At 36.6% G+C, this 72089-nt stretch overlaps 2 protein-coding genes across 6 annotated transcripts in view; one reads left to right on the forward strand and one right to left on the reverse strand.

Moving 5' to 3' along the window:
* Positions 1 to 665: 665 nt before the first annotated feature.
* On the reverse strand, positions 666 to 25337 carry LOC145672869 (transmembrane protein 115). 2 transcript variants are annotated; one of them, XR_014128692.1, is made up of 4 exons: positions 24311 to 25337; positions 15322 to 15495; positions 7821 to 7947; positions 5083 to 5218 (listed from the first exon to the last, which is right to left on the reverse strand). XR_014128692.1 is itself a non-coding variant. In XM_081742041.1 (3 exons), exons 1-3 carry the CDS (start codon positions 25015 to 25017, stop codon positions 4957 to 4959), a joined length of 1143 nt encoding a protein of 380 aa, XP_081598167.1. In that variant the 5' UTR covers positions 25018 to 25304; the 3' UTR covers positions 666 to 4956. The 2 variants fall into 2 exon arrangements, 1 of the variants encoding a protein (XP_081598167.1); XM_081742041.1 differs by lacking the exon at positions 7821 to 7947 and having other exon boundaries at positions 666 to 5218; positions 24311 to 25304.
* Positions 25338 to 53139: 27802 nt separating this feature from the next.
* LOC145672870 (uncharacterized) overlaps positions 53140 to 72089 on the forward strand; it is a 19194-nt gene continuing 244 nt past the window's right edge. Inside the window, exons 1-3 of one of the 4 annotated variants that reach the window (XM_081742042.1) lie at positions 53140 to 53243; positions 60903 to 61384; positions 69176 to 72089. The exon at positions 69176 to 72089 is cut by the window's right edge and continues 244 nt beyond it. In XM_081742042.1, coding sequence (XP_081598168.1) covers positions 61005 to 61384; positions 69176 to 70139 — 1344 coding nt within the window. In that variant the 5' untranslated portion in view covers positions 53140 to 53243; positions 60903 to 61004 and the 3' untranslated portion in view covers positions 70140 to 72089. Of the gene's footprint in view, positions 53244 to 53778; positions 54525 to 60902; positions 61385 to 63216; positions 66858 to 69175 lie in introns of those variants that run through there. The other 3 variants (XM_081742045.1, XM_081742044.1, XM_081742043.1) reach the window with 3 other exon arrangements.

The raw sequence follows: 72089 nt of genomic DNA on the forward strand, positions 1-72089 counted from the left end.
CTTTTCTAATGACTTTTGTCCTACTTTCATCACCTGAAAAAGGCTCAAGGAGACAGCCAAAAGCTTTGAAGTCAGTGTACAGGAACTTCACCTCTGGTGCGTCTGGTTTCTGAGTAGATACTAGTTCTCACCAAATGAAAATGAAATCTTTAAGTTTTACGTCCAACGATTACGCTGGCTAGGCTAAAAGAGATGGTAATGATGAGAAATGATGGAAACGGGAGAAACCCATGCACACGATGTTTGTCCATCACAAAGTTCACTTGGCGCGAGCTGGGATCGAACCAGGGACCCCATGCACCAGTTATGAATGCTCTACCACTGAGCCACCGCGACCCCTTCTCACCAAGTGAGTTTTGTGGTGAACAAACATCATGTACATGAGTTTTCTCGAGTTCTGTTTTCGCCACTTTCTTCCGGCTAAACAAGACGGTGATGATGAAAAATGAAATCATGGGAGGAAACTGGAGAAAACCCATGCATACGGTGTTTGTTTACCACAAAGTCCACTTGGCGCGAACTACGATCGAACCAAGGACCCCATGCACCAGAGGTGAAACCTCTACCACTGAGCCACCGGCCCAAATTTCTGAGCATGTTAGCGTATTGTTTGCCTGTTCAAGTTTTTTTTCTGGATCATTAGGAGAAAGAAAAAAAAAACAATGTATTTAACAACAGTTTTATTATTGAAACAATTATCGGGAGTTTGGAACTGAAAGCCAGAAACAACTGACATTTCCATTGTTAAACTCTTTAACCCCCATTTCATTCATCAAAAAAATAAATGTTGAGTTTTTAAAAGGTGAAATGCTTTCCACCCACAATAATAATGCAAAGTACTCCGACTAGACGTAAATTATTATTTTTTTCAGACCTAACAACAATTGTTTTTCATTTATTTATTTACCCTTTGGACTTCCATTTTCTTTACATTATTTTTCGTTCTTTTTCCATTATTCTTTGAAAAAAAATACACATTAATACTAGTAAATCTATGTACATGAAAACGATCCAACACAAATTTTGTATCGTTATGAAAATACAGATATTACAATCTATCAAATGCTGATATTAGACATCACAGTTAAGTTTGCTGGTTTCTTTATTCATTCTTATATATATAAAGATTTTATTATTTTTTTTTTTTTTTCGTAAGGAACAACAGTATTATCTGAAGAGTTAGAATATTTGTTTTCTTCCGCCAAATATATATGTTAGAAATTAATGGTTGAAAGATGCACAGGGAACAAGCTTTGGAGATACACTCTACACATGAAAACGTACGAAACCACCATTCCTCTCTAATGGAAGACGCTCGTTTGCAAAGTTACATCCAAGGAAATGTTGTATTTTTATATCAATTTCTGTGATGTAGCCCAACTAGGATAAAATTATAAGGCAATATTATTTCTTAACGAAGCTCCAGACACAAATCACATGAAAGTAATTTTACGTTGTAAATGTTACGAACGGGAGATGAAATTGAACTGGATCCATCACCTATATTTAAAGACACTTTTTATAAATAACGATTTACATTTTTGCTTTCATGTGGAAACACTGTGATATTGGCCATAAGGAAATGCAAATATTTTTTTTTTATAGTAATCTTTGTTAATAATACGTAATTAGTAACACCATTCAAGTTTGTAACTAAATAATTTTGTATTTCAGCACTGGAATACGAATGTAGAAAGAAGCCTCTTGGTTTCTTGTAAAAATCACACTCAATAAAGACGAAAACTGCTGTTTTGGTCTTTACATGAAAATAAAAATAGTGTAAACTGCCTTTCGTAATCAAGATCTGTACTGAGGGAGTTTTACAAGCCAATGGTATATCACTGCGATAGAGTTTGGCAACACCTAGTAACACATTTCCCAAGAAATTAGTCTTTTGAACAATTTCTGACTGAGTTGACAGATTCCCGGTAGAACTGGTTAGATTCGGATCCTACGTGACATTGTGGGTCCAATCCCCTGCAGCTCAGGTAGTTAAAAAGAGATGTTAAATTTTTATCACCGACAGAATCACACAAACAGATATTCGTCTAGTGGAAATGACAAACGCCCGAATGCCCTACTTAAAGTAGTCCTGAACCAGGAACACTTCCGTTTGAGCCACATACAAAGAAAACAAACAAGCGATGCCTCTTCATAAATAAAGGAACTGGTGCCTCATTTTTGGAGTAGAAGGTCTCTTGATTTGTTTGTAATACAGATTAATGCTTCTGTATTTGGTTGTTTCTTGTAACAATTTCCATTTATATAATCATCCTTCGCCTCCTTCAGCCCACATAAGGCATCGAACGCCAAAATCAAGGCGAATATTACTGTAGGGGAGCGTATCTTATTGGTCGGTGCTGTCTCTCTTCTCAACGTCCTGTGAATATCTATTATTTTCACGAAAGTTTCAGTGTGGCCAGTATAACTAAGAGTTCGCTACTGATTCCTACAAATTCCACGGCGCACATCATAATTTGTATTTAGTATAGCGGCTTTTCAAATAGCACTGGAGACGAAGCTTAAACATGCATGATGAACTTTTACTTCGAACTATCTTCAGTACCAAGAAATTAAGAATCTTGTGTTTCAGTAGAGCCATTCGAAGAAAGATTCAACTACCACTAAAGCAGTGGTAGGGGCAGGCTTAATTTTCCAGTAGGTGATTAAGGCACATTGGGAAAGCGGACGCTCAAAAGTCCAAAAAATAAGTAGATGAATACAATATTTGTATTTTAACAGATACCGTTTAAATTAGTTTAGTATCGACGGAGAGATCATAATCTTAAGTATTCTGTATTCATTGGAACATCATTTGGAGCGAATGAGAAAGTTTCCATATATTTAATTGGTATTTTCTTTCGCAATATAAGTTTCTGTTTTTCCATATACCTGATAACGTTTTCTGTCACAAGGAAAAACATCCAGCAACTTCTTAAACTTGTTCCATCGTTTTATAGTCCACTGATTTATATGAAGAACTATTTTTCTTGAAATCTATTTACATATGTCTTGCTTCATGAAAATTAAATTTGTTAATATATTATGACAATTTAAGTAATAATAAACCTACATTTCATGTAAATTGAATTTGATGAACTAAGGAACATTTAGCAAGAAAGCAGTAAAACTAGGTTACTAAAAGTCTTGTTCATTTCAAAGCAAACATCCCCCGGCGTCACCACTTAAGATTTTTAAGTATCTTGATATATTAATTCTGAGCTTTTACATAAAACAGACCAACAACAAGCTTCACCACATGATAGGTGGGTTTGAACAACCGGTAGAGAGTACATCATTATGCACACGCTAAGTATGATTTCGCCACGAGCTCACTATTCCTGACCCTATGACTTGCCTCCAGACTCTTCCAGAGAGTTATAACATTAAACTCAATTTACTTTGCACTTCGCATGATGTACGGAAGAAAGCAGGCGAAGATAATTCTTACACTTTTGCTCACACATACGAAATGCCATATATATGCATTCTTGTGTTCTTCCATATAGATTTAGCATGCTTTACATTAGCAACAGCGAACTAAGAGAATAACTGAAGTTTAACATCTTTTAAAAAAGCACCGATGCTACAGGACATGAAACCTATCTGAAACGACTATCCGCACGCATGAGCCACTTGACCACCATTGTTTGGGTATCTCATTCTATGGCACTACAACGTGAAAACTTTGCCAAAAAGAGCGCGGGATGACATATAAGATGTCCTCACATTGCAGTAATACCTGAAAAATTTGCATATGGAATAACTAATTTTGAGCCACTGGGAACAATATTTCATCCACGAATCAACAAAAGTATAGCACTCCATTTATTTTTAAAATATATTTAAAAGGGAAACATATTCTAAAGGGCTTGTTTATTCTCCTTCATCCACTTGTTCCTTATTTGACTTTCTTTCTCGAGTAAGGGTAGCAGGGATACATTAAAACCGCGTTAATAAGTATTTGTTCGTTCGTAACTAAATAACACAAGCTAACTTTTAGTTAATATAGTGATACTTAAAACATTAAATTAAAAAACAAAATCCATTACCTATCGCTCAAGAATTACAGAACAATCATGTTAACTCATTCAGACATATTTTCCACTTATTGATGCTCCCGTGTATTCCAATGGTCTATATACTACTTTTGCTTACTCGATTGCTGGCTGAATTGACTTAACATAGCATTCTGTATTAACTGGCGCGCTACCTAATCTGGAAATAGGAACTAAAGTAATCTAATGTCAAGTAAATAATAAAACCACTACAGTGCCAAGGAATTAGTGGATAGGCAACCTACAGCGAAACTGAACTTGATTTTACAGGCCATGTTTCCGACTTACCTTTTTTCGTCATAATCTTTGCATTTTCACTCCTTCTACATTTTTTGTAACCTTTCTGAGGATACATTTTTGTCAACTCCCCACTTACTTTCTTCCCTTTTAAATTACTTCCAATATAAGTATATGTAACCTTCTTTTTCCGTATTAAAATTCCATGAATTACTTTTCAAAGTTATTTTGTAATGAATAGTTATGCAAATACAACTTTCCAGTGATTGCAACTCCGAAATAGAGTGTCTCTCAGAGCAAAATGTGTGTGTAGAACGTAACTCCAAAAATATTTTACTGCGAAATTTCTTTGAACACAGAGTATAAAACTAACAAGAACAGAAGAAAAACCTATTTATGCTTGGCATCACTTGATTAGGTCTGGGCTTTGTTATAGAAGAGAGGATTATTCATTTGAATATAAATACATTAGCTGAATGTCCATAGTTGTTGTATGCAACTGCACAATACTAACACTGAAATTATCTTTTGTCGAAAGAAGGGTCTTGGTTGTTGAGATTTAATACTTAGAGGCGATCAATCAGTCTTTATTCTTTCTTAAGTCAAAATGTCTGCCTCTATTTATTCGACCTATCTATTTTATATTTTATAAAACAGACGGTCATGTCTTGGCGGTGTCCCCGTCGCTACCTAACGATGAAGATGACGCCTGTTGAGGAGGTTGGGACGCAACCTCGTCGCTGGGGATGGCGATCGTCACAGACTTCGTTGAGGGTTTGGTCGCCTCGTGCACTTTGGATGCCGGTAATAAGGATGGCGAGGGCACAGTCGACGCTGGGTTGTTACTCTCCTCCATGTTAGGCCACGCCGGCTGCTGCTCCACTTTGCTCAGCCTCTCGCTTAACGCTTTTAAAGCTATTTGCCTGAAACACATTTAAACAAAAGCCTTTAATAAAACAAGATCAGTGGACTCGCCATTTCATTTTTAATTTTCAAAACAACTAAAACAAAACAAGAGTACCAAGAGTTTGGCTTCTCAGTGGTTTTGAGTTACACAACACTTGAAAGAACACTGTCAATGTGTCAATTTACTGTTGACTAGCTTGAACGACCATTGTAATGGGTCGATGCACAAGTAAGTGCAGTTTTTTTTGGGTTGGTAACAATGCGGCGTGAAGCGATTGTTTATCGTTATTCCGTTGTTTTACCGTAGACCTGAGTTCGTGTGTTGTGAAACACAGGTTTTCTTGATCGTGGACGTACTATTGTATATATTTTAGACAAACTAATATGGAATGTCACATTTTACTCTCCGACTTTAACCGAGGATCAAAAAAACCTTGAAGTTTTGCGTCCCACGGTTATGCCGGTTAGGCTAAAGGATACGGTGATAATGAGAGATGAGTGAAATGGTGGAATGAAGAAAGTGGAAGGAAACGGGAGAACCCCGAGAAAACCCACGAGCACGGTGTTTGTCCACCACAAAGTCCACACGGCGCGAGCTGGGATCGAACCAGGGACCCCAAGCACCGGAGGTGAACGCTCTACCACTGAGCCACCGCGCCCCCCTAACCGAGGATCAAGTGCAGCAGAAGCTGTGAGAACAATTTGTACAGTCCACGGAAATCAAGCAATTGCTGAAAGAACAGCAGCACAGAAAAGCTTGTCTTGACTAATGGCTAACAGATTTCTTCCAGTTAAAACCAAAACAGTTCTACAGGCGAGACATTGAACTGCTACCTGAACGTTGGCAGAAGGTCATAGATAGTGAAGGTAAATACATCACTGAGTGATTGTGAGTTAATATGAGTGATAGTAAAATGTATGCAATGTATTGTTACACTCGTAGAATATGTTAATGTTATGCATATGTTGTATTTGTATTTGAATTAATAGAACAGCAGAATAATAATAAAATATAAGAACCGCACGAACTTATGCATCGACCCAATATAACATCATGATTCACTAGTCCTTGAATCAATGATGAAAACACTCCGATGTAGCTTCATGATCAACGCTTGGGGTCTCGCATTTCGAGAAGGAAATACGATACACAGCTTATGAAGTAACAAGAATTATTACACATCACGTAATAACAGTCAAGGATTTTGGTTGTTTGAAGGAGTATGAAGCCTACCTTTTTGATACTTTCCTTTATTTTGAACATTAAAAAAATATTCCAAAAAGATCTTCTCTTAAGAAACAGCAAAACTTTGGAGAGAGTTGCTACAAAAAAGTGAAACTGGATTTTTATTGACATGTTTGAGGGTTTAACGCCCTTTTCAGCACAGTATCTATTATCAGACGTCAAGCCTACAGGTTAACGTGATGTCCAAACTACATTACTCCCACCGCAATTCGAATCCGTATACAGCGTTCAGAGCGTGTACGATAACTAATAACCACGAAAGAACGCGAAAATGAGGAAATTTGAGTAAATTCTTAACTAATTTTACAAAACTTCTTGCAAAATCTGAAATAAATAAATAAATAAATAAAAATGACTTAACTAGGGTTACCATCCATTAGAATTCATTACATAGAGTAGTGGTTCCCAATCTTTCTTAACTGCGGACATACTTTGTTAAAAGCGCACGACATCGTAACACGTTAATTTGATTTTTTAAAATTATTATTAGTAACACAAATTATAATAGCGTAAGATTATGTATTACTGAGCATTGTTGCAAAATAACCAATCATTAAATGCTTCATGAGTTTTTAAATTCTAAAATTTGCGACACAATCCTATGGGATCGACACACCAGTTGGGAAACACTCAAATAATTACGAATGTTTTAGAATTCCCTCGTGGTTATTTGGATAGCATACGTGCTTTTCGCATGGGCGTCTGGGGTTAGATTTGGAGTTCATATAGTTTGGAATTACGTGAAGCTATAGATCCACTTTTCATACAGTCCCAGTGCTCAAAAGGGACTCTAAATTCCATTCAATGAGATCAACTTTTCTTGGGTCTTATTATCTTAAAAACTATAACTAATTCACGTAGCCTACACTTGAATGCATGGACTATTATTTTATGCGATTTCAGCGTTCACTTAGCTCAAAATCAGAGGAAAGAATGGTCACAACAAAACTAATGTTTATACTGTGGCATTTTGTAGAAAATGTATTTTTGTCTTATGGAAAAAAAAAAAAATCCGACCAATGTTCAAAAATTGGCTATTTTGGTCCCTTCTTCTAAGTTTGCTGTAATTCTCTCCTAAGTTTGTTGCCCCTTTAAGTTCAAATTTCAGGCAGTTTTTATGTCTTTTTCGTAAATTACTGAAACACGAAAACCAGAAAAATAAAATAAAACTTAAAAGGGACTGAAGAAACGTGGTTTCGAATAACATTTACAGCTGCTATTGTAAAAGAATAAAAGAATAGGGATTATTATTATTATTATTTTTAAAAAGGGGATGTTTTTCACAGATTGAAACCATTATGGCCAAATAGAAATAGAAAATTTCAACGTAGAACATCTAAATTAATTATATTTAATGAAAGCGAAAGCCTTACCTGAAAAGCTCCCAAATAAAAATAAGTGATCCCTTGCACCAAAAAAACTGGTTAGAAGTCCCACTTTATCCGGATAGTTCTAGCATTTTCCTGCACAAGTATGATTTCAATATTTTCCTTGTTTACCCTAAAAAAATATATAAAACAGTCACTAACCGGATAACTATAACTATTTCGTTGGATCTGACTCTCCTTCAGGTGTTTACAAGGCTACATGGGATTTATATAGACCTAAATATTGGGAGCTCTTCACGCAAGGCTTTCGATTTTATTAGATTTCTAAATGTCTTCCTTGCGCAGTCATTAGCAATACATAGGTACAATTATACTTTTACACGTACTATATATTATTGCTGATTGCCACGCTTACGTTTTTAAAATTGTCCCTATCATAATGATTACTTCAAATGGAATCGCGTTTCTTCAATCTACAAAATTTCATGTTATCTTTGAACCTCGATTATTATCTTTCGTATTTATTCAAATGTGGATACATGTAATTGTCCCCGCGTGGCTAATGATTTACACGTGGTACTTCTTTAATCCGCCAATAAAAGCACATTATTTACTTAGCAGCGTTGAGTCTATGGGGTTAAATTATACTAGTAGTCTCCTAACTTTTTATACCTAGGTCCTTTGTACTGACCCTCTGAGGTGTCTTTGTGTAAGTAGTCCCACATTGGCTTTCTCTTATAACGTCTTTTAGCCTCAGGTTGTGTGCTCCAGGTTGAGAATCACTGAACGGACTCCGATGTAAACAGCATCTTCGCAAGCTAATGTTCTAATACGTATCACTCAATTACCAAACCATCTAACCACATGGACTTTCATGAGTAGTTTCCACATACATATACAGGGTGTCCATAACCTTTTGAGTCAAATTTATACAGGTGATAGAGGGGTCCAATATACTCATTTTGATAGAGGAAACCAAAGGTCGAAAACGGCTAGTTCAAGGGTCACGCCATCTAGAAGTTAGAGCAATTTGTGGGAAAAAGTACGAAGTTTCAGTAACAAATGTGTTTATCAAATCGATGTAACCTGCTTTATTGCCCATGAGGACATCAAGTCTTTGGTGTATGAATCGGCAGTAAAATCCGAGGAAGCCTTGCTTGCAAGAGTCCTAGCTGCCTCCTTAACCTTCGGATAATCAAGGGTGTTACAAATGTACCCGACGCGTGTTTTATGTCACAGACGCCCGAGGTTGGCTAGCGTTCTTTACATTGTGGGCCGGACTGTAAGGAAAATTATTTCCTCAATAACAATTATATTGTAAGGTGATCTGCTTACGTATGTGGCTAAAAACTACACTGGGGTACATTTGTACCCTCCTTCGTTATCTATTTTACAATTATTGTAAAGAGTAAAATAAAGAACAGTTAATATTAGAGCTTATTGCAACCTTTCCAAAAATATTACGAAATTAATATAGTTCTATTGCGTATAAACAAATTTCCGTTTCGCTAATCTAACCTACCTAAACTTACCCTAAACTAACCTTACAAAAAAAAAAAAAATTATCGATGCCGCAAATAAGGATATTTCTAATTGCAAAAATTTGTATTGGAGTACACCTCTACCCCTGTTGGGAATTCGGAGTTAAAAATATCATGGGTATCTAAGGGTTAAGGTGCAAGAGACGCAGGGGATACTTGAGCGAGTGAGACAAAATTTCCTTAGGCGTTGTGTGTACTACGTGGATCGAGGATGGTGGTCGTCACTTTGTGCAGTTACTATGAGTATTTAGTACGTACAGTGCAGCAGTAGATTGTTTGTAATAAACCTTACATACTCAGATGTAGTATTATGGACAATAAAGCAGGTTACATCGACTTGATAAACACAAGTGTTATTGACACTTCGTACTTGTTCTCACAAATTGTTTTAACTTCAATATGGTGTGGAGCTTGAACTAGCCGTTTTCGACCTTGGGTTTCCTATCTCAAAATGTGTATATTGGACCCCTGTATAATTTTGACCCAAAAGGTTATGGACACTCTGTATATATAATATAGCATAAAACGCTCACGGGGACTTACGTTAAGTCTATTTCACATAAGGCTCCGTATTCTTTACAAGCATTGAGATTACTTATCAGAAGGACGAGAGAAAACATAGAAAAATAAGAGAGAACATAGCATAACTCAACGAGGTATAATGGCAACAATTCTTCCAATAATAAAAAAAGAGAAAGAAACAGAAATAACATATTAAACAATTCTAAACAACTTAAGATAAATAACCGTTTTACCAACGCCTGTTAACACTAGTTATAATAATATGATTCATTCAACTTAACTACTATTATAAACTATTAACTAAACATTCAGTAAAGGGAGATATTAAACGACTGTTGATGAATTGATCGATTAAATATTGCGGAAGTTTGATACAGAAAACTAATAAACTAAAGAAAAACAAAATTTTACGTTTCTCGCCATTCCAAAACAACACGTAACACAAGCCAATAAATTTCAGACACGTCTACGGCTATCTTTATGACACAAAAACTATTTAACACCCAGCCAGAATTACAATGACTTTACACAAAGAATATTTACTAGTAAAACCTGGATTTAGGGTTTAGAATTCTGGGCTTTCGGCATCTATGGCCATTTAGCTCGTCACGTATAATGGATAACGTCCCGCGGCGAGCACACTATCCGGGAAAAGGGAAGGAAGGAAGTGGACTACGACATATAAGTTAGGTCCCATTTGGCTGGTGAGAATTAGGAAAACCTCATTCAGGATGACTGGCCTGAAAAAGCTTTTTACACTTTTTCGACCGAGTGCTCCCACCGGGAATCGAACTCGGGACCGCTCGCACCAAAGACGAGAGCGTTAGCGACTACGCTACGCGGAGTCACATTTATAACCTGGATAAGTGACTGTAAGAAGTAGCTACAACAGGGTGTCTACTAAAATTCCAAAATGAAATTTCGTGACCTTTTCTTTCCCAAATCATAAAATTTCCTAAAATTTTTAAGAGCGAATGTGCGTGCGTATTAGGCCGAATTTTCATCCATGCGATAGAAACGTACTTTGCTTGCGATTTGGTAGCGTCTAAAGCCGACCATAGAGACATTTTTGATGCTGAATTTTGACGTTTTATGGAACAACATTTTCCAATCTGTACTTACATTTGTACAATTAAAAAAAATCGTGACCCAAAAGCTAAATTAAGTGACTTTCATGACCGTTTTCTGATTTCGTGGCTTCTTCGTGACCGATAGACACCCTGTACAACTGTAAGTTTGTAAGAATTTTTTCATTTACCTTCTTCTGTCCTCATAATCCAACTTAATTTATCATTGCTCTTACTTTCAAGCTTTCAGTTCTCCCCTGGAGCCGTGTTCACGGAGAATAAAAAAAGAGTTAAAGAAATAAAATCATCAAGGAGATATGAGGGGACGGATTCACCGGAAAACAAAACATCTTGTCGACTGCTGTCGGTAGCGGCGGGTTCAAGCTGTGTGTTCGTTTCTTCAGGCAGGGAAAATTGCCAGCTCATTAATGTTCTTGTTGTTGTGCCAATACTGATGTAATAATAACTGCTTAACCAACCCTTATTTAGCTTCTTTTTTTTTTTTTTTTTTTTTTTTTTTTTGAAAATAAAATTTTAAAAAATCCAAAATAGGTATTCCTATTTCATTCATGGCAGCAAATAAAATTTTATGAGTTTACAATATTATGTTGTGTGTTCTTTTTCAGCGTTCCGCAAGACCTGAAACCGGATCTTCTACTTTAGCATCAGATGTTGTTTCACTCGCGATTCTAAATTCCTTTTCGTAATCTATATATTAAAATGCTAGAGAAATTTATGTGTTCTTGGATATTTATATATTTGTGGCCAATCCTTTCGACAGTGAGCTCTTGGGAACCATACGCTCTAGAAAGATGACGTTTTCACTGATCGATTGCAAAATTTGTGTAGATTGTTCAGTTCTAATTGAATATATTTTTTAATGGCTGTTATTTCTTTATTACTTTTTTTTAGGGGTACACTGCAAATGTTGAAATTTTTAAAGTAAAGCGTCATATCCTACGAGTTATACATTCCAATACCACATATTTGTATGTAGGCGTTGTATCTCTCTCAGGAGTTTGTTTCATGGCCAAACCACAATGAAAAACGAAGGATAACCATTTCTCCAGTCTGAGATGAATCTTTATTGTTTGGAGTGTTTTGCCTAATGAACACCATATATCACTGACATTATAATATAATTAATTGTATGTGTAATGTATATGCTTATTACATACTGCATGTAAGAAGAAATAAAACACTAATCATACATGAATTAGAAACTCCAACTGGAAGTAGCCTCAAATCTTGCAAACGGTGAGAGATACTGAAAAAATAATCGAAAAAAAATATTCCCCTTTTATGGCACCCCTTCTCGATTTTTATCAAGACGTCTTTCACTTTCGTCTGTAAAGGGGCTTATTCAGATGTGAGGAATGACAAGGAGATTCATGCTTCTATGTGAATGATGTGCTGCGTACAGAACGCAGGTTCAGCTAGTGCCTATATAATCTTCCAGGCAACTACACTCGTAGACCCCGATGTTTTCATCGAGATCGGTTTAATAGCTCTACAATTGGAAAATATTATTTTCCAGATTTTTTTTGGGGGGGGAGGGGGCAAGAGAGGGGAGGGGTCAATGCTGTGCTAATTTTACCTATGTGTTAAAACATTTTGTTTCCTTGTCTTCAAGTGCTGAAGATGGAAAAAGATTTTTCTGGCCGAAATATATCGAAATGTATTGCATATTATTTTGGAAATTTGACAAGGGAATAATTTATTGTTATTAGTCAATTAAACCTAAAAATAAACAATTCACTTTCATTTCTATTCACGCGAAATAATTTATAGCATGAATATGTTCCATTTACAGCTGCATTAGTTATCAGAAATATTATTAAAATAACCTCACTGTCTTCACGAGGGAACATTTTTATCATAGGAAAATTATCTGTATACTTTACTTAATAAACTTCCCAGTTTGTGGAGTAAGTAAAAATTGCGACTTATACAGAAATCTCCGAATTCCTCCACTGGGAATTTAATAAGAAAATGATTGTAAATTTCTAGTATTAATAGACTGTCGGATTGAAAACTACTTTTTCTGAATGCTCACAATTTGTTTTATTTATAATTATGAAGCTTCTCAGGTAAGACATTTCTATAAACTTCATTATTGTCCAACAAGAATTTTAGAAATGAGATTATATATATATAAAGCGAACTTGGCCAAGAATTAGTTTTTGGATTTTTGAACGGCCCTTAAATCGAGTTTTCGTATTTTCTACGGAATATGGGTTTGGCTACACTACATGTAGTTCTCCAGATATAAGGCCTACAAGAAAATTTTTGCCTGAAGTATATTGGATCTTTCGATCCAAAAATCACTCTTCGGTACCTCAGGTTTTGTGGAAGGCAGATCCAACCGCTGTCCTCTATAACATTGGATATCCCCCCAATAAAAGCTGAAGATTTAATTTTGTATGAACAGATAATAACTTATTCAAAAGGTGATATATATTTTAATTTTTAAAGGACACACATTGGCATTAAACGTGAAATACAATACCTGACAAAGAGCCTCCACGACACTGCAAGCACACATTTGTTCTCTTGACGAAATTTTCTATTACTTTTTCGCATACTGAGCTCAATTCCCGCAATGATAGGTAATCTTTTCCATCAGCTATGATACTGTTGGCCTCTATACTTAACCCCAACTTCCATCCAAAAATAGAAAAGAAAAATGAAATCTCGATGTCCAATTGCAGTCATTACACAAACTTGTGACCTGGCTCCGCAAAATAATGACACGTTTTCAATGCTCCAAGTGTATGCATAGCCCGACAAGAATAACTGGCTAAGTTGGAATTATGAGTCAATATGACATAACAAATAGTCACACTGTCAAGTACGGAAGGCAACAGCCAGAAATGGTTCATTCTCAGCCAAACAGTGGTGTGTTGGTTTAGAATCTTTTCAAACATTGTCATTGCTGTCAAAAGTGTTGCTGATCTTCCAGATCCTTACGCGACCCCTTTTTTAAAGGACAGAGGTGTTGTCAAAGGTAAAATGGAAAAAATGAAATGAAATCTTTAAGTTTTACGTCCCACGGTTATGCCGGTTAGGCTAAAGGAGACGGTGATAATGAGAGATGAGTGAAATGGTGGAATGAAGAAAGTGGGAGGAAACGGGAGAACCCCGAGAAAACCCACGAGCACGGTGTTTGTCCACCACAAAGTCCACACGGCGCGAGCTGGGATCGAGCCAGGGACCCCAAGCACCGGAGGTGAACGCTCTACCATTGAGCCACCGCGCCCCCCCAAAAGGTAAAATGGAAAAGGACACATAAGGCCTGCTATACATTATGTAAGATAAATCCTAGGAAATATCTTAGGATTTATCTTAGAAAAAATGTTACGATATACCTCGTAGGAAATTCTATCCTTTTGTGCCATACACGTGAAGATCTTTCCTGTCTGGCCGAATGACATTGCGATATCTTGATCCATAGTGCATTGTGGTAAAAAAAAAATGGCGTCTACAGTTGAACAAGCAATTGGTAGTATGGGGATAATGTTAACAACACTATTAATTAAGAAAACATACTTCATCAGTCCCTGCACCACTCTTTATTTTGTTGAGTATTTTTTGCTCTTTCACCCACATACGATCGCCGAAGTGCACAAATAGCATCTTCGCTCCAGCTCATAGATTTCCTTTTAAATATCGCGCACAGATTACTTCGTATCGTAGACAAATATGGCGGGATGAAAACAAATTTGTTTTCACTTTCTCTCACCTGATGTCGCTTAAATCAAAATTTTACGATTTATTTTTCGAAATAGAGCGTGCTCTAAACAAGAGAAACCTTATAGGATCGTTCAGGACATAGGAAATAACATGCGACCTGATGCCATACACGTTGGGATTTTGACTCTAGGAAAAATCGCAAGTCTTCCTAGGATCTATCCTATAGTGTATGGAAGGCCTAACAAAACCTAACAATGAGGAAAATGTACATGGCTGGGCTTGTGATAGACACCGTCTACTCCATTCCACGACGCATTTTTCATAAACATTTGCAAAAACAGTTAGAAGACTGCTGCTGTAAATAGACTTTCACAATTTTTCGATTGTTAGTTATCTTTCGCAGTTTTACCTAAATTGTGTCTTTTATACTTTTTAATGTGCCTTTTGTTCTTTGACAAAGACTCCGTGTACATGTATATGGAGTGGTGAGTACATGTTTTTAATCTATGGAAAAGTCTGAACTCCTTTATAGTGTTTCCACAAAACTTCCTCCAGGTCTATGATAAATTTCCGCATTAGTAACGCGTTTTCACTTGTTATCGATTTATGATTACACCCGTTAAGTGTCTACATGATAGCTGTGGCGTCTAATCAGCAGAAGGACAATGATAATTAATTGAAATCCTGCGCTCTTATTTGAACACCCCATGAGCTTCGCCTTACCTCCTCCTTTCCATGTCGTGTGTGTCGATACCAGGCAAGCTAATTGTGATCGCCGAAGGAGCACTAAGATCATATTTCCTAACAGGTCGTCGGCAGATGCCGATGCGAACAAGGAAGCCATGCACTATGTTGCCAACCACTGCTATTGGAGGCTGCATCACATTTGGGAAGAAGCTGGAACAAACGAAAGATAATAAAATAGACTCTAAATTACTTTCATTCAACAATTATTACATTTCACGTTTCAGATTAGAGTTCAAATATTAATATACCACATTATGAAAATTAAATGAAATCTTTTTCAATTTTACGTCGATGTTGCCAGACACCCTCATTTCTCGGGAAAAGTATGCTCCGTGACTGAACCTCAGGATATTTAACCTTACCTTAAGTCCCACAGTATGTTCTGTAGGATGAAAGAGAATGGCCATGAAAGAATTGATGTCATGAGCATATGGTACGAAACCAGAATATCCACAGAGACGATGTTCTTCACCACAAACTCGCGACGTTCGGTATCGAACCGCGGACTCTAGAACCAAACGTAAGCGCTTTATCACTGGACCACCATTCACCACTTATCACAATGTAAAAAAAAAAGATTAAATAGCATTATATATATAACACATGAAAAGTAAATATAATACCTCCCATTCATTGAAACTCTTGAAGAATATAATACTCTACTTCTCTAAAGAGCTCCTCTGTGGATAAGCGGTTAGCGTATGCGCCTCTAGCATGGGAGACCTGGGTTCGATTCCCGGCAGGAGCTCATGTTGTTCGGATTCCACGTTAAACTTAAAATCAACTCAACTCTACTTCTCTAAGTGATATGGCCACCCTTACAACTAGAATGAAATCACTGCTTATCCTCGGTCCCTTCAGGTACTAAAATTGACGAATACACTGAACTCACATATTTATGAGTCCACAACTAATATGAAATAAACATAAATCAGCTTATGTTGGCCAACATAAAGTCCTACCACTCACATGCATTTTTAAAAGAAATACAAAACTTGTAAATGAACAATACAATTGTTATTTACTTTAATTTGTCGATTGCTTTATATATAGCAGTATTTTGTCCTACAAACTGCATCTTAACACGTTCACTATCAGCAGTTACACAACATACGCAAATGCCCAAAAGCCACATTTCTTAAACGCCTGCCTCAGTCACTCGTAAGTAAAATCATCCTCAAGTTAAAATTGGTTTTACTGCTATACTGTTAAGTCAAAAGAATTTGAAATTTTGTATATACTTACAGACGATGATCTAGAGTGCGTTTGTTTTTTCTTGACACGTTTCCCGCCTAAAGGATGGATCTGTCTGCAACGCCACGCTGCAGCTAAGTTGTGAGTTACAATACGCTAGGAAATACAGCAAAACGCCACACCGCTCACAAGTCACTGTAACACCCCTTTTCGCGTATGACAACTAAGCCCTTCAACTAACCGCCATATAGCAATGACCTCATTTGATGGGCTGGCTGATAACTAACGTCACTTACACGACAAAGCCAATAAGACGTCTATTGGATTAAAACGTTCACGTGAGTGTTAGCAGGAAATACTTTAAAAGCCAACTAAGTGCACTGGCGGGAAGTGTGCCAAGATAAAACAAACGTACTCTAGTATGATTTAACTAAAGTCAGATATCCACCTCAATTCAATTCAAACCAAGGTCAGATATAGGACCGACCATGTTAAAATAAATCAGTTTTTTATTATTCTTTGTCAAAAAGGTAAATAAATATGCACATTTTAACAGAACTTGTAGTTTATCAACTGTCAAAACATCACTTCACAGAATATAACCCATTTAGATTTTACCACTTCGAACCCTATGATCAACTGCTTTACTATTATATCGTATTCCGTGAGATTGTGAATAATGTGATTTAATACGTGCATACAACGTTGATGAAACTTACATTTTTGAATGAATCTGTTGACAATATAGTTCCAATTCTTGTCAAGGTTACCTTCATCCAAATTTAACCTGGGTTTCTTCATTTTTATATAATAATTCAAACGCATTCTTTTCAAAGTGTGATTAAGTTTGTTTAATTACCTTGTTAATACTGTAATCGGATATCCCTGGATGTTTGGAAAGGCTTGAATTAACAGCATTCTGATCTCCAGAGTCTCTTTTATATTTCTTGATCTTGGTCATTTCTGTTTGTCATACCAAGATAAGTTTTCACACTATGCATAGCTTCATATACTCCCGCATGTACATTATTATTATCAAAATACATTCTGACGTAAGTAAAATGTTTACATTAATCGAGGATTTGTAACTTATCTGTAAACCATATTCCTTCAGCAAACAATTTAAAAAAAAAAAAAAAAAAAAAAATGACTGTTGAAAACCTTATTACAGGGCATCCTATGGATACTCAAAGCTCGTTTTCGTGCCTGAGGATAACACCGGTTGCGTCTGTTGAGATGATTTTGTTGGGATAAACACTTGAGCACCGTAAGATAAGTCATATCATTTATCGAAGAAAAATGTGTGTGACGGTTTCTATATTTCATTCGATCAATACTTCATTTCTTCACCTTTCTATAATAAAACCCTTAAAGGATCTGCGTTCCTAGAATGGGTATATGTGTATTTCCTAACGTGCATATGGTAGAAATATTCAAACGAACTGGATTAGACTTTATGTAACTATGTATATGCAATGATGCTATTTTGCTCTGAAAATATTGATAATGGGAGATCTTCATTTAGAAGATAATAAACAACCACCACACACTAAATTGAATTTTCGAATTTCTTTTTCCCCACACTGAGTGCTTTTGTCACTCCATCTGTGTCCAAATTACCATCAAGTCTGTTGAGAAAGGTAGGTGCTTCGAGTTATTGTGTTTCACAGCGACAGAAATTCCTTTTGAAATCTAATCTAGTGCAGCTTATCTGCACTTTTCGTGAATTATCTCCTTCTAATTCAATGATATATCATAAATAAAATAAGACTTTTTTTTTTTTTCTATATGGATTTTTCTTTTAAAGGACAATGGTATCTTTAAAATTTGAGAATTATAATAACAAAAAGTGATATCGTCTGAGAACAATATTTACAAGTACGCTCTACAAATACTTAGAGAAATACGTTAAGAGGGCTCACAGCACAAACTCTTTTAACAGTTCTAAGAAAACTTTTGCATTTTTGATGCAAGGGTACAAAATTGGAATGAGACTTCTACATACACTGGTTGTGTATGTGGAATCATTTTTTGCGGCGATTTCTTTATGAAAGAACTGACAACTTACCGATTCTCCCTTATACTGAGCAAGTAGACTAATCTAAATTGTCAACTGTTAAGTTTTTGAGAAGATGCTTTAGGAACAATCACATGATATTAACAGGTCTTTCTGATTTGGAGAAAATAAGAATGTCAAGAATTTCGGGAATATATCGTTTACTATGCAAATATGCAGGAACTGTGTGGCTAAAAAGCCCTAGCCACTGCTTTAGTGGTTACCGAATGGCCTTTGGTGTACATGGTCCCGAGTTTAATCCCCAGTAGGAGAGCACAAACACACAATCACTCACAGTCATTCTCTTCCACCAATCATCTGTCTCCTTTAGCCTGAAGGACATAATCAAACTAAAAAAATTAATTTCATTTTCATGTATGAGTACGATTTCACTGGGAGCTTTTAGATTTTCCTAAGTCAGCCTTTAAGAACTATCAATTTAAATATATTTACTCACCCAGAAATTAATACATTCACTTACTCAATATACAGAAGAATAGTTAAATTATCCTTCTTTTATGAATAGCAATATTTTTTTCTTTCCATAAATAACTAGTCTTTTAAGAGATCTTATTCGAAATAGATTTAGAGAACAAAGAGGTGACATCTCAAACAGCACTGTCAGGGTGGATTGATTTAAATCAGTTTGATCTGTTTTTTCGATTATGGAAGATAATAATCACAATACAATGAGACTCAAATGTATATACAACACAGTATGAAAACGAGTATTTCATCCAGAGGATAATTAGGGAAAATCCCATTTTGAACAGGTAACCGGACAATCCTGTTTTCTTCTTATCGTACGTAACATTGGATTTTAAATCGTTAATTATTCCAACGGGGAAATCACCATCGACATTTAAGACAAATTCTTTTGTGTGCACCTCTGTTTCTTTTCAGATAACAGGGGCGTATTTTGAGGGATCCGATCCCCTCTCCGACACTTAATTTCTGGTAGGTCTTTTAACTTTAGGCGAAATTTGTAAATAAATATGCCCCTGCCAAATATCACTAACTTTGGTGAAAAAAAGTGCCATTTTGATAAACGTTGCTGTAGTTTTTCCTTAATGCTTAAGACACATTGTTTGGAATTGAAATAGGCTAACGACTGGGGATTAATTAAAAACTGAACCCCAATACTTATAAATGAAAATTAATTGAGTTTTTTGAGTCTTACGTCCCACGATCGATTATGCCGGCTAAACTAAAGGAGACGATGATGAGAAATGAATGAAATGGTGGAATGAAGGAAGTCGGAGGAAACGGGAGAACCCCGAGGAAACCTACGCACAAGATCTTTGTCCACCACAAAGTTCACTTGGCGGGAGCAAGGTTTGAACTCGGGACTCCATGCACCAGAGGTAAACGCTCTACCACTGAGCCACCGCGGCCCCTAACCGCAATACTTAAATGGCATAATTAACATTGAATACTAATTCCTAATGTTTTTTCTTTAGTTTGCGACTTGTATTATACAAGGTGAAAAATTAGATTTAAATAAAAATAATCGATTTGAATAAAAAAATCAAGATTCTTTTCCTCCCTGAGTATTGTAAATGTGCGTTCCTTGGTCATTAATTAATTACACAGCGTTCACTTGTTTTGTCTGAAGCGCTCCATGAACCACACTATACTAATTATTAACTTTATTATTATTAATAAATGATAAGGTTATTAACTTTAGCCAACAAGAAAGATAATGGTTCATGAAGCGCCCCATACTAAAATTATTGTTGCAAGTTGTTCGAAAAAACGTCTAAACCGGCAGAATATTAAGCGGCTCGAAAGAAGACTTTCCGTGAAATTCAGTTAACTGGAATGGGTTGGGATGGGACCACAAGAACAGATGTAGATATTTTAATTTCGGAAATGAACCTACAGATTGCAGGGGAAGCTTGTTTGGTATGTCACCGCATTTTACTCGAAAGTTAGAACTAGGGATAGCCGGAATCGGTTCCACTGGAACTAAAATCTTATGACCATCCCTACGGTAAACCCGAGGTGCTGGCAGGCTATGAACAGTGTGTTAGATGAAATGGTGGAAGCGACAGGCAGGCGCCGGCCGCTTGACTCATTTGGCTAAATACCCACTGGTGGCCCAAAATTTTTTTTCTGGGGGCACAAGCGCATGGTCCTCTTTGCAGTGTTTTGAAGGTGAACTTTGTGCCTCCTTTACGGGTCTTTGGGGGCTTTCGGATCCAGGTCTGCAACCGGATCTCTGAGAACCGGTTCCACCGGAACTTTGTGGCCATCTCTAGTTAGAACATGACTTATCATTGTTTTTCCCTTAACTGCTCAAATAACCGTGCTTTGTTTGGTGAGTTCTTTATGTAACTTGCTACATTATCTTTCACATGGTTTTTACGATATGTAGGCTACAGTTTAACGTTTGAATTTAATATTTATGATATTCCGGCTTTTATGGACACTTAAATTTTATGACTAAGCAAAAAAAAGGTGTATCTTTACCGATCTCTTAGTTAAAATATATTCTTACCACCTGAAACAAACTGCAATTACGCATGGCTTCAACGTCGATATTCTTTGTGCAGAATAAGAATGGTACGTCAAATCAAAGCAGCATTTTGTTTTTCACTTTTATTGTTTTAAATGACTCTCCACAGCGTTCTGGATTGTCATTACCCTGGCGCATGCCCAAATAATAGCGTACAGATTGATAATATGCGTGCAGGTATTATTCTAGTAGCTGTAATCCTATTATATTCAATTAGTTTATAACGAAATTCACTCGCAGCGTCTTAGAAGGTCTGTCTTAGGACAGGAGTTGCATTCATGGGTGCACATTCACTTTACGAGGACCTGTCCTTAGAAGTATAAAAACACGTTCGGACGCAGGCTATAAAATCGACTGTGAGAAAAGCACAAACCAACTTATGATAGATGGCAATTGAAAACAAGAATGCTATCTAACAGAGCCAAGGCAGAACAGCAGCATGGGGCTCTGCGCGCCAGCGACGGAGGGTTTGCGCAAATACGAGGATACTGCAAGAAAATACTTGATATTGCATAAAACCACACTTATTCGAGCACCTACCTGTAATGGTTTCACACTTGTAAACATGATATTCTGGTGTCCTACATTGTGAAAAATTCCTCCGCAAGTGGAATTAAATATCCTACATAATCCCCTTTGATATACACTTACTTATTTTAATTGTAAAATTACTATTTTTGTGACGGACTATTCTTAATCAGTAACATTTTCTTTATGTAATCTATTATCCTTCGAAAGAAACGACTGATATTCATTATCTCCCCCAAATCCTGCACATATAGGGCATCATGCAGAGTCCCCCTGATGCATGATTAGTGCCATACTAAGGAGTTCGACTAACTATGATTCGCTCACTAGTCAAGAATTTAGTATGGCGCTAATCATAACTTCAAAACGACTCTGCTTAAGGCCCATATAATCTTCAGTGTTACTTACTTTACAAAATATAGCTGAGTGAGTGTAAAGGGTTAGAAGTCCCGCAGGGCCAGTTTCTTCTTTTTGTCTATCACAATTTAGCCCTTCCCACCAATATATATATATATATATACACTCGGTTCTTGAGCCATAAAACGAGTTGGGGAAGATACTAAATGCCATCCGAAAGAAACTTGTGGGTGAATTTTACGATGTTCGCTTCAGTTGGTATCACAGCTGTGAGCAATTACAATCGATTACGTACAGGTTTACTTTTGGCGCACCACTAGAAAGAATTGTTGAAAAATTACAATTCTTTTACGATTTGCTTCTTAATAGGGCAGCATATCATCACCAAAAACACAAACCAACCTGTGCTACGTAGCTTTTTTCCTTTAAAAAAAAGCACAAATGGAAACCGAGTCAGGACAGGACGAAGCTTGTGGGATCTAGATATCTGCACGGACCGAATTCTTTGGCCCGAGCCCGTTAAGTTTTTTTTTTAAAATTCTTGCCCCAAGCCCGGCCCAATAAATTGTAAAAGTTTCATTTTGTAACATTTTTCATGGGCACACTTCTTCAAAGTTTGCCTTTATTCTAATTATAGTTTAACGAAAGCCAATAATTATTAAAGAATTGAAATTAATCGGGCCCAGCCCGGCCCAAAGAAACAACAGAGTCGGCCTGCCCAAGCCCGGCCCGTGCAGGTCTCTAGTGGGATCACGCAGTAGCGGGTTCGAAGGGAGCAGGCGCATCAGCGATGGTGGGTGGGTGCCCAAGTGATGGTAGAGGAAAGTAGTGGGTTTTGTGGGCAGGTTGTAGAACACAGGTCTTCCATACAGGTTAGTAAATAGTTTGGTTCTTTTTTGTACCGAAGTTTTATATTTAATTCACATAGCATTGCCGAGCGAGTGAATGTGGGTTAGAGCCCCGCAGAGCATGTTGTTTTCTGTCTTTATTACAGCTAAATGGAAAGGGGGACCTGTGTTCTAGAACCTAGCCGGTTTTGGCAATGATATGAGTTTCAATAGCAATTATTACGGTTCATACGCTAACACTACACTTATAAACAAAATATAAGTTCTATACACTCTGCAGAAATATGGCGCCGGTACAAAATAACATCTAATAGAGCCATCCTTCATATGCACTCACTTATTCTATCCGTCGTAAAGCACTTGTAAAGATTTTACACTAACTCTACACCAGTAAACCTAAAATACAGCTGTATTATTTGATTCTGTCGCCTTCAGAAATTTGTTCCTTATAAACATCCCTTTTCATGCAAAGTATTACATTTTACCTCTAAATCTTCGAACATGCGGTTCGCGAAAACGACACCTACACCCTCCATTAGTTTTAACAAAATTGATCCAAAAACTTACGGTAAATTTTAGAATACACCCTACAGCTCTGCATCAATAAGTAGGACCGCTTTAAAAGGGTATTCTAGAGTAGAGGAAGATAGGGATAAGTTGTAGTGGATAGGTTCGGTTTAGTTTAGGGCTAGGGAAGTTTGGACAGTTTTTTTTTTTTTTCTTTTAACAATAGATTCTAATTTCTTATTTCTGCGCAAGGATACCAACTCAGGTGGGGGCATTTATTCCGAAGTTGGGCGTCCCCTTTCGTTAAGTTTTTTCGCTGTTATCTCCTTTCCACACATTCTGCAATTTGTTATTAGGTTCATTAATTCGTGCTCTTCACAAACTATTAAAAGATTTTGCTCGTTATCAACGTATTGCTTCACAAATGTTAAGACTGCTAGTTCATTGCCCTTGTACATTCGCCATGTTCATAACATAAATGCTCGTTTCTTTCCCACAATGCAACTGTTCGGTTACCTTGCGCCAAATAGTTCCCTCTGTTCGCCGTATAGTCCCATGTTTATAACCGCTTATATATAACAAATAAACAGATTTTTTCGAGACTCTTATATATTATCAAGCACACAAACGATCAAATTACCCATATCTTTCCTGTAAATTTTAAAAATTTCGCTGGAAACGGACGCCCAACTTTGGAATTTAACCCCAGGTGGGTATTGTAGAGCTAACCCCATACTTACTTTACACGTACCAACTTATTCCTAAAGTAGTCTTTTAAACGGTTCTACTCACTGATGAGCAGCTGGAGCGTGTATTGTAAAGGTTATCGAAATTTTTACTTAGTGTATGGTGAGTCTCCGCTTCAAAAAGAATTGCTATTGAATAATAGAACTTATAAGGAATTTTAACTTTATTTTGTCGGCATCTGAAAATAATTTCCTCGGGAACACTAATTACCTGGCAAAAGTGAAATTATCAGCCATATCTCCTCTTGTTCCATTACTATGTCGCTGGTAAAACCGCAGGTAAGTCCAGCTTACTAGTAAACCTGATGTAAACATTGTTGGGTAAGTTCCTTCTAACAAACCTACGAGCCATAAGATTAGTGACAGAGTCAATACGCTTAACGGAATGTTACGATTCGTTAACTTCCCGATTGGAGTTTTTAACAACAAGTGGTCTGGCATTATCTGCTTCACAGCTACAGACACAGCAGCAATATATCCTGCTAAACCATGAATATGGACTGTAAACAACAAATCTGTGTTGAATGTACACATATACAGGAACAAGTAAAAAAATGCACTTAGTACAGCTACTCCTAGGTTCACAATACCAAAGAAAGTCATCATTTCTAGTGCTCCCCATAAAGGTTCAATTAATTTTCCACACAAACCAACAGTTATAATGTCAACACAAACTTCCCAAAAATGTATCTCAAGAAAACAGTACGTAAATGCAGTCCATATCCAGAAAACTGGGGGTAACAGATATCCAGGAGTCACACTTATTACACGCACAGTTGTTTCAGAAAATGACAGGAAATAACTACACAACACAATGATGCACACTACTTTAACAAACACACTTGTGTTTCCCAATAAAGCTCGAAATTGTTGTCGAATATAAGGAATATTCTTACTTAACGCCCTAAGGGAAGCCATTTTGTACCACCTCGATGATAGCGAAATAGTTATTGATGAAAATAGCAACGTTCAGTACAATTGAAGTCGTGGTTTTCGTTTCACATTACTTAGAATCATAACTAACACAATCAAAATATTGCACATATAATAGACAGCGGTTATTATTTGAGGAAGACAACTACAGTAAGTTCTCTATTTTCTACATTATTCGTAAATATACACTTATTATGACTGCTTTTGTTTTCATAACGATTTCACACAAAATAGCAGCGTTTTTGCATCAGTGCTGCCAGTGTCAAGCAGCAAGTAAAATATTACATCGTAGTTATTTATTAAATATGTGATTACTCCACATAAGGTGTCTTATCGGCATTCACGTCGTTTGCAAAATGATGCCAATAATGGAATTTTATGTTAGCTATCGGCACAAACTAAAACGAAAAATTTACGTTGCAATAACCCAAACCGCTATGGAATAAGGGCCCAGGTTTTCAAACTCAATCGTTGGCAAACGATATTTATCAATGTTTACCTTTTTTTATTCTTTATATTGTGCATATTAGTTTTCTTTTTTCACGACACTTTCCTTTAGAATTTTGTGTTCGGATTTATTCACCATGAAAGAAGCAACCACATATGAAGTTATTGCAATGCAGATTAAGAATTGCTCAGGATAAAATGATTAGGACTAAAACTCATATTTCATAATTCTAATGTAGGAATGCCCACAGAAGATATAATGACGATTATTTTAAACAAATTTAAAATTTTCTATTGTTTAAGTGATTAAAATTTTATATATATATATATATATATATATATATATATATATATATATATATATAAATCAACAATGGTGGATGGAGTCGGTTCACGAATGTAACAATCCAGAATTGTGTTTGCGCAGCGTAGTGGCTGACCAGCAGAGTCTTGGTCAAAGTTATGATGACGTAAATAATCTAATCTCCAATGATTGCTTGAAGATTGACAACGATGAATTAAATAAGTTTACATACGATGAAAAATATGTATCCTGCCCTCATTGTGAAAAACATCTGGCCAATCAAAGAGGACTTGCTATCCACATTAGCAAAAGTCACCAAACTTTCCGAAAAAAAAAATGCCTTCCATATCAAAGTGGAAGTCATCTCTAAATTATAATCCTTCTTCACCAAATGGAATTGAATGCGATAATCGCAACAAAAAACATCTGATCTCCGACTTTTGCAACCTAATAGCCGAACTAAAATCCTCCGTTCCTTTACTAAGAACAGTCTCAAGAGGTGCTTGGTCATCTGTAGCTCTCTCTATGATGTCATCCGTCGTATTGTAAACAGAAACGACCTAGACGCATGGATGAATCTGTTATTATTCCCGTATGCAGTGCTCAATGTTCCGTCACAATCAGATCAAGTTAAAAACTTAACGACTTGGGTCAAGCAACGAGTTTGTGAATGGAATGATTCTCACCGAGATGCGTTACTCCATGATTATTCAAAAAGATACAAATGCAAATCTGAATATTCTTCTGACTCAACATCCTTTAACACCAAAAGTGTCGAACACAAACTCAACGATGCAGGCAAGAGGCGCAGTCAGATTACTAATTTCTGAAGATATCATAGCCACACCTAATGCATCTGTTTTAGAAACACTTAAGGAGAAGCACCCTTCACATTCAGACACCTTTTCATTTCCAGACCCTCCTAAAGATCATCCTAATATAACAAGAGTTTCAGTTTCTGAATTACTATACGCTGTAAAATCCTTCCCATCTGGATCAGCTGGAGATATTGATGGCCTCCGTTCCTCGATTCTTAGGGATCTACTTTTACATCATGAGTCAGATTCAAAAGAAAGATTAAGTACGATGATTCTAGAATTACTTTATTTAACCCTTTCAAATAATATACCTCAGGAAATAAGACCAATCTTTTTTGGAGTATCACTTATTGCGCTTAATAAGAAGAGCGGTGGAATTCGATCAATTGCAGTGGGGAACATTTGGAGAAGAATATCAGCAAAAGTTATATGTTCTAGAATTAAAGAATCCGTCCTAAGTTTCCTTTACCCTCACCAGTTGGGAGTATGCGTTCCCAATGGAGCCGAAATCGCAGCACATGCAGCTCGCATTTATTTTTCTACTCCCCATTCATAACAAAAGGCTTTTCTGAAATTAGACTTTCGTAACACTTTTAATCAACTGAACCGAGACGCTATGCTACTCACAATTAAAACTAATTTTCCATCGATTTATCAGTATGTATATGAATGTTATGCGAAACCACGTAACCCATTTCTAGGTGATAAGATTATACTCTCGCAACGTGGAGTACAACAAGGCGATCCTCTAGGTCCCGCTTTGTTCGCCATGACAATTCAGTCCATAGTGTCTAGGATTAACACTGAATTAAATATCTGGTACTTAGATGATGGCACCATAGCAGGAGATCCTGACACAGTTATAAGTGAACTACACAATATTCGAACTATGGCAGCAGACATCGGACTACACTTAAATTTTATGAAGTGTGAAGTAGGATTTTTATCACAATCTCGTCAGCCTTTCTACTTGGTGCAGCCCTTTCACCTGAGGCAACACGTAATTTGTTAGTCGAGAAAACTAAAAAGTTAGATTTTTTCTTGTCACGTCTGGCCCTAGTCTCCACACTTTTAGCTTTTTATCTCCTTCCTGCGTCGTTCTCCATACCAAGAATAATCTATTTTTTTACGCTGTTCTACTTCTTGGAAGTCGATTTACTAGAGAGGTTTGACACCGTTCTGAAATGTGGACTGGAATCGTTACTCAACTGTAACCTAAATGGCAACGCATGGATACAGGCCTCCATCCAGTTGATTCTGGAAGTCTTGGTATTCGTCGGGTTGTTGATTAGGCGTATTCTTCATTTTTAGCGTCGTTCTATGGCTCCCGGCATACCATTGAGATACTCCTCAATCAACTGAATGAGCCTCACATAGAATCCGATGTCCAAGGCTGCATATCTGACTGGTCTAACCTAGTTGGTTTAAGCCCTCCTGAAATAACGGGCAGAAGTTCACAATCAATTTGGGACAAGCCAATCATTAAATTATATCAATCAGTGTTATTACAAGAAGCAGACAGTCCAGAGGATAAGGCTAGACTTCTCGCCTCCTCATCATCAATTTCAGGTGCTTGGCTACAGCCATTACCTTCACACACCCTAGGACTGCACCTTCCAAACGAAAGTTTTCGTATTGCAGTTGCACTTCGCCTAGGAGTAGACATCTGTAAATCACACAACTACTCTAAATGTGGTGCATCAGTCAAGCAGAATGGTCTACACGGTCTGTCTTGTATAAGTAGCACCGGAAGACGTGTGAGATATTCGAACGTGAATGACATTATCTGGAGAGCACTCACATCGACGGAAGTGTCATCTGTTCGTGAACCTGTGGGATGTAACAGATCTGATGGCAAAAGACCAGATGGCATGACGCTGGTACCATGGAAGAGGGGAAGGATTCTTTTCTGGGATTTCAGCTGCTCTGACACTTTCGCGTCATCTAATCTCACTCTTTCTTCATCTCGATGTGGAGCTATTCCAGCCCGCAGAGAATGGGAGAAAAGAAGAAAATATAAGTATCTGCTCGATAGATACATGTTCGTGCCCGTAGCCATTGAATCGAGCGGCATTTGGGGCCTCGAAGGGCTCAATTTCATCAAAGAAGTAGGACAACGTATTGCACACCTTACTGGTGACAAGCGGGCTACTACTTTTCTGATCAAACGTATCAGCATAGCAGTTCAGCGAGGAAATGTGGCTTCCATTTTAGGTACATTACCTCCTGGAAAATTATTAGAAGAAGTTTTCCTTTTATAACTAACTGTTCATAATTTACTGTTTATCTTTCTGTAAAAAAAAAGTCAAAAATATTCAAATACTAAATAAAATAAATATCATATTGAGGTGTATCTCATGTATATATGTAGAAACGAAAATCGGTTGTTGGTAGGTTCTGTTATTAGTGACATACTTGTTCTGCGTAATTATTGCATAAATAAAAATGCGAAGGTGTCAGTTTGGTACTGCTTATGTGAAACATGATTTGTAACCAGATTAGTGATTGCAAACTCGTATAACATTCTGTTTGTGTTTTCCTTTGTAATGAAGAAAATGAATAGATTCTTAAGTTAAAAAAATGACGTAAAGAATGTCACGAATATTTTTACTGAGAGGGAAACAAAAATATTTCACCTAATTTGATTCTGTCTAAAATTATTTTGCACTTTCATCTGAAACTATGGATAATGGATTGGAACTACCTTTTACCTTTTCTAATGTGCATAACTATAGCTATTCATTGGAGATATAGTTTTGGATATGGAGGTAGGTAGGTTGTAAATTAATTTCGTCAAATATTGTTTAATATTCTGGATTCGAAAGCACTGTTAAGTCCTTATAAACCATAATAAAAATAATAAATCATTAACTATGAAACATCCATAATTGTGATGGGAGGAAATACTTTGCATGTAGAATCAGAAATATTCATTGAAAATTCAATAAAAAAAAATAAAATTATTCGAGGAGAGAATATCGTTAAGTCATGTGCTCCTCTGCGAGTGGTAGAAACTATCCACATGTAGTACGCGAATTAAAGAGAATTAAAGAAAATCCATATGGTATGGTATGACCACTAAGATTTCTATTTTTCTTGCTTAGCGTCATTTGTATTTTGGAAGGGGGAGGCAAACTAGTTTATTTCATATTATGAAACATTTATTTTTCTATACTAAGAGTAATCCACCGAAAATAGTTCATACACTCTCCTCCAAGGAATAATTAAAGTATTTCGAGGGAGGTAGTGTTTGATTTATAAAAGGCATGGTTGGCAATTTTCTTTCTTTAATTTTTCCTAGTTTTTCCATAAGTACTACAAAGATCTGGAGAATTCTGATAAAATCTTCAAAAGATCTTCCTGTACCTAGGTACTTTATTCGGGAGGAGGACCGAAAATTTATTGAATAATGATGTAATATAAGAATGCTCTTTATTCATTGTTGGTTGCGCAGAAAAGGAGATATTAACACTAAAGAAGAGAAAAACATTAATTAAACTTAAAGGTAGCCACTACTTGGTTTTACGAGTATATCAAGAAAATGATGGGCGTGTCATGGGCCATAGGGACGATTATCACCGCTGTCCTGACATACTCATATCAAACACTTTCACACATAGTACATTTCCTATCCAGTTTTCTTACAATTTACCTCATATGCAAATGCTTGGTGTTACTGTGGATACTGTTGACTTTCTTTCTTAAACTTTATACACCAGAATTGATTCACCCTGATTTCGCGTTCTGGGATAACCTCTTTCATGCCAATTTAGGCGGCTACCTTAATGCCCATAGTACTCTCTGGGATTCCAATCACGCTGAAGTGGTTGGGAAAAACTTTTCTCACAGCCTTAGCAGACACTCCGTGTAATCGCCCAGGTATCGAGTCCCTGTTCGGGCGTCAATTTATTTGTATAATCGCTTTCCGTGATCTGTCCTCCGTTGTCCTGCCAATGAGTACTTTCAGGAGACCTGGACTTACCTGGGTAAGACGTTGAAGGACATCTCCAAAAGGGATTACAAAATTATTTCTAAATTGACTGTCGGTCTCAATAATAAGATGAGCATTAGGCACCGAGAGGTTCGGATGTCTCGTCTCGAAAACCTCACAGACGATCAGACGGTCAATCAGACCACAATGCACACAAACATTATTCATACACACAGCAAAATCACACTGGTTTAAACGACACTATGCTTATTTATTAAAATACTATTTAAAGAAAAAATAACGGATTAGAAAAATAATCACAACACTCAACACTGCATATGTATAATTATTTCCTTTAATAAAATCATTCTTTACTTTCACACTATACTTTAGCCCTTTGTCACTTTATATATTAGGATGGAAGATTAAGATAATGATTTCATTAGATATACTTTTCTCACACCATTAATGTACTTGGGGGATTAGCACTGGGGAAAAGTCGCTTGGATAATCTCACGAAGTAATAAAGTTGCTGCTCCAAACAATCTCAAATGTCGACGTTTATCCTCAGTAAAAGTAGGTATTCTCCAAAGTGGAATGATAATGTTGGAGGGCGCGTTTATAACTTATACGCACAAGGCGTGTGAACCTGGGTTTCACTGACTGGGGCTAGCTAATAACGTATACCCGTTAGCACAACATTATACTTGATGCTTGACGCGACGTGCGTGGTTGCTGCCTCGAAACGTGGAGTAACACTCCTCGAACTCCGAGGTTCGAGATACGAGCGGCATTGATCGACTGATCAATGTTGGCAGTTCATTCTCAAAAACACTGAGTCAAGGGGTAGTTCGGAAGTTTATCCGTGGGAAATTGTTTAAAAATTGATAGTATAAGAAATAGGTTTTAGAGCATTTTCGTGTATAATTCTCTATAATGTAACATAAGGGTATTATTATTATTATTATTATTATTATTATTATTATTATTATTATTATTATTATTATTATTATTATTATTATTATTATTACTATTCACTGAAAATTGGACCGCGGGCAAAGCTTCTCCCTGCCCCACCCGTAACTACGAAAAGTTTTCCTATGGTTTTGAGTCGTTATGTAAATAGAAAAGCAATCTTTATGCAACATACCCTCACTGTATTACAACATTTAGAGAGGCCATATGTCAAGTCAAAATCGTAATGAAACATACCGCCTCTGCTTTTTTCCACTTCGAACACTGGAAATAATTATTTTCATCACATTGCTGAACAAGTTTCAACCTCAACCACTGCAACATTCTCTCCTTCTAGTTCACAGATCTTCTTCCTTATTAAATCTACGGTTTCTTATTTATCAAAATAAGATTCCTCCTCTATCACCAGTCGCCCGTCTACTATCCGTTCTGTTACCTACAAAAAAAAACCTATATGGCGTAAGCTCTCTTGACAGCAAAGCATTAATCTCAGCCAACAGCCCTTCGTACTTTCCTTCAACATCCTTCACGGGGAAACTTCTTCGGCTACAGCTCTCACAAAGCCCGTTCTCAACGAATCGTAAACACTACTAAAGGGGCAAGAGTTGGAAAGACTTCTGTATCTCTCTTTCTTCTCGAGTACTCAAGCTTCGGGTACTTTTTGGAAAAATATACTTACCGTAAGACCACTCAGGAGTAACCTATCCACTTCCAGGGTTTACGATGGGTTGACGCTTTCTACCATTCCTTACGTCAATAATGACTGACTCTCTCTTCAATGCCAGCTCTTTAGCAATTCAGATTCTGATCTTAATCGAGACTTTCCCCTCTGCGAATTGAAAACTGTCCTTAAAAGCATTACGACGTCTAGTGCTCCAGGAATCGATGACCTTACCTATAATCAATACAAACATTTACCGCCTTCTAGATTAATCCTGTTGCCCCGATATTTCACTAAAATTTATATATGGAGCACTAGTCGTATTCCTTTGGTATGGAAAATGGTGTTAATTATACCAGTCCCAAAAGCCAAAAATCTTATTGGTTCAGCAAAGAACTTCCATCCCATAGCCTTACTTCCATGTGCTTACAAAATTTTCGGACACCTTGTTCTCAACCGTTTAACTTGGTTTATTGAACATCAACTTCTTCCCCGTACAGGAAGAATGTTTCTATGCACTCGTATCGCTAGTGCTAGCCATTCATCATGCTTTTTACACTAGGAAGTACCTTCTGGTGTATAGTATTAATATTAAGCATGCCTATTACTTCGTTATCTTGGATATCCTCATTCACAAAATCTACTACCTTCATATAAATAGTAAGATCATACGTATTTTACGCAGCACTAATTAACAGACAAATCTACATTAAAATTGAGAATTCTTATAACATTCTTATAACATTAATTCTTATAACATGACCTCATTGAGCCTTTTACAAGGTAGGAAATTGAGTCCACTTCCTTTTAAGCTTAACCTACGTGGTTTACTCATTTAACGTACGGCTTCCGCACAAGTCGTCATTTTTATCAACGACCTGCTCGTCCATTCGTTAACACATACCCCGGACGCTGGACGCAAAAAGATGGAACGTACCCTTCAAACTCTTGTTTATTGGTCCTCTCAAAATGGCTCCGACATCAATTGGTAGAAGACCAAATTCATAATCTGTTCTAAACGGAAATATTTTCCTCCCTTGTTCTTTCGCATGAACGGTCCACAACTTTCCAATGAACCTGTGCTCAAATACCTAGGCTTATTTCTTGACAAGAAATTGGAGATGCTATCTCAACTATTTAATCCAGGAGATAGACAAATTTTCTCGTTTGTGTCGTTGTATCTCCTCCAAGAAATGAGGTTTGCACCCTTTCAGTTTCTTGACTATCTTGACACAATGTATGGTCCCTAAATTTCTCTTTGGTGGTATTTTCTATTCTACTACTATGAATTATTTTTATACGCAGCTGATAAAAATAATTTTCTCTAAGCCTCAGTTTTGTCCCAAACAAGCCCTCCTGGGGGAGACAAATTCTGTACCACTCACTATCCAAATACCAAAAATGACTGGTAAATACATCTTGGTCCTACTTACTCATTACCAATCGAGAAACTCAAACAGTTCGAGCGAGTCTCAGACTGGGGCTATAGGGTCCCGGTTGGAGCCTTACTTGGAGGAACCCACATTATTATTATTATTATTATTATTATTATTATTATTATTAGTAGTAGTAGTAGTAGTAGTAGTAGTAGTAGTAGTAGTAGTAGTAGTAGTAATAGTAGTAGTACAAATTTAACAGTCGTGTAAAACCTTTGCGATGGAGGTGGCTTTTCTTCATAAAGCTGTCAATTTAATTTATGCGTGGTAATGGGACCAGGGTGGGACCTGTTCTATTTCTTTGTGGTGTTGCAATATCTTGTCAAACTACTAACAAAGGACCCTAACGGGACATTAATAAAAGTCAGTCTCATTTCGGCATTCATGGGGCCCCAATACACATTTAGACAATATGATGTTGGGGCCCCATTCTTCATATTGTTGAAATATATTCGTACTAGATCACAAAGGACCCCAAACAAGAGTTAACGTTAGTTTCATCCCAATAATGGGACCTCAAGACTACATTCAATGCAGTCTTGAAGTCTGGGAACGGAACGAACTACAACGAGTAACTATGCTCCAACACAGCAGTCATGTTTTATCTTACTTTCCATGTTATTCAATATTCATTATTATATATGAGGGAGAGGAGGTCCCGGCAGAGATCCCTGCCCTCCTGCCTTGACCAGTTCGAGTCTGGTTCGAGCATCTCTTCAGTACACCACGTCCTCCTTACTTCACCACTCGACCATGGATTTTGCAGCCTATCTTGATCTTAAACATTTAAAGGAATATCTATATACTTTCCACATCTTCTTGCTATTCTTGTCAGTACACTACTAATCTAATCACAATACCAGCTGTTCGTAATTATGTGCCCAACAATGATCCAACGTTACAAGTTTCGGTCTATCAACTTATCTGGACACAATGCCTGCAAACCCTACCTTCTAACACTGTTTTCATATATACAGATGCCCCAAATGTCCACAGTTGTCTGTGAGAGCTACAGTTTTCGTTTCTGTTCGAAATCTTACCATGAAATCTAAATTGCCTGCATCCTTATCGATCCTCGAAGGAGAAGTGTTTGCTATTCGCCAAACTCTCTTATGTGGCAAGCATCACATCATACCGTCTTCTTGTATTTGCACGGAATCGCTCAGTGTGCTTCAGTCACTGTCCAGTAGCTACTTTAATCTTAAAGCTATTTGGCTCAAATCTAATATTAAACACCTTTACAAATCACTTATGGCTACAGCCATGACCGGCTTTAATTATAGCCGGCTATGCTACAGCCCATACTGCCCAACTTCGCTTCATCCGTTTGCATGTGAGCTTAGAACAAAGTGATATACTATAGATCTGACTGCGAAAAGCATTTACAGATGGTAAGACATGTTATCTTAAAATTCCTTACCAAAGCTACTCGTACCTATTTGACAGGTAATATATCCTCTCTTTGACGCGATGGGAACGGAATGTACCAATGTTTGTATATTTTAAATTTACAGGTATTTGTAAAGAAACACCTGGAGGGTATCCTTACACGAGTAGAACAACATAATTCGATGGTTGAGCGCCAAAAGGGCGTAACTGTCGAATTTTTATATTTTGAGTTAATGCTATGAATACATGTATAATGGATTGAATTTTCTTGTGCCAAGACGCCTTAATGAAAATATCTATCCTTGGAACGTTATTCGAAAATGATATAAAGATATAACTGAGTTATTAGCATTTGGTTCTGTGCCAGAGAGGCACATATCACTTAAGCCTCTAAACTAATAAAATTGCAGTTACGCCTTTTTGGCGCTCAACCATCGAATTATGATACAAGAAACAAACGAAATCTTTCCATTGTAGAACATAGAACTGTATTATATGAAAAAGGGTGTAAATATGCGGGTATCATGCTGTACAATAAACTTTCCCTAAAATATAAAGACTAAGGACTCTGTTGCTAAATTTAAAAAAAAGAACTTCAGATTTTTTTTTATTACAATATTGCTTTTACTTAATAGAGGAATACATGAATAGCTGACTTAAAAGAATCTATGATCTAATTAAATCAGTGTCACTACTTGTCTTTAGGATTAGATATATATGGAAGGATTTCTGCATACACTGCAAGTATATTTGTAATAATGATATTATCCAAAATGTAACTATAATTAGTTAGTTAATGAAGGTAATTTACATTATTATTATTCCTTTTAACTTTTGTGTTTATATATATATATATATATATATATATATATATATATATATATATATATATATATATATGTGACGTATCCACTTCACATCAAGGACGGCGTCAGAAGTGCTTGATGGGGTGGGCGGAAAGAGGCGAACCTAGTTGCTAGGTGGGTGGACAATGAAAATCAGAACTGGGCAATTTAGTAATTTTTTTTCACAATAATTCAGTTTCAATTTTTATACTCTTTATTTAGCTAAGGCTCAGATCGAAATAGAGGAGGGACAAGTATGTGGAGAACAGCTGACTTGGCCTTATAGAAGGTACAATTCCGCCATTCGTATGGTGGGACGACTGAAGAAATACAGGACTTAGGATGGGCTGCGGGAGTTCGTGGCTATATGCTCGACCTACCGAATTCAGCGTAGCAGACACACTACCTCTACTTCCAGTTTTTTAAAAACAATAATAACGGCTTGTATTGTATAGTCCATGAAGTTCAAGACAGCTTTACCTCCTCTTCCTCCAAGAATGCACATGAATGCATAGAAATAAAAGGTTCAAACAACAGCGACTAACAGATAATACTCTACCTTTCGTTAATAACATAAAATACACAATAACTAGGTAAAGTAAAACAAAGATAAAATAGGCTACTGCAAATATTTTTATCTTTGAAAGATTTATTACAAGAAAGCAAGAGAGAAAAAATATAAATCACTTATATTTTCTCTCATATATTCTTAATTAGTACACATTAGATTTTTAAACGTTACCTCTATATGCCACAACAAAGACCTATGTCGCTAAAAGAATAGGGAAATTCGACAGCATGATTGTTTGATCTACCTTACACAGAAATCTTTGAAGCTGAAACTTGTTAGAAAAAAATATAAATTGGATAAAGAGGTAAATAGCAATTAACAAAACTTTATCATGACCCACAGAAACAACAATGTATTTAAATTATGAAGGGCTGATCACGTGGTACTAACAAGCTTACAATAAACTTTTATACCTGCACTTTAATGAAGTGAAATGCGTCAATTTTTATGTTCAGCATCTAATAGCAATATTCATTACATGTTTTGTTTCTACTGAAAGGAAACAAAGATCGTTTGGGCGACCGTTTCCCATTCGATTTCTTAGATATGTTTTAACTTGTCTAAGACACTAGAAAGAACGCTCACATGGTGAACTAGATACAGGAATGGTGACAGCAATTACGGCTAATTTGTGAATTTCATGAAAAGCAGTTTTTGAACGATCCATCACTTCAGTAAACTGAGAAACGGAGGTAATTTTCCATTGCTTTTTCTCCTCATAACGTTTCAAAACTTTCGGGTGATGTTTCAGTTCCACCTCTACACAGACCCGTAGCCAGCCCGAAAATGTACGGGAGAAGGGGGGGGGGCTCGGTGGAACTTAGGGGGTGGGGCGATCCAAAAATATTAGTTCATCTCATATTATAGTTCATTTGCAAGCCCACCGTGGAAATTTTAAAGGGGGCCAGTAAAAATTTAGGGTGGAGCCGGCCCCCCTAGACCCCCCTGGATACGGACATGCCTCTACATTATCGACATCACATCCATAATGACGTGCAAGTGGTTCAAATTTTCTCAAATGAGAGGAAGTTTTCACTTTTAGGGTGAAGACTGCTTATCCCACATAGAATACCTGTGTTTTCTGTAAAACGTCTATTCATTTCTACAAGTATTCTGTCAAGTACAGGAAGAAATATACAAAGTCTGTAGCCTTCTTGGGATTGGATATCTTCTTCCTCAACCGATATTTGCTCAGACGTAATACACTGACGTAAATGACGGGGCAGTGGTCGTGTTCTGGACGTTGGACCCGTTAGAGATATACCGTTATTTTTAGGAAGACTCAGACTCATTCCAATTTTTTTTCGAACTCCTCGATTGTTTTTCGAATATCGGTAAAATAATCCAGTACACCCTTCGTAACTAAAACAGCATCAGCCAGTGTGCTCTCCTTGTTTTGTAGATAATCTGACAATCTTTTCAATTATAATGGTTTCACTGGCTTACAGTGGTTTTGGTGCCGGGTGTTTCTTAGCTGATTTGAAGTAGAATTGGGACGCTGAATCCAAATATGGCGTTAGTTTTCCCCTAACAGCTTTAGTTTTTGAGATATAGGAATTGCAAGACTGACCTGCTACAACGTTGAAAATTGCATAGGTGCTGTTTTACTGTAAGTGAAAAGAAAACTATGACATTTAAATCTGTTATTTGGAACACTTTGAAAATAATGAAAACCATATAAACACAAACATCAAGTACATAATAACTCTGTAACTACATTTTATAATAGTTTTTATGAATAAAAAATCAAATAATTTGTTCAACACTTCGGAAGCTTCGTTTTCGTGACATCCTTGAATGTTTCTTTGCACAGTCTCTTTTTAGGTTCCAGCAGTAATCTGCCATCACATGGGCATCCCATCTTCCTTGGTAGCGGTCCTCCATTGTTTTAATATCTTGGTGAAATCTTTCACCTTGTTCTTCACTCAGACTGCCTACGTTGTCTGGGAAACGGTCCAAATGGCTGTGCAGGTAATGAATTTTGATACTCATATTACATCCAAGTTTTTGGAATGCATTAAGCATCTGGTTCACTAGCTCAACATAGTTATCAGCTTTATTATTGCCAAGGAAATTCTTGATAACTTCTACAAATGAGGTCCAAGCTCTACGTTCAGTCTCATTCATGGACTCCACGAAAGCCGGATCTTTCATGAGTTGTCTTATTTGGGGACCATCAAATATTCCAGCTTTTAATTTTTCTGTGCTGATCTGAGGTAGCTTGTTTCCCATGTAAGCAAAGCACGGCCCGTCCTTATTTAGCGCCTTTACAAACTGCTTCATCAAACCGAGCTTGAGATGTAGAGGTGGCAAAATGATTTTGTCACACTCAACAATAGGCATGTTAATAATATTTTTCTTACCAACAACCATGTCGTCTCTCTGCGGCCACTCTTTTTTTGACCAATGGTTTGCTTTGTCTCTGCTATCCCACAGACATAGAAAACAAGGATATTTTGTGTAGCCACTTTGCTGTCCAAGAAGAAAGTTCACCATCTTTAAATCCACACAAATCACCCACTGATGGTCCTGATATTTAATTTTTTCCATAACCAAAGCAATTGCTTCATATTCTTCTTTCAGTCGTGTTGAATGAGCGATTGGAATTGAGCCATATTTATTGCCATTGTGTAGAAGGACGCATTTTAAACTTCGCTTGGAGCTATCAATAAACAGGCGCCAATCATCTGGATTGTATTCTGGAAGACCCATGTGTTCTAGGAGACCTCTAACATCGTGACAGAATACGAGATTTGTGTCTTCAGTGAAAAATGGTAAAAACTCCTTTTCCCTTGTTCGGTAGAATGTGATTTTAGTTCCTTGTTCTAGTACGTTTTTCTCCTTCAATCTGGAAGCAAGTAATTCAGACGATTCTTTTGAAAGATTAAGGTCCCTAACTAGATCATTTAGCTCATCTTGATTAAACTGTTGAGGAATTGTTGACATTCCCTCATAATCACTGTCACTTCCATCATCCATGTCACAAGAATGTTCACTACGTTCGTTTTCAGTCTCACAAAGCTCTGGCAAGTGGTGAAACGTTGGGATTGGTATTTCATCGGAATGAACAACTGGACGTCTTGCTGAAGGCAGATCAGGATATGTCCACTTGTTCCGGTTATTTCTATTCATACCCGTAACATTTACCAGGCAGAAATAACAGTCATCAACATGGTTTGTGGGTTCCCTCCAAACCATTGGAACACCAAACTTAAGACTTTTTCTTTTTCCAGTTGTCCACTGTCGCAAGTGTTCAGTACACATTTTACACACAATATGTGGAGCCCACGTTTTATCTTGGTCCCCTAGGCGTACACCAAAATATGCATGATATGCTTTTTTTACAAAGTCACTGATATGTTTTCTATTGTCTTTAATTGTGTACTCACCACATATGTAGCAAAACACATCAGGATGGTTAACACAACTTCTTCGACTTGAACTCATTTTATGTTCAGGCCACTAACACGGATGTTAAATATAAAGCCTTAGTATACGCGATACAAGTTATGATTTCAGAACAAAATTCACATGTTCCAACATGTCACTCCACCTGCAAGACAACAACTACGATCCACTAGCCAAGTAGAATACCAATGCAATCTAGTGGACGTTCCTGGAACTACTATATGACTAGTTTCCGTTTAGTACCGACAGATAGCAGCACTAATGAGAAAAGAGCGCCGTTCTTCCAAATAGAAATCTCTATAGAGCACAGTAGGATTTATTTGAGTTGCAGAGTTTATAAGATCATATTCAAACTTGTTATTACGAGAATATTTGTATTTCTTTTGCTTATTTTGTATACTATTGCAAGAAGCATGCAGAAATAGTGGTTACATCATTTATAATTTACATATTTATTTTGGATTGTAATATTTCTTCCACATACATTGTAACGTAAATAACACTACTGGTACAGTAGCCTGTATCTACCAAAGTAGAGCTGATAGAAAAAAACTGCTTACATTATTGGATTCAGCGCCCCACACATAGTTAAAATCAGCTCTAAAATTTTAGGCACCAAGAAATTTTTTTTTTCTGTAGGCCTGTGTTATCCAAGAAAAAGTGTGAACAAGTTGAGTTGGAACACAAACTGAAAATTCACTTCAATCAATAGACGTCTTACTTCAGAAGAGCGACTGTGATTTTCATTACTTATCTCAGCAAGTGTTAGAATAACTGCCCTAAACGTTCTCTTCATAGCCACACAAGCTGCAACCTAAGATAAACGGGTAAAAAATATTTCGATAGTGGTTCAGAAGATACTTAATTGCATAAATAATACTATATATTGAATACCATAAGAAGATAGTACATTAGAAGCCGTCATTTTCTGTGTAGTATTACTGACGACAACTCAGCAATATACAAAGGACACGATGACTAATTAGTGGAAGGTCATTATGATGATGCAGTGCCCTGCCCGAAGGTCGATCTTTGATCCGAAGTTCCCTGGGCAAAGTGAACCCATGATGGCTTGCCATAGCCTTCCACGGAAGCCTTCCATGGAACGTCCTAAGAACGGAACCTAGAGTGGCATCCAAATCACTTGTGTTCCCACTGGGAATCGAATCCGGGACTCCGTGCTTACAAGGCAACGAGCGTATTCACTCATCTACCGGGGACACTGGAAGGTCAATAGGAGTAACATTATTTCGCATCTGTTTATTTTCATGGTAACTGTGCGGACAAAATGTGGACCAGTAATAATCTTTCATAACTACAGCAGGAAGCGCGCGTTAGTCCGAATATTTGCTTGAGCTGTTCTGATTATTAAATTGTTTGGCGTAAAAAGGGAGTGCTCAAAAGCCACCAATCCAGTTAGAAACGAATATTTGTCAAAGTTTAATTCTAATCTAAAACATGTACTGTACTGTATATGTAGTTAAGCATTCAAAGGTCATTTGAAACAGTCTTGTATTCAAGAAAAGTGACCTGATCTAGTCCAATAATTCACAACAATGAATGAGACAATAGACAATAATGCCCAGTCCTGTCCATTATTTAGTCGGCATTTAAAAAAAAGCACATACAAACACCGGCATTTCAATAGCACGATTGTGTGTGTGTGTGTGTGTCAGGGGTGTAGCCAGCAGTTTTGTGTAGGAGGGTCCGTCGTTTTTGAGGGGGGGCCAGCTACAATGTCCAAAGCCAAAAAAAAAAAAGTGTTGCTGCTAGTGTTTTTGAGGACTGAAAGAAAGGAAAATTTGGTTTCCTTCTGGAAAACTAAAAACACTATTTTAGCTTATTATTATTATTATTATTATTATTATTATTATTATTATTATTATTATTATTATTATTATTATTATTATTATTATTATTATTATCCATAAATTATATTCAAGATAGTTTTTATTATGCTTAATCAAGAACTACTGCCCGGGACCAAACGCTATACTTTTGTGCATAACTATAAAGGTAACCAAGAAAGTTCTGTCCCTTTTCGTAGAGGTCTGTGTTCAATTGGACCTCACATCGTGAGTTGAATGCGAGTGGAGATAAGGCGAACGTCAGTTGTTGGTGTGGATATATCCAACATACTACCTGGTTGTGGCAATTCAGATACACAGTGAACTTACATAAAGACAGAGGGAACATGGGACATTCACGGAGCGTCATAAGAGCATGTATGCTGAACGAGTTCAAATGGAGGTGAAACGCCGCTGTAGCGGGGCAGAAGATATGCCAGGTCTTTCGTGAGGGTGTCGTGACGACGCGGACAGTGCAGCGATGGTTTAACAAGTTTAAGGACGATGACGAAACACCCGAAAACACCACGTACCAGAAGACCAACACATGTACAAAGAGGAACTGGGACTACAATTCAGTGTGTGGAGAAACCATTCGGCAGCACATCCATCAACCTGGGAAGCACTATAAGTTGGGTCGATGGTTTTCACATGTTTTGACTCCGGGCCAGAAGGCAACGCGACAGTCGCCTGTATTTATTTACTGTTTCGGAGCCATTTCTGGACAGGGCGTTGACATGTGATAAAAAGTGGGTCGTATACGAAGCTCCACGGCGCCGTCATCATTGGTTAGCATCCCATGAACTTGTTTCAAAACAGCCGAAACCAGCACTCTACCAGAAGAAGGTCCTTGTGTGTGTTTGATGCATCGTGCATCGGGAACTGCTACCAGCTGGTCAGAGTATCAATGCAAGCTGTGTAGTGTAGTGTTAGCAGTTGAGATGTGCTCAAGAAAAACTCAAAACTCAGGAGCCATCACTTCTGAATTGCAAATGGGTCCTCGTTTACGGGACAACGCTAAGTCCCACGTGGCTAGGATGGCTCAGGACACCATTCTCCTCCACCTTGGATGGGAAACAATATTGCAACCACTATATTTCCCGGGTATTGCACCGTCCGATTATCACCTGTTCCATTCTTTGGACAATCACCTTAGAGGACACCAGTTCAAATCCCTAGTAAAAGTCCAAAATGCAGCTGATATCTTCTTCGTTTCACGGCCCACCAAGTTCTATCGCGATGGTTTCCGCGGTCTTCCAGAACGTTTTCAAAAGGTCGTCGATGCTGATGGGGACTATTTTTGATCTTCCAGGTTAAGTGACATATTGATGTTCGAAGGTGGTGGGTGAAAAAGCGACAGAACTTTTCTTGCTTGCCAATTTAAGACTTTGTATACAGAACCTATCTACATAAGATTGATTTTCTTTGAAATTTCACTTAATTTCTTTATGGTTTCCTGACAAAAATACTTATTTATTATTCGTGACTAAAAAAGCATAATTATTTTATTACACTGAGTAAAAATAAAAGAGAGAGCGAATGGAATCCAAATTGAATAAAAGCATTGTTTCTCAACAAATTTTCCATCCTCTATGTCTTTTAAAACACTTGTTAACCCTCGCACTACAAACGGGGGGTATTTTGTGCCCACCACATTATGTTTCTTGTAATTACTATTTTGATTATTACTTTAAAATTGTGGAAAATTAAGTTATTGTCGAGCATGTTTAGCTAAAGCATATAGCTTGCGTTGGTGAAAATTGAGCGTTAGTTTGTCTCATAAATTTGTTGTTTAATGTTGGTGGGCACAAAGTACCCCCCCGTTGGTAGTAGGCGTGACTCATATTTAGAACTGTCATGTACAGATGGCAGTATAATAACTAGCCGTTTTCCGCCTTTTCTGAATTTGGCGGTCAGTCTTATCGCGTATACTGTTCACTTAGTCGCTGTTGGTTGTTGTGAGAGTTTCTGTACGTTGTTAGAACTAATTATTTAGCTTCTAAGATTTTTTTTTTTGGCAAAATGGCTTCTAAAAAGTTACAGAGACATGAAATAGAAGAATAATTAAGGAAGCTATCATCTGATTCTGCACCAGAGTATGATGATAATGGTTCAGCACTGAGTGAAGATGAAGATTTCGTCCTGGATCGTGAAGATACCGGTGGAGAAAGTTCCGACATTGAGTGCTTCAGGGACTTAGATGACACATTGTGTGACGAGTATAGAAAAGGCCGTTTACATGGTGACATACTCATTGCTAAATCTGGCCGGACATACATGTCTGAGCTTCCACGCAAACGAGACATGTGGGTCAAAATATTGTGAGAGAATGTCAGGGTCTAAGAACTGACGGTAAAGTGCAAACAGTTCGTGAATCATTCCAATGTTTTTTTTTTACAAAGCGCATTCTTACAGCAAGCATACAAACGAGGAAGCAAGAAGACTGCACATTTCTGAAACGAATGAAAAAGAGATAATGGCATACATAGGTCTTCTCATTCACATGGGAGCAAATGGTGATACCCGATTTGATGTAGCTGATTTGTGGTCTAGTGCCTCTGGGAGATTTCTTTATATAGCTACTCTGAGCAGAGACAGATTTCAGCAGCTATGTAGAATTATTCGATTTGACGGCAGGAATAGAGAGGTTGGAAGAGCAAAGGACAAATTTGCTGCTATTCGCGAAGTGTTCGACGCTATGAACAAAACGTTTTAGCATTATTTCTCTCCTCTTATGCACACAGTTATTGATGAAATGTTATCTTGGTTATTGATGAAATGTTATATCTGTCTTTCTTTCAAAAATACTTTGTTCTTTCAAAGTATTTATGATAGAGAAACCAGGGAAATACGGCATCCTTATTCGTATGCTTACTGATTCAGAGACAAGGTATATTCTAAATATGGAGCCCTATGCTGGAAAGAACTGCGAACAATCAAATTCTTCGGCAGATTTTCTAAAACGTTTAGTTGCTCCAAGAAACAACTCGGGGCGGAACGTTACAACAGACCGCTACTACACATCAGCAGACTTGGCCGAAGAATTGTGGAACAACCACGGCCTAACCCTCGTGGGAACGCTTCAGTCTAATAGAAAACACATTCCTCAAGAATTGAAGTCAGTAACCTCTAGGGAGCTTTATTCCAGTAAGTTTGCTTTCACGGATCCATCTACTGGAAATCCTCCAGTAACATTACAGTCGTACATTCCACGCGAGAAACCAAAAAAAGGTGCTTCTTTTCTGTCTACCCAACATTCAGATGCAACAATTGCCTCTGTTAGTGATCCCAAGAAGAAATCCGTGATCAATCTTTATTACAATGAAACGAAGGGAGGTGTGGATGTAATTGACCAAATGGTAAGGAAATATTCAGTAAAACGTTTAACTAGAAGATGGCCTATGTCCATATTCTACACGTTGGTCAATATAGCAGGAGTGAATGGTTTCACGATATTTCGTCTCAATTTTCCATCTTGGAATGAGAAGAAATCCAACAAGAGACGTCTGTACCTTCAAGAGCTTGCGAAGGAACTCACAATGCCATCCATTGAAGAGAGATCAAATAATGCTACAGGTCTTTAGAAAAGGGTAATTGTTGCCATGGAGGAAATCGTAGATCGGAAGGCGGCACAAGTTGCTCAAAGCAAGGAAGTGTGTGGTCTTAGGGGAAGGTGCCAAATGTGCGCTCGAGAAGCACCTACGAAGAAGATGAAGTACAACAAAGTCAACAAAACAACAATTATTTGTAGTCTGTATAAAAGACACACTTGTGGAAAGCACAGTAAGAAAACAGTGATCTGTAACAACTGTGAACAAAACACGCAATCTGAAGACAGTGATGTGTAGAACCGTGAGGAAAACTCGCAGTCGAAAAACAGCTATACAATAAGTATATACTACTTCAGAATGTTTATTATGCCACATATTTCTTGCTTGTTTTTTTCACAGTTATGAAGTATTTATGTACTATATGTTTAGTAATTGTGTATTACGAATGTAAGTCCAAAAATAAAGATGTTTTTGAAGTCTGTAGTGAGATAAACTTAATCTTAAAAGGTGGGCACAAAATACCCCCCCCTTGGTAGTCCGCGTTACAAAAAATACCTTCGTAGTGCGAGGGTTAAAGCATATAAAAATATACTGTACTTACAAATCAGTTTAGTACCTTTCTTTTATGGCTGTATTTATAGTACCTTGTTAAAACGTTTGTCTTCAAACTATCAAATATAAATCGCAGTAAATTGTGTAATCTGCTGTCACAAAATGTATCCTATTTTTCGATCGGTATAAGGAAGAGATACTATACTATTTTTCGATCAGTATGGAAAAACAATATTTCTACATACTATTTTACCGTAATTATTAATTGTCAATAAAATTTGTTAATTCTAAATGAATGAAGCGAGATAATTTTACTATGATGTTTTAAAAGCTGGTCATTTGGGGGGTGGCAGGAAACCATTTGGGGGGCCTGGCCCCGATGCCCCCTCCTTGGCTACACCCCTGGTGTGTGTGTTAAACTTTAATTCATTAATTACGACTTTTGGCATCCTTATATTACTACAAGTATCTATCTTAAAATCATTGTTCGTTGCAGAGTTAGAGTCCTAGAACCTATTACATTACTATCGAAAGTAATACCTATTCCTTTTGAAGTACAGGATGTCACCTTCATTATTCTATTTCTGTTGGGATGGGCGGTCGCCCACCCTTAATGCCGTCCCTGCTTCGCATGAATTGTAATACAGTGCTAAATGTATGAAAAAGGACGAAAATAAATACAATACAATACAATAATAGACGTAGTTATGGACAATCATACTGGGCAATTGTTGAAACTCAACGCCTCAGACCCAGGGACTTCATGAGTATTTGGTCTCCCGCTGAAATCACCACCTGCTATAGAATTCTATTCGGAACTGCCCTTACTTCCGCGAAGCTTTTTCAGATTCGCAAGGAGGACACTTACCACTGTTGCTGTGATAAAGATGTAGGCACCCTTAACCATATCTTGTTTGCATATGATCTGTTTTCAACAAAATCGATATTTCTTTCTGCATCGATTGACTTTCTATCTTGGCCCTTTTTCCTATCAGCATATCCTGGCAACTGGTTCGCTATCAGAACTCTTATTAACTTTCTACATGTCAACGGTATCCTTCTATACTAATAAATATATATAAAGAAAATACAAAAGCTCCATTAATTGTCTTCTCCTTTCGGAAGAATTTCACGGAGGAATTCTAAACCCAGATATCATGTTTTGCTTTCAGAGCATCGAACGATACTACCCACGGCTTATGTTTAGCGATGGGGGGCAACTTTTTCACCTTTTTTTGATATTGTACTTAGATTCGGTCATTTTATAGTTCTATAAGTTAAATTAGGTTAGGTTACCAATATTTATTTACATAGTAGGAGCTGCGGTGGCTCCGTAGTAGAGCGTTCACCTCTGGTGCATATGGTCCGTGGATCGATCAAATCTCGTGCCAAGTGAACTTTGTTCTGGACACACACGGTGTGCGTGGGTTTCCTCGGGGTTCTCTCATTTCCTCCCACTTTATTCATTCCACCATTTCATTCATTTCCATCATCACCGTCTCCTTTAGCCTAGCCGGCATAAGCGTAGGACGTAAACCTAAAAAAAATTCATTTCATTCACATAGTATTACGGAACTAGAATTATGGAGTGAAGGCTGGTTAGAGTCCCGCAGGTCACGTTGTTTTCTGTCTTCGTTACGAATAGTTCGCTTTCATTTCCCACGTAAATCACAATAAAGTTCAAGCTCGGTAATCTAGCGTTAAAATTAGTTAAAATTTTCATCACACTTTACTCAAACATCAATTGCCAGTCACAACTATCAACTCACTTGTGTGAATAATTTTGGTTTTGACCAGTTTTGGCTCTCCATCTGTAATCTGTTCCCTTACCTACTCTGGAAGTTCAATTCCTGACCAGGACAACTACATGTCGACTGAAATATTTCTCCACAAACATTGGGAATGCTCCCACCATTTTTTCTCTCCATTTGAACAAAACAACACTCGTAGCCTATTTAGACAATCCGTCTTATCTCCCCTCCCTATTACCATAGCGCTTTGAAGAGAAAGTGTGGATTCTCCCGCTCTAGTCCATATAAACTGTCAATCCACTGTTGTCCCCAAGGCTAGCCTGGCGCTGCGATCGTTTTCAGATTTCACCAGAGCGTAGTTTCGTGCTTGACATGAATGGATTTGCCGATGGTTTGGCAAACACTAAGATCCCTTCCTCTGGACTCTTTTTAAAATTGCTCACGCCATAAAACTCTGCAGAACATGTATTTAATTAACAACACAAAGAACACTTTCGCATCTGAAAGAACATATGAATATCTTCGTGTCATCATTCAAAGTACATTGGAAATAGCCGAATATTTGTGGAATAATAGTTTTTCCTACATATTAACATCAAAATTAAATCAGGATCCACTGGAATGACATTTCGGAATTATAAGATTATTATCATGTGATGATTACCCTTCTACCCTTGACTTTCTTCATTTGCATATGTTGCAATCTTTGTACTATGTTCCAGTAAAAAACGTGCTTTCTTCAAGTTCAAACTGCGAACCTCAAATAATATTTCTCTCACGACTTTTGTTAATCAAATGAGAACATTGCCAAAAAAAAAAAAAAAAAAAAAAAAAAAAATCACTGAAGAAAAAATAAATACCTAAAGAAAAAGGCATTACAAAATATCACTTTCAAGTTGATTTTGGTTGAAACGGGTACAGATGCATGGGACTGGATAAGTAATTCTCCACCACTTCCAAAATGCAGTACTGCAAAAGAAGGTCTCGTTTCAGGTTACATAGTAACAGGGGAGTAAATAAGGGCCCCGCGGGGGCCCCCAAATCGTGAAGTGGAACGTAGAAAAGGGCCCCACTCCACACTGTCTGCAGGTTGGCCCCAAGCATTTAGTTACGCTACTGCATAGTAAAGAGTCAAAATTCACTAAATGTACATGCTGTATAAGCAAACTACGAAGCATAGGCGTCTCTGGCGGGGGGACGAGGGGGTCGCGTCCCCCCAAATATTTTGAAGTACAAAATATTCAATACTTCATTCTAACTTAATTTATTTACTAACGACAGAATAACAAATAAACTTTCTTCGATGTCCCCCCCAAATTTTACATGCCAGAGACGCCAGTGCTACGAAGAACATCTTCAAAAGAAAATAACGGCGCTGTCTTCATTAAATTAAAAGAATGGAAACTCATTTCTAATGTAGCCAACTCAAGAAGTGTTTTGCGTGTTATTACAGGCAGAAAAGTAGTGATCCCTAATATTGCATCTAATAAAAGCATAAAGGTGACATATTTTAATGTTACTTTGGACAGTTTGAATGAAATCAAAGTTGAGGCCATAGTGCTGGGATTTAGGAAGGAACATTCATTCCATGGAACTAATTCCCAAATTGGTTTTACATTTTATCAAGTGTCGTTTCTTTTCGTTCAAAGGAAATTCGGAAGGAGTTAGCGTCGTCAAAAATCGCAAAATCATCACTCAAGTTTTCAAAAATTGCTAGTGTCTAATTACTGACTCAGGGCTCAACGAAGAAATCTTGCAGTATATTTATAGGTAGGCCTATATTTCTTACTTATAATAAAATATTTTCTATGTTATCCATTTATTTTTATAATGAAACTTGCATAAAGTACGGACAGCAATGAATGGGTCCGACATTTTCGTCCCTTTTGGACAGATTTCCATTTTATAGAAATTTGAAGAGCAATATAAAGAAACACCGTTACTTTGAAAAATTTCTTTATAGACAGATTTCTACTTTATTGAAGTTCCTGTTTATACAAGTTTCATTATATTTTAAATTGTAACTTGGGTTTTGTCTCAATGCCATGTATAAAATATACAAAGACTTTATTAATAGATGGAAAAATATTATTTTGTGGGTGCAGAAGTTCTTTTTTAATTATTTTTTTTTTAAAAATTATGTTTATCTACAAATTACTGCTACATATGTATTAAGAATACAATTTAATACTGAAATCAATTAAATACAAGCTACGTTTCTGTAGGTGAATTGTTAAAGAAAGAAAAATGTATGAGATTTACATTTGTTTCCGTAGCATTTCATACGAAGTGGGATCGTAAAACTACGACAGCGCCTCTGTGCAGTGTTGCCAGGTCTCCTGATATTCCAGGAGATTTCCTGGTTTTCCAAGTTGTCTCCTGGTCTACTGATTTTTCTTTAAAAAATGTTAAAAACTCCTGGTTTTGCGCATCATCCAAAAGCTCTTAGAAAAGTAGACTTCAGAAACCAAAAGGAATTCGTATCTAAGATGAAATGTGCTTTGCAACAAAAGTTTCCCTATCTATGGCATCAAGAAATCTCCCAAATTATGGACTGCAAGATTTTAAACTGAGGTGTCTTGAACTATATATTGAAGCAGTACATCAAATTGAAGAGAGATATTAACTCCTCCGTGACTAAGCGTTAGCGTACACGATTTTGGCATGAAGGACTGCGTTCAATTCCCGGTGGGACCTTATGTGGTTCGGATTTCACGTTAATCAGTAGGTCCACGTCTCATACAGCCTCGCTGTTTAACGGGATGTTAAACTCAACTGAACTCGAGAGAGAGATACGCTTCATGATCCCGTCATGACACATTTAGAGATGATTAGCTTATGAAATGAGATAAGGAAATCGGCATAATCAATTGCTCCTCTCGTAGCTGACTTTCCCAATGATATAGAATAGAGTAATTTGCAACAAGTAGATACAGAATGGCGGTTATTGCGAAACACAGATTTGTAAACTGAAAATGAAGTTTCTTTTTAAGATTTTTGGATGCTTGTCAGGAGCGTCATTTTAGATTTTGCTTAGGGGAATAAGACCCTTTGATATAAGTAAAATTTCGGACATTTCATTGATTCATTACTATTCTATTGATAAAATCAATATAAATCTCCAACTCAAGGAGTGCAACTGACCCTCCCCGCCCTCCCTAAATGACGCCTCTGATGCTTGTTAGTAAAAAAAATAATAATAATAATAATAATAAGTAGATAGCCTAACCAGTTAATATTTCCGAATTTATCCACATTTGTTATGTCTTTGGTCTGCCTTCCTCAAGTGTCACAGTAGAAAAAGTGTTTTCAATCGTAAATTTGATGAAGGCGAAACAAACAGACTTGATACCCAAACTTTGCAAGGATTGCTGCACACAAGAAGGCTCACTTGTAACAACTCATGCTAAGATCCCCTGTGAATCGCTCTCTGACCAGCAGAGTCAATGTTGACATGTACGCAGATAAAGATGATTAGCCTTTTATTGGTAAGTATAATCATTGATAGGTGCACTGTTTGCCTTGTAAAAAAAAAATAATCATCCTAATTAACATATTTAGATATTAAGTTGTATCTCCTGGATTTTGGGTAAGAATATTCCTGATTTTTCGAAAAATTCGTTGGCAACACTGCCTCTGTGGTGGTGAACCACTCCACAACCAGTGTTGCCAACGGCAGCGGTTTCCCGCTAAATCTGGTGGTTTTACGATCGTGTCTAGCGGTGAAAATTGGCTGGCAGCGGGGCAGCGGGAAATCTAGCTTTAAAAAAAATATATATTTGCAACGTATTTCAAAACATGTTACTTTTTTTATAAAATGTGTTACTGTTGTATTTCTTCTTATCTAGGTATTGGACAAGTGTATTACCGATGCTTGCGAGTTCCCTGTGTACTATAGAAGTGGTATGTGACAATATTGCTCTCGGGGCGTGGTATGTTGGCAACGTCCTCTTTTTTCGAAATCAACGGGACAATCCCGTTTAATCGAGACGTATGCTCGTCCCTTTCGTTCCTTCACTGGATGTGATCGTTCGGAATTTAGCATCCGAGACGGCCTAATTTTGTTCGAAAAATGAAATGAAATGAAATTTTTTAGTTTCACGTCCCACAATTATGCCGGTTAGGCTAAAAGGAGAAGGTGATGAAAGATGAATGAAATGGTGGAATGAAGAAAGTGGGAGGAAACGAGAGAACCCCGAGAAGACCTACGCACACGGTGTTTGTCCACCACAAAGTTCACTTGGCGGGAGCAGGGTTTGAACCCGAGACCCTAGCACCAGAGGTGAACGCTCTACCACTGAGCCACCGCGGCCCTCCTAATTTTGTTCGAATGAGGACTCTATTCCCGCTACCACTTCCTATCAATTAATAGTTGTTAGTTGACAGTTCTGTGGTCGGTCGTTTCTTTTTCCGATTTATGCGGACTTGTGCTACTTTAAGTGTTTCTTGACTACAATAATCATTGTGTGGTGTAATAATGGGACGAACAAAAGCAAGTTATTCTCAAAAATTTAGAAAATACTGGCAAAATGATCCAAATTTGAAAGACTGGGTATTGGAAGTTGAGGAAGATCGTACGGTAGCTCGGTGCAAATACTGCAAGTGCAATTTGAAAGCAAAATTTTGTGATCTTATAGCACATAGCAAAACTAAAAAAGGTAAGTGCAGCTGAACCTTTTAGTTCAAATAGACAAAAGAAAATAGAATTCCCGGTGACAAATGTTTCTTTTGACACTGCTCGAGTCGAGGCAGGGTTGGCTTTATTTACCGCGTGTCATTGTTCTATTAGAAGCATTGACCATCTTAGTGAATTGTGCAAACGCTATTTCCAAATGAAAGAGGTACACTTACACCGTAGTAAGTGTAGTGCTATGATCAAGAATATTTTGTCTCCATACTTTAAGGAGAGCCTTCGGAAAGACATTGGTGAGTGACTATAGCATTCTTCTTGATGAATCAACAGATGTTGGTGTAGTCAAACAGCTAAGTTATGTATCATTTACTATTCTGATGCATGTTCTACTGTCGTGTCTACTTTAATTAGGAATGTTCGAGTTACAATCGGCTGATGCTAATTCAATTGTGAAGGTACTAAAACTAGCTTTGAAAGATTTCGGACTTGATTTGAAGAAACTACGCGGTTTAGGGACTGATAACGCTAATGTCATGGTGGGAGTTAATAATGGTGTGTACCAAATTTTAAAAAAAGAAATCAATCATCTCGTGTTAGTTCGTTGTGTTTGTCATTCTGTGCAAATGGGAAGAGAGATGGTTGACGCTATTCTTACTACTTGTGCATTGTTGAGACGATTCGGGAAGTGCTGCCATGATTTCGATTTACCATTTACATATTACAAAACATTCATACAATGACAAGAGCAACGTACTCCAACGTACAAGTTGGAGACGACGAATTGGAGGATGAATTAGCTCCATTACTGAATTAGTGGTAAGTACTTCTGTGCTTTAATTTTTTAGTGCATAGATTGGAATTAATTAAAATATGCAGGTTTTTCAGGTGTAGCGGGATTTTTAGCTATATTTGTAGATCGCGATATTTTTTGGTGAAATTCTGGCGGTTTTGGTTTTCAATTTAGCGGGATTTTGTGCAAACTCGTTGGCAACACTGTCCACAACTAACTGAGTGTTTTGTTTACTCTTTCTCTTCAAACCGCTCTGCTATGACAGTGTGCGAGAAAAATAATTAGTGTTTCTGAATATCTAGGTAGTAAGGCATAAAGTGTTTCTGTATAGAATTATAGAGTATTGGGTGCAGTTTTACTATATGGATCCGTCGATTGTAAAATGTACGGAAAAAGTTGGGGGAGTCGTTAATTTACCCATTTTATGTCGAGAATAGAACCAAACAAACCCCTGCGGGGCTTATAACCCGTTCCTACTCCTACTGCTGCCCCCACTCCTACTCGTGCAGTTTTACTACACGGATTCATAGTATAAGTAGTAGTTGAAGTAGGGGTAGCAGTAAGAGTAGAAACGGGTTAGAAAGCCTCGCAAGGGTTCGTTGGGTTCTGTTCTCGATATAAAATGGGCAAATTTTTGTGGGCGTTGTACAATCTATGGATCCGTATAGTAAAACTGCACGGAATATTCTTTGTTGTTAACATTGTGGTATTTTAGTTGATGTCTTACTACTAGTTATTCACTTGAGGTTTGTGCCACAGAGTAGGTGTAACATAACTCTTAAATTAGCTGAGGGTAGGGAAGGTTAGTTTAGACCGGTCTTTGTACTGTAATTCAGGTGAGGCTAGATTTCATTAGTTTAGTTTCGGTTAGGTTCATTATTTCTGGACTTTCTGACAGCACTCATTACATTTACCTTACATACTGAGTAAGCGGAAATTTCAGTTTTTTTATGTGTCTTATGTAGGACTACTTGGTTTTCTGTCATCTTTATACCGGTATTCGTAACGGACGATGATAGACAAAATTAAATTTAATAAAAGTTAATAATGACAAAGGTATTGTGGATATAGCATGGTTGCGTGTTAGATACCTATATTTAATGCATACTTCCAGTATAATAGTCTCTACTACTCAATTTTCTTTCAACTTGAATTCCGTTTTAATTATGTATGTTTCTTACCTTTCTTTCCGTCCAGTTTTACAATAGGCTATCGAATAATAATAATAATAATAATAAAATATTTAAACTTTTCACTTGAAATGATTCCCTAAGAAATGTACTCATATTTCTGTGGCGTATGATAAAATATTGCGTACATACTAATAACTTGCGTGCAAACTGTCGTGGAGATTGAGAATAGACAGTTAAAATGAAAAAAAAAAACTTTTTGTTGCACGTAATTCCGTAAGACATTCTGCAGTGTTATTTCCGTAGTGCGTGCCTAGATAATTGTGTACAGATTCATAATTTGCGTAAAAATTATGCGACTTTATGCAGGTATAATTACGCGTCCGGAAAATGCTATAAAAAACTATTATAGAAGAGACCCTGAACAGTGCAACAGACACTAATCAATCTGTGGTAAGTTGTCCCTGGTATGTATGACTTCTGAGTTAAGAGACCGGTGCCGGCAGCCTGTCCTATTTTGGGGGCATTAATTTCTAAAATCTATTCAAGAAATACGTTAAGCTAATTGGTTTCAGAATTTGTTGGTGTAAGTAATCAATATAAAGTGGAATCTCACTTCTCATATATATATATATATATATATATATATATATATATATATATATATATATATATATATATATTATGTAGAAATATGAAATTCAAAGTGTGCTACCTACCATATAGTACTCTAAGTCAGACGTAATGAAGTCAAATGCTATAGTATGGATTTGCAAAACTGTGCCACACGGAAGTTATGTTTCTTTGCCATATGAAGTGTTTTTGTACTGTCATCGTTTATGCATGTACCTACCGTCGCTGACGCGTCTGCTATATGCGTAGATGTCCCGCGGTAACATCACAGACACTCGTGCTGGGCTTATCCAGGCCCAGTTACATAGCATTTGTACTTTTAAGTTGCCAACTAGGACAATTTGTTGGTGTTTCTGTTTGTTCAATTTTTCTACTCAATCGTAAGTAATTCAACTCCTCCCATAAGAAACACCTTGTAAGGCAGTAAGATTGCCTTTCGTATTAAGAGCAGTTTATATCGGCGACGGAGGGTATGTGCAGATTCAAGAATAATGGAAGAAATACTTTATATCTTAGAAAACAGCGCCCTTGTAAAAGTTAGATGGTTTGAGGTGGTTTCACACTCATATCATGGCAGTCTTAAACATAAAATGCACGTTGCTTCTTGCAGAAACACTCCCTCGGATGTAATGAATGGGTTATACAATTGTCTTTCAAGTCACTCATTTGTTTTAGCCATAATATAGGACTTATCACGTTTAGATGCTTGTGACAGTAAGATAGTGGTTTCCTAAATTGTGCATACTTACTCAGCCAGTTGAAATAAAAGACTAAAGAAACCCGTCCTCGTTCATATGAAGTCATTTTAACCGTGAAATTATCTTTTATATGACTGTCTATTTGTAATCTGGATCCAAACAGTGCTATAAAAAAGATAATTCATTCAGAACTAAGCATATGCCAATGCAGGTCTAGTTTAAGAACACTATATTTTGCAACATTTATAAGAAGAATTGGGCACACGGCATGTAAAGACAATTCTAAGGAAGAAATTTCTGCAGGTAGCTGATTTAAATAGTAATTAAGACAGCTGTATTTTATGTTTGCAGGTGTAGAATTACTAACGTAAATCCATTACAACTGCTATCGACAATTGAAATATGTAAGTGGGTGATTCCACGAAAAAGGGAAATTTTCTGTCACGGGCATTTCTTCAAACTACTACTAGAAAGAATCACCTCATTTTTATTTTGTTTGGTAGTAACCGTCACAAAGTAGGTATGCCATGTATAACAGTTTGCAAATATAACACGAAACATACGTAAAAAATTAATTATTACCCAATTTCTCAACACCGTGGGCTGTCACAGACTACAGTTGACTGATTTTAATCAATAAATTACAACTGAAGTCGCAAATCAAATATCATTTAATGGTAATTAAATGGAAGAGAACACTTCAATGTTTCGGTTTTGTGGAAAGTAAATCTTTATAACGATTATTTTGGAAAGCTTGACTATGCTTCGTTTCTGTCACCTCTATTTCGTCTCAACTCCATGGCAATAGAAAAAATTATCATTGCTCTCAACAGATAGCATGGTCGTCCACATTGGCAACACCCACAAGAAGACAAGGCAGACATGTTTGACTGAAGAACAGAAAAAGTTGTGTGCATGTGTTAAAAGCTATAGGAAAAATATTTTTGTGTGTGGAAAGCAGGTGCGTATATTAATTGATTCTCAACACCATGGTATTTATTACTGAATGTATTTGTATGGTATATACCTTCTTTCCCTTGAGGAACCTACGCCTTAACGTAGAAAATTCCTACACAATTACTCACATGTACTGGTTAAAAAGTGGGCCGGTAAAAATAAATTATATTCGATTTTCTCAACTCCATGGTTCTCAACTCCATGTCCATCTGAAAACTAAGGAATCCACGGTGTTGAGACAAGTCACGGAGTTGATAATCCTGTAGTGTTTGTTACGCTCATGCTCTTCCAAATATTTGTTCTTTCAATATATTGATAGGAATAAAGCTCGTTTATGGTCTAGTGACTGGTATGCTCGCCTTTCGTGCGTGGTTCTGGGTTTGTTTCCCGGTGGAAGCTCAAAAATTAATGGTGTTTACTTCGCACAGTAAGGCAATTAAAAAACTCATTTGAGTAGAGATGTACTGAAACCTGATCGCGCAGACCATCGCAACGGTCGTAGGAGCCGACACGCTGACCACGTGTCATTCACACTCAAAGACCGGCTGGTGGGTCCTAACCCATTTAAGGAGTGTTTTGCGGAAGTTCAGATTTGGGGCTGTCAGGTAGCAGGAGGTAAAACTTCAGTCAAGTCAAGATGGATGGTATCTGTTTTTAACCTATTGACGTCTGAATCTTATGATCAACTAATTGTTTTCTTTTCAGAGATTGTCGAAGAGTCTGAGGGCAATATACGGACAGTCACTTTTATGACGCGGATCGGGAGGAATTTCTCCTGGCCTACTAAACCTGACGTTTAAAAAGCGTTGGCAGTTGTCATTCTGCGTGCCCTTCCCTGTTTCCTCAAGACATTTCCTTCATTGGAGTGGAGAAAACAGAAATGATGAGTGCCTTACACTGTCATTTAGTGTGCATTATACAGGGCGTTTCAAAACAATAGCGACAACGTTTGGGAGGTGATTCCTAACACCAAGATAAGATAAAAAGTATAGGCCAATCAGGGTGCACAAATGCTTCCTTTCGCAGTTATAGGCTGCCGAAAACATGAAAAAAAATTAACTTTGAAGGTCCATAGCATAAAACTATGGAACCTACCGTAGTCGGGTCAGACTTCACTTAGGAATTAGTATGTGCGCTATCCAAATATCCATGTTTCAGAATCTTGCGGTACTTCCAAAACAACTTTTATAGAAGTAGTTGGTGAGTACTTCAGATTATACGCCCGTAACCAAACTCCCTCTATAAAAATTGCTTCGTGAGTACCTCAGGATTCTGAAACATATTTTTGGATAGTGCACATATTAGTTCCTAAGTGAAGTCGTGACCCGTCTACGGCAGATCTCATAGTTTTGGAGCTATGGATCTTTAAAGTTCATTTTTTTCATGTTTTCGGCAGCCTATAACTCCGAAAGGAAGCATTTGTGCACCCAGTTGTCTATACTTTTCGTCTTATCTTGGTGTCAGATATCAGCTCCCAAACGATGTGTGTATTGTTTTGAAACACCTTGTATATATACCAAATATACGGTACCAATACACTTACCAAATGTTGAAAAAGTATTGCACTTTCGACGTGTGGACTTGATCACACAGAGAAGGCAAACGGTTTACATAAGCTCGGAAAACAAATGAAGTAGACAATAGACAGGTTTAGTGACTACTTCGTCTGCTTCGTAAGCTTATGTAAAAAGTCTGTCCTCTCCATATGATAGTCAACATATTGAAAGTGCAATAATTTTTCAATATTCGATAAGTGTATGTGTATTTCTTTTTTTCTTATTTAAGTCACATATTCATATATATATATATATATATATATATATATATATATATATATATATATATATATATATATATATATATATATATATATATATACTCAATTTTGGAACCTTCATTAGATATATTTTCATATGCTTGCAGTATTTTCTGGAGTATTTTTGTATAACAAATTACGTGTCATCTAGTTTGTTAGAATTTTATTCAACATAAGGAGAATAATTCTAACTTACAAAAACTATTGGAAAATTATTTCAATTTTTATGTAAATTATAAGCTTAATAACTTATAAACCAAAACTTATCACCCAGATGTATCACGTTTCTCAACTCCACAGCAATTTTCAACTCCGTGTTAACTAATCTCAACTCCGTGACCTATGGTCTCAACTCCGTGGATGCTGAAAAGTTTATTATTTTTTATTTACTACACCAATAACGATTCAGCTCTTCTGAACACGTAATTAACATGTACTTAGTAGTAGTAAGTGCATGTGATATTTTTATTGAAATAGGCGACCATCAACGGAACAAAAATTTTCCAAGTGAAAATTTCCCTTTTTCGTGGAATCACCCAAGTGTGTGTGAAAGGGGATTATTAGATAATTTTTCCGGCGATGTAGTACATCTGAACAGTGCACAGTGGGTATATTTTATTTTACAAGCAGTGTTGTACTGAAAACGTTATAAATGCTATAGAAACTCGTATCGCTGCGAAACCTACCTATGAAAGGTAATTTTATGTGCGAGATACAATCTCTAACCTATATGTGAGCAAATTTTACTTCTGTTCGCTATGCGTATGTTATTCTGCTTTTACTCACTGATTGTGTAAAACATCTTTTACGTCATCAGCGTTCTACTGTTAAGAAGTTTGCTTTCACAAGGACATTGTTGTTTTATTCGTCCCTTTTTATGAACTGCATTATTTCATATTTTAATAATTATTTTTTACTGTGTGTTCAGTAATTTGTAAAAGTTATTAAGAGTATTCAAAATATATTGTTTCCCCCCTTTTTGGATGTTATTCGTACTTCTGCTTTTTTCACTTTGGATAGTTCGGCATACAAATACCCTTTTTTTGTGCTTTGGCATAGAAATTTTTATCTGTGTAAAGTTTCTTGAAAATTATTGAAAGCGAAAACGTTATCATTTTACGACTGTAGTGGGTATGGTAAAGAATTCAAATGATTGACTCAAATGAATGAGTGTCAAACAACGAAAGAATTGAACGTGAAAGGAAAACGAGTGAACCTTCAAGACATTTCGAAAAACACAACTTATGTCTTACCAAGAGATGAAACTGAACATTTTTAACTATATTCATATTGATCTTTAGAAGTTTCGTTTATCAGTTATATTTTATACAGCAACTGCACACTACTTGCAATTTAAAATAAAGCAAGGTTATTATTTTGTACAATGAGTTCCAAATCTAACAATCAGCAGAAAGTAAATTACTGATGTGAACATTCGCATATCGTATATGTTTCGTATGTATTTCTTCGAATATAAGGTGCACTTTTTGTCAGCTTTTTGACGTCCAAAATTCAGGTGCGCCTTGGATTCGATGTATATACTGCAATATACATATTTATTCATTGCACGTAGGTTACAATATAAAATCTACTGCAATCTTTAACACTGGTAGTTACAACTAATTTGCTTAAAATTAATTGTATTACAACAATGGCAGACTGCACAAGTATGATAATCGCTCGCGAACAATGAACATTTTTTTACTAATAAGATAAATGCTTATCAAAATAGGAATGTATTTGTACATAATTTCTGCGCCTTAGATTTGAAGCTTTTTAAAAATGAGTTTAAATTAGATGAAATTACAGGTGCGCCTTATATTCGAAGAATATATAATTTATAGCAAATCTAGAGTCTGTTATTAGAATTAGCATTAATAACACTTTCAACTTCAGTTCGTTTGTATTGCGTTTAAGAAAGATCTGAACTCATTTCTATGCTTAACAAATTCTGATACTAAATGACGCATTGTACTTGCCAGACCTCGTGACACCAACAGAACGTTATTTTTTTTATGTAATTCACATTAATCCTTTAGAAATTGGAAATGTATTCCCGCACTATTATGAAGAATAAATCGCTGAGAAACGTGAGTCTCAGCTGTACGAAATTAAGTATTTATTTTAATAAAGCAAATAAAGGTTGATACTATATTTTTGAATAAAAAGCGAAAGTGTATTAAAATCACATTTTCTTCAATGTAAAAACTGCCCTTGCATCTTTAGGAGTTTTATCCAATTCAAAAGTGAAGAAGGAAAGAGAGAACAGTTACATATACGCTCTTGGATATTGTGAAGTTGATTGTGCCATAAGCTGTAGGAAAGTAGACTTTTAAGTTTTTAGACCATTTGTCTGAAACATGAATTTGCTCCGCTGTTCAATACTGCTACAATTCTACCATTGTTGTATTAAAATAGAGTAAATAACCTCTGCTAATGTGGTTCATAGTCTTGCTATTGTCATCTGAAATACAGTGACTTCAGTATTATTAGAATGGCGCAAATGAATATAAGTTATCATAAAGTGAGTCATACTTTCTGTAAGCTTGTTTTATCATGTATACTTTGCCTCGGTAATGTGTTTTTTGGCTCTTTTATCATCGAGGCTAAGGGATCTCAGTTTCTAGTATTTACGTAATCAAAATCATTTTCAAAAAGTACTTAAATCTATCGTGTATTTAGCTCTTTTTTTTATAGTTTATAATGATTATAATATTTTTCTTGCAGAATTGTTCTCTAAAATAAGTGAAGAAGATCTCAAGTCCAGATTGTAATCAACTATTGAGAGAACTAATTAGTCTCGATTGATTGTTGCAGCATTTCTTCGAAATGGAACCAGAAAAGGGGGAGGTTGCATGGATTAAAATTGAGAAGGAAACAGAAGATGGGTTTTTTATTGAAGATTCCCAATATGAGATTTGTAATAGTAATCCCAATGAATCTGAAATTATGGATCCTTTCTCAGTATGTTCTGTGTCATTGGAATGCAAGAAGGAAGAAGAAAATGAAACAGAGACAGAAAACGTCATTGAACAGCGCATGTTGGGAGAAACTCCGATGCCTAGTTTTACAGTCACTTTTAAAAGCGAAGAACACGATGGAATATCAGAATCAACCAATCAAATATCTGGTATTATTGGGGATCGGACAGACGAAAACTTGAAAGAAACGAATTATATAGAAATAAATAGCAATCCTCAGAATCTCAGGTACGTTTAGATGCATATATATTTATTCAGAGTTATGATCTATGTATTTCTTCAAGATTTGCAGTAGCGGTTGCAATGTTGCAATATCAAAGGTGTGTAGGTACGCGCAAGTGTTCCCCTCCCCCAGCATTCTTGAGTCTTATCCAAGAAATATTCAGGAAATATGAAGAGGAAAGTCTTTTAAGTTATATTTGTGTATTATTGATTAAATTATTTCTCTAATATTAATTTAATATATAAGCTATTTCCTTTTCTTTTCAAACAACCACTATCAATGTACGTTTATACACTATTTATATACAAAACTTCTACACTCATGTTATTGAACACGAGATAAATCGAATATATAGTATGTGCTGTAAGCCATGAATGATGGCGTTAATCCGAAAAGAAGAAAAGAAAAGCAAGAAAATTACATGCACGCAGTTAAACATAATTCTTTAATTATATAAACTATGCATTATTTTAGAATGGAAGGTCTTTCTTCGATCTTTCGGGCTTCAAATTTTTCTATAACTTTATTGAAATCTGAAATGCTGCTCGCCAAGTTTCTCTGAATAGAAAGCATCGCTACCGCTAATATTTTCCGCTTTATTTTCTTTAGGGTCCAGAAACACCACTCTCCTCCGACAATATGCATTTTGTTAGCATTTCTTTGTATAAATATACGGAACAAAAAGTCCATTTTCAGGAACCACGTATTTTTTGTCTGTAAAGAAGCAGGAAATCTAAGATGTTTTCCTTTGAAAATGAATGAAAAAAAAATTAACATTCCAGCAAATTAGGCTAAAGAAGACAGATGAGTATTGGAAGTGAATGATTTCATATTAATTTATGCTCTCCGCCGGAAATCGAACACGGAATCATGTGCACGAAAGACACAGAGCTAGGAATTAGACCAGTAGTAAGACATTTGCTTCTTGGAGACTCGATTTACCCCCGCTCCCCCCCCAGAATAGGATTTTTTAAAAAATAAATCTATCCCAAGAATTTTCACCTTTGTATTATAAATGTTAAATAAAATCTATTGACTTCGAACGACCGCTCCCCAAACTTTCAGCCTGGATCCGTCCCTGCTACCACCAGACTTATATTTGTTCTTTGCGAGCTTATTTTTTGTGAATAACTTCTTTTTTCCACGCGTCTATATCTTCCTCACCCTATCAATTAAGTCAAGCGTTGCTAAGCGGAGGAATTCGTAACTATTACAGAAGCTGACCAGTTGCGGAAGAAAATGCAACCGTAAGGGTCCAATACGGGAAGATAGGAGCGTTGCAAGAATAAATCCACTTCCCCATGTTAAGAGATAGGAGCTCGCTGCCATATGCTCAATGTTACTGCTTCCAGTGGCAACGTTCGCTGCCACTGGAAAGGTAAATCTCTCTCTTTCTTTCCGTTTTTTAATTGACTTTTTTCAGAAATGCATCAATACTGTTTTGCGTTCAAGACCAAAGGTTTATTTTTTACTGATACACTACTTTAACACTTAAAAATATTTTTAGTATTAAAAAAATATCCGGTTGCACAACCATGCAACATATAGTACCAGCCGCCACTGAAGATTTGTAATATTTTTTTAACTGTTTATTTTTTCATTTACATTAAATTAGTCTCATGAAATCTCATGTAGTTGAATAAATACAAGAAAACAACCTAGTGCTTATTTTTAGGAGTTTTACTGTGTACTGAATGATGATATTTTACACTCACTTTTAAATTATAAAGTGAAATGAGCCGGAGAACAATAAATTTCACAAGAAATATGCTATTGAGAACATGGCTCGTGATGTGATATGCTTAATAAAAGTTTGTAATTTAATCATCAATTTCAGATGAAAGAAACAAGATTGTCTGGATTCACAAAATATTCCGCGATCTACTACTATGCTGCAGAAGATTATTTACGAGACTTCAAAATATACTCGAACATACGACGTGTTTCTCATGAAGTACTGATACAGCTCGAATACCACAAACCTCTAGTCATAGTCTTTATCCGTAAAGGTACTTCCCAACGCATACATTCTGAGATTTGTCGAAATATGAATTTATTTAAACTAATTTGAATAGTTTTTAAATACCTCTCATATCAGTGAGGGAAGTCAGTAGTTTTGTGTATTATGTTCATTAGTTTACTTCATGCACTTTAGCAGGATATTGAGTTTAAATATTTGATGGCATTTTTTAATAACAATTAATATAATACAATGTTGTTTATTTAACTCATGGAAAGACATTCCCATTGATCTAGTCTTTGATCCTTTGGTACAGAAATCTCGTGATCGATTCCCGATGCGAGAACATTGAATCATTAGGTTGGTTTGGTTGCCGAGAGTAATATTTATTTTAACGATTGCTGTATGTCAGCGATTGGAGTTCATTGACACAACGTTGATTTCATTTTATTATATTTCTTATTAATTTGTTCGAATGCTTTCCAATTATTCTAAATATTATATTTCTACTGTTATCTCGTTACCTTGGCTTGTGATCAGCGTTCGAACACTTATTTTCTTCGAATTCCGCTGTTAATCTTAGATTTTTTGTTCCAGATGTTATATCTATTGTAATTTTCTCTTGAGACTGGTACTATGTACTATCCATGGACTATTTTGTGCACACATAGTGATAGGTTCATTCCATACAGAGTGTTTTGAGTTAAAAGTTTAAGTGCTTATGAATCACAAATGCTTGGGCATAACATAAAATTAGATAGGAAATTACTGTATCAAAGGTCATATCGAATGGAGCATTTTTTCTTTCTACCCCATATGGCTCGGGCGAGAGTGTTGCTCGGAAATGTTCAATTTCGAGGTAATTGTATGTCATGTGATGCATCGTTATAGAAATGATGGGAAACAAACCTTTGTGAAGAAGGGTATTTATTTAAGGCAATGTTTTCATAATAGCCCATTTAACTGTGAGTTCCTGCACATGTGTAGTTGATATAACATGATACCGATGAAAGTACTGCTGAGTAGTTTTACCGATATTTCCAAACTTTCATGAGCATGTAAAAGGTTCGGCGTTGTTATTTAACATTTCATGCACTGCAATAATAATTACACTACATTCTTCAGGGTACCTCTGCTTTTCCATTGCATATGATATTCGTACACTTTGTTAAAGACTAATTACTTTATGTTTTAATTTGTTTGTAATGCGTAATAACAGCTGCAATTTGGGAATGTTCGTTCTAACTCAAGAGACACTGATGACCACATTAAATGCATATCATGTATGTGTTCGGCTAGTGTATTGACATTTCTGGGAAAAGAAAAGATCCTACTCAGGCGTAGTTACAAGTTATAAAGTGAAGCATATTTTATATTTTTGTACATAAGTTGAGACGGGGATATCCGTAATAATGAAAGAGGCAAAGTGTAGTGTAGTTATTGGTGCGTTGGCCACGAGGTTGTCTACCAACGTCTAAGCGTTTAACATGATCATGGTGCATGTCGACGAAATTATAGCGAAGAAGTGTGTCTTAAATGATGTTCCGTACAAACAACCTTTCGTTACAAACGTTAATTGTTTTCACTTGATTTTTCAATAATAAAACAGGTATCATAATTTGCCATTTGAAATTTTCAGTTGATTATACGATAAAGATTCCTGTTAGGGTCCTCCGAGAATTTCCTATCTCACGTTTCCTTCCATCATTTTATCTCCAGGCTTTTGTGATTTATAAACACTGAACATTTTATCTTAAAACCATACAAACTTAATGTAAAGGTGATAAATATGAAACTGTAAAGTTGCTGTATATCATCTTCAGTTTTTAACTAAAGGATCTGGTTTTAATGAGTTTCTGATAAATAACGATTTAAACACAATAATATGACATCTGTGTAGTTTTTATGTGACAGCAAATACAAAGATATTATGTGAAATTGTTTTTGAATATATTTACCTAGATAAATACGAAATGGAATATACATAATTTATTATTTTTGAATCTGTCACTGTAATTGAATGTAAATATTCAATTCGAATCTTTCATTGCTATTTATTAGTATCAGATAGGTTGGACTTATTATATTATAATGTTAGTATTCCGTTACTTCACCCGATAATTGTTTAACGGAAGCGATAGATAGGATTGAACAATTATATCGGCCGACTTTATTCATAGAATAAATCTGTTACCATTTGAACGGGTATAACGGGAAGTTAAATACGTTTGTTAGTCTACAGCTTAATTCTTGAACAAAAGCGAATTTTTTATTTCATTTGATTTTGAATTTAGCGTCCCGTAGAGCAGCGAGATATATGAACCCTAAACCTACAAGTTAACATGGGATCCGATCCACATGAGTTCCCAGCGGAAATCGAACCCGGGTACACCACGCCAACTGCGTGTACTTTAACCGCTTAGGCACGAGGAAGCTCAAAAGCAAATTCTTGAATTCTCTTTGTTACAGTAAATGGCTAGGTCGATCATCACAGCCAAGTTCATTCATGCAGTTAATGCGTTTACATCTTCAGCAACATGTAAAGGTTCCTTCAACGATATCTATCCATATTCAGTTTTCTACTATAAAAACAGCCAGAAGAATATAAGTTACACATGACGCTGCTCGTTGGGAGCAGGCAGCCACCAGTGGTTGACATCTACCGGATGGAATTAAATCTTCTAGTACAGTGTTCCTCAGAGTGTGGGTGGCAGGCCATTTATTTGGTGGGTCGCGAGTTTTTCCTCGTAATTGTGAAAATGTTATTTTGGTGCAGAAACATATATTGTAAAGTGCCATTCAGAAAATGAAAATTGAAAGCGTTTGTTAGTGAGGTGAAGTGTAAGTGGTTGCTCAGAGCCTTGCCCTGTTGTACACAGGGTTCACACACTGCCTGGAATACCTGAAAATCTTGGAAATCTCGGGGAAATTGATTTTGGGTGAAAAAATCCTGAATAATTCAGTTAAATCGACCATATCTAGTACAGAACCTGGAGATATAAGGGAAATTAAGTTCAATATTTTTGTATATTTTTAAAGTATTCCAGAATGAAACAAATTTTTCAATATTTTAAATGTTATTTTTTTTTCTTGTGCCTCAAGATTTAATTGCAATCGTTCATTGGGGTGAAGGGTGGCCATTCTTAAATATATAAATATATTATTCTTAAGATTTATATGTTATCTTATTGTTAGTGTCTTCCGCTAGACCTGAAAATTTGAAAAATGAATACCTGGAAAACCTGTATAATTCAGGGAAATTGGGTTCAATATTTTTTTACGAACCCTGTACAGTCAGTAGGGATGCTGGGTTAGGATGAAAATAAAATGAGTGAGTCAAAATCGAATTTAATTGGTTTGATATACCACCATTGAATGACAATGTGTATTTGAATAAAAGCAGGTGGATCACATAGTACTTTTTAATATTTAATGCGGGTCAAGGTAACAAGTTCTAGTGTATGTGATGTATTTTACTTTCTATCAGTGGTTATTGTAATATATTATGTTTTTAGTTTGTCAAGTATGTAATTAGGTAGTATATTTTTCAAATAAAGTGGGTAATATTACTATCTGAATAGTTTTCCATTTAACTTTAAAAAAAAATTGTTGCCTTGATGCGGGAGACGTTTGGCGTAATCATAGCGGAAAGCGTTATTAAAGATGGTGATACAGTTTCGGTCGGCTTCCAATAGTGATACAAGTGATCATACTGTCCGCTGGGAGATCGCCCCCTTGGTTTTCTTCGTCGAGCAGCAGTTCAAAGCCACTTATCACAGCCGTAATGCGATGTGTCGTTTACTGTGGTGCAAAGAACGCTAACATTGGACTCTCGAAGAATGGAAATTCGTTCTTTGGAGTGATGAATCCCTCTACTAAATATGATGATCGGATAAACGTTTGTGGTGTATACACGGAAAACGTTGTTTACAGGAATGTATCGTACCCGCAGTCAAATTCGGCGGAGGTAGCATAAGTCATGTGGTCCTGGTCTTGGTCGTTGTATTTTAATTCAGGGAAACATGAATGCCGAAGCTTACCTGATAATTCTGTGCTACTGACATTATGGGCTCACTTCGGTATTGGGTTATACCTACTGCAACACGGCAGTAATCCATGACATAAACATGCATTATAAACACATGGTTCGAGAACAAGGGTGCAGAAGAACTTTATTGGCTAAACTAAATTACAGTTCTCAATCTCTTTGAACTTTTTTGGGATGGGTTTGAGCCCCGCTTGAGAGCGAGGCCATGCCACCCTTTGGCTGGCTGATTGCCGCCTTACAGATTTAGTGGACCAAGATTCCCATCAATACATATCGCAAATTGGTGGAAAGTCTTCGTCGAAGTTTTCCGGTTGTCATTGTGGCAAATGGTGACCCAATAAAATACCAATATGGTGTTGAGAGATTGGATTAACGTACCGGGATGAGTGTCCGGTGACGAATGGCAACATATCTTACTTCACTATATAATTAATTTAGATTGCTGTCCATACGTATTAGCATAGCGTTTCGTAATAATTCATTTGCAACTTTTTCTTTAGTTAATCTTGTTTACTTACTTTTTTGTCAACTGTTACAATAATAATTTTCTGCTTACGTTAATATTTTATTTAGTTCTGCTGGACAATTAACTTGCATTGTTTCTACTTTATTATTTTACTTGTTTTCAGGTTCTCGGATTCCTCCGTTAGGTAGGCTCTGGAAGCGTTTCTTTCACGTTTCTCAATGTTTGTCTTCCTTCTTCAATTCTTAATATTTTGTTTCTCACGATATCTATAGGTTACGTGGCCCCGCGTAACGTAGTTAGCAACGCTCTCGTCTTCGGTGCGAGCAGTCCCGGGTTCGATTCCTGGTGGGGCATTTGATCGATAAAGTGTAACACGCTTTATCAGGCCAACCATCCTGAATGAGAAGTTTTCCTTATTCCACGCAAATGCTGGATTGGTACCTAACATATAGGTCCCAGGTCGCTTCTTACCTTCCATTTCACCGGATTTTGTGCTCGTCGTGGGACGTCATCCCTCAAAACGTGAGAGGCGCACATGGCTTTTGATGCCGAAAACCCGGAAATCTAAAATCCTTCGACTTTACTCTTCGGTTTCCTTTTTTTTTAATCTTCGGTGGGGACATGAAAAAGGCATTTTTTTTTTGCAAAGATGTCTGCAGTCCCGTCGGGTTTACTACGAAGGATCTTATCTGCGAAAATCTCAGATATATGGTGTTCATATATAAAGAAAAAGTATAATTAGCTTTATTGTGATTTTTTCTGTCTAGAAAACGCAAATGATATATTATCAACCGATACTTTTGAGTTTTATATTATTACTGATTCTTTTTAATTACTTGGAATGCAATCATGAGTATAACGAGAGACACTCGGCATATAGCTTACAAGTTGCTGCGCTGTGTAATGCAACAATGACAATCTTGGGCAAGGTAGTTACAGCCTTGTTTTTCTGTTGAATTAAAACTAATGAAATATGTCTTTTAGGTGTTCGGTAACGTTATTTCAATTTGCATTTTTTGATTTATTTGAATTTCTTAGTTTCCATAATCATACTCTTTTCAGAAACAGAGGGGGCCGCGGTGGCTCAGTGGTAGAGCGTTCACCTCTGGTGCTTGGGGTCCCGGGTTCGATCCCCGCCCCCGCCAAGTGGACTGTGTGGTGGACAAACACCGTGTGCGTGGGTTTTCTCTGGGTTCTCCCGTTTCCTCCCACTTTCTTCATTCCACCATTTCATTCATTACTCATCATCACCGTCTCCTTTAGCCTAACCGGCATAACCGTGGGACGTAAAACTCAAAGATTTCATTTCATTTTCTTTTCAGAAACAGAAATACGATGATTTTCCACGATGAACGAGAACCTTACATGTACCAGGAATTTCGGATGGGATTTACTGAGAGAACAGATTTGAAAACATGCATGTTAACACACTCTACGGAGATACTTTATACATGTCAGCAGTGTGGATGCGGATTTAGTAGCAAAGACAATTTCGAAGCACACATTTTATCACATAGCGGTGAGAAGCATTATTTTTGTAACGAGTGTGGCAAGGGATCTGATAATAAAACGTCTTTAAGACGACATGTGCAAATACATTACTACGACAAAAAATATGTATGCCAGGAGTGTGGAAGCAGATTTAATCTTGCATCCGATATGAAGAAACACATGCTAACTCATACTGGTGTAAAACCTCATATGTGTCAGATATGTGGGAAGGGGTTTAGGGAAAGAAGTAATTTGAAAACTCATATTCTAACACACACTACTGAGAAGCCTCATCTGTGTCCCGTGTGTATGAAAGGATTTAAAGATAAATCAAATTTAAGAGTTCACTTGCTCTCTCATAATGGCGAGAAACGCTTTATTTGTCAGGAGTGTGGGAAGAGATTTAGTAGGAAAATCGGTATGAAAATTCATATGCGGACACATACTGGAGAGAAACCTCATACTTGTCAAAGTTGCGGCAGACAGTTCAGCAATATTTCAAATTTGAAAAGTCATATGCTTACACATTCTGGTGAGAAACCTCATATATGTCAGGAATGTGGAAAGGAGTTTAGTCGCAGAGACCATCTCAAAACTCACATTCTAGTACACACTGGAGGTAAGCCTTATATCTGCCTACAGTGTGGGAAGGGATTTAGTGTGAATTGCAATTTGAAAACTCATATGCTGACTCATACAGGTGAGAAACCTCATACGTGTGAGGAATGTGGAAGGAAATTTAGTAAAAAAGTTCACATGAAAACACACATGCTGATACATAAAAGGAAGCTTTAACTGCGTTTGTATTATGTTTAGTTAATCTTTCAGGAAAGCAAAGCTAATCGATAAATTTTCTAAAAAATGTTAGTACCAAATTATTTGATCAGAAAGAATTTATGACAAGAACAGGTTCGTGTGTGAGAGATTAGCAATCAATATGGAATTTAATTTTCCGTTTCGGAAACCTCATATTAGCCCCATGTGAGAATCTCATACCTGCAAAAATCTTGAAGTACCTGCAAATTGAAATCTTCCTGCTTTGTAGGACTTGTTGATTTAAATGAATTAAAATTTAGGTAGAAAGGAAAAGTCTAACAAAAACTACACATGGTGTTTGTACTTCACTAAGACCATTTGACGGTGGTTTGAATTGAACCAGAAATGACCATTACACCAATGAACCACTGCGATTAGCAAACTATATGTTTAGACATGTACATATGTATAGGAATTGTGTAAGTGGTGTAGTCAAATATTTTTTGTAGTTAGATGTTTGAAACATATCCCTACTTATTTTTCATTAGCGTGGCCAGAATTCAAATGTAAAATAAGTATGTGTTTTAAAAGTTTATTACAATACTTTGTTTCGTCTGTTATTATCCAGTACGTGGTGGAAAATGAGTGCCGATATGTCGAAATGTTCTCGCGATAATCACATTTTAATAGCGGTACGGAAAGGTTTTGTTTTCTGGTATTGCACTTTTGAAAATTTCATTCAATGAACTTATCGTATGTTATTGTACCTAATAATATCATACACAATTCTAAGATTGCAGATATAACGTGGAACTCAGTTTCTTGCAGAATACATAATTCGTTTGCGTGCGTGTGTTGATTATAGTTTCCATGGTGTAGTAGTATTTGTCAAGTATGTTAAAAATAGAAATTGCGTACAGAGTACCTTCCAAGTTATGCTCAGTAGATTTTCTGACGAGTGTACTCGTCGAAATTAGCATAATGTATTCCTAATATTAGTAATAGTAAATTTCCTTGAGTGGGACAAGAAATAGAAACCAAAGTATCTTATAACTATTCTAGCCAAATTCCACTTAAGATAAAAATTTCAGCTGCTGCAGGTAGAACATCCTTTGCCAAATTATTCCGGTCCCTCATATGACAACTGTAATCTCATCCTTTAGGTTCTGAGGTCACTTTTGCAAAGTTAGTTACAAAGTAATTAACAATAAAGTAATATAATTGCAAAAGGGCAGAAGTCTGAGGGTATTTTAATTATTTTCTTTCTTTGTGATTGATTTGGTGCAACTGATGGTTCAATATTAAGTGTAAAAATATACCGTGATTGTGTAATCTTCAATAATTTCCTGAAGACATCCAAATAAATATATGAACTAAATACTAAGTTCATATGTACAGAAGTTTAAATGACTAATTGATATTCCTGCACATGTGGAAAGTGCTATACCTATATTAAATGGCAATTTCATGTCTATTTTGGTGATGCGAAAATCTTCGTCGAAATCTTTCTCAATTTTAGATCGACGCCTTTAAGAGATTAGTATAGTCATATATATACTATTTGCTTAATGAATTTATGTAATCTTTTCTTCCCTTAGTAGTAGTCACTTTTCCCTCAAATAATCACGAGCAAGTGAAAGTTTTATAATTCTTAGTCTGCACAACTAAGTGACTACTATGAATTTCTAGTGACTACTATGAATTTCTCTGTATATTTTAATTTGAATGTATTTGTCTTCTGATAGATTTTTGAAATGGACGCTTCGAATTTCCAAACTCATACTTTTTTTATCTTGTATATGTAAACTTTCAGCAATTTATAGAAAATGTCTAAAGTTTGTTTGTAACCTCATTTCGAGTAGTGGTGGTCCAAAATTTAGCAATTGACCTTTCAAAACTTATCATGAATACATTTAAATTTAGGCAACTTGGTTGCAGTAGTTTATATATTTAAATTTAGTTCATAAACCTGTGTTTTCGTTGAGTCCC

This window comes from Thermobia domestica, chromosome 16 (genome assembly GCF_964235325.1).
Source record: "Thermobia domestica chromosome 16, izTheDome1.hap1.1, whole genome shotgun sequence".
Classification (NCBI taxonomy): Eukaryota; Metazoa; Arthropoda; class Insecta; order Zygentoma; family Lepismatidae; genus Thermobia; species Thermobia domestica.

Bases quoted from the DNA above. Each gene is read 5' to 3' on its own strand.
- LOC145672869 (XM_081742041.1), bottom strand. From the start codon at position 25,017: ATGGCTTCCCTTAGGGCGTTAAGTAAGAATATTCCTTATATTCGACAA. The intron at 15,496-24,310 runs GTAATTAGTGTT...CGTTTGTTCCAG, and splicing joins GATAATTTCACTTTTGCCAG to CTTCTTCCCAAATGTGATGC. The intron at 5,219-15,321 runs GTAAGGCGAAGC...AATGTGTTTCAG, and splicing joins CACGACATGGAAAGGAGGAG to GCAAATAGCTTTAAAAGCGT.